Raw genomic sequence first — 53,963 nt, 5'->3', positions numbered from 1 at the left:
CTTACATACATACATATTTATATGTATGCATACATATATGTATACACACATACATTGTGTGTGTGTATACATACATACATACATATATATATATATATATATATATATATATATGGGGAAGTTGGGACATGGGACTTAATGGGAAGGAAAATGGTCAGAAAATAGTATTTATTGGGTTAGGGAGTGAAGTCTTGTAGACTTATTTCCGGTTGAGAAGCTTTGTTCCTGGTCTTTGATGCAGCAAGAGGTTCTCATGAACTTAAAAAAGAATTTTAGATGGTGTTTTCCAACCCTTTTGGGGGACATTTTTGTTGTGTTGCTTCCCTACTAAACCCGCACAAAGAAAGGGGACCAAGTCGCTTGCGTTTGAGGCGCACGAGTGGCCCCTACAAACCCCATTAACGCACATTTTGTTGCCTTTATTGTTCCTCCCCCTTTTCTTCGTTCCCTGCACACATTGGGGTGCATCTACACTGCAGAATTAACACAGTTTGGTGCTACTTTAGTTGCCATGGCTCAATGCGTTTGAATTATAGGATTTTGTTGTGGGTTTTCTGAGCTGTATGGCCATACTCCAGAAGCATTCTCTTCTGATGTTTTGCCTGCATCTATGGCAGGCATGCTCAGAGGTCGTGAGACTATAGATGCAGACAAAATGTCAGGAGAGAATGCTTCTGGAGCATGGCCAAACAGCCCAGAAAATTCACAACTCAGTGATTCCAGCCATGAAAGTCTTCGATTATAGGGATTGTCATTTGGCAAGCTTAGACACAATATAATAATAACAGTAACAGCAACTTTACAACAACAACAACATTTGTATTCCGCCCTATCTCCCCGAAGGGACTCAGGGTGGATTCCAACCACAAAAATGTAAACAAACATATAATGCCTAAATACAAGAACCAATAGCAAAAATAACCCAACATATAAGAACAAATTATAATTTAAGACAAGGCTCAAGGCCATGTAAAATTACACCTCCCATGATTTTGTAGCACTGAGCCACGGCAGTTCAAGTGGTGTCAAACTGCAATAATTCAACAGTGTAGATGCACCCAGCCAGACCAATAGAGCTCCTTGTGTGCATCAACCCAAGGTTTCCCAGCGTCTCCATTGTGCAATTAATGCCCTTTTGACACCACTTTTAGTGCCGTAGCTCAGTGCTAAGGATGCCCAGGATCTGTAGTTTGGAAAAACAGAACTGCAACTCCAGTGATCCCATAGCATTGAGCCAAAGCAGCTAAAGTGGTGTCAAACTGCATTCATTCCGCCATGTAGACGCACCATTGACCAATAGGACCAAGTTTTGGAGATACAGATCCTGGTAGAGCCAGATTTTTCTCCTCTTAGTTATCCGCACATCAGATCTTTTTTATGTTATGACGTTACCCCACTTTTGGGGGAATTCGGTGCCTTTTTTGTCCCGTATATTGTATTAATTTAAAGGCCATTTAAGGGCATTATGGTAGAAAGTCACTACAGTGCAACTTTGACTGTATTATTATCTTCACCTTGGGGGGAATAATATAGGAAATGTATTGTCGACGGCTTTCATGGCCGGAATCACTGGGTGGTTGTGAGTTTTCCGAGCTGTATGGCCATGTTCCAGCAGCATTATCTCCTGATGTTTTGCCTGTATCTATGGCAGGCATCCCTAGAGGTTGTGAGGTCTGATCTTACAACCTCCGAGCATGCCTGTCATAGATGTATTTATAATAATAAATAAATTTCACAACCTCTGAGGATGCATGTCATAGATGTAGGCGAAGCGTCAGGAGAGAATGCTGCTGGAACATGGCCCAGAAAACTCACAACAACCCAATATATGGAATTATTCCAGATTCTAGTAGAATAATCCTGCAATGTGTCCTCTGATTTTTTTTTAAAGGCGTGGCTTCCTTTAGGGTGCATCTACACTGTCGAATTAATGCAGTTTGATCCCATTTTTAACTGTTACTGCTCAATACAATGGAATCCTGGGAGTTTTTTACTTTGGCACTCTTGCAAAGGAGGCTAAAGGCCTTGGCAAACTACAAAAACCCTATTATGCCATAACTTGAACCATGGCAGTTGAAGTGGTGCCAGAGTGCATTCGTTCCATAGTGTAGATGCACCCTTAGTATAGATGGAAAATTAATGGACGTCCCTCGCAAATGCTATTGATACTATAGGCATGTTCTTGGAGATGTGTTTGCAAAAAGAGTCCATAGGATGTATTATTCCACGTCAGTGACAAAAGATCTGGATCTAAACTGCTGAATAATTCTGCATATAGACGTCTTACGCTGCCATATAATGCAGTTCAATCCAGTCAAAACTCTATTCTGAAACTGTACTATAATAGGGTTCAATGCACTTTGAACCGCTTTATATGGTGTGTGTGTGTGTGTGTGTGTGTGTGTGTGTGTGTATATATATATATATATATATATATATGCGCAATTCAAATTGCACTGTACGGCAATGCAGACCCAGCCCTATATAATGGAGTTCCATGTAATGCAATTCAAGCCATTTGCATATAATGCAAATCCAGCTCTATATAATAGTGTTCAATGCAGTTTGAACTGCATTATATAGGTCTATGCTGATGATATAATGCAATTCGAGCTGCACTATATGGCAGTGCAGAACCAGCCCTATATAATAGCGTTCAATGCAGTTTGAACTACATTATATGGCTCTGCATTGATCATATAATGCAATTCAAGCTGTATTGTATGCCAGTGAAGATACAACCCCATATGATGGAGTTCAATGCAGTTTGAACTGCATTATATAGGTTTACACTGATGATATAATGCAATTCAAGCTGCACTATATGGCAGTGCAGAACCAGCCCTATATAATAGTGTTCAATGCAGTTTGAACCACATTATATGGCCCTGCACTGATCATATAATGCAATTCAAGCTGCACTCTATGGCAGTTCAGAACCAGCCCTATATAATAGAGTTACATGCAGTTTCAACCACATTATATGGCCCTACTACACTGATCATATAATGCAATTCAAGCTGCACTATATGGCAGTTCAGTTTCAGCCCCATGTGGAGTTCAGTGCAGTTTGAACTGCATTATATAGGTCTACATTGGCCATATAATGCAATTCAGGCTGTAGTGTAGATACAGCCCTATATAATGGAGTTTAATGCATTTTGAACTGCTTTATATGGCTCAACCCTGACTATATAATGCAATTCACTGCATTATATGGCAGTGCAGATCCAGCCTTAGTTTCAGACAGGATAACTACAACCACTTTGCTCAAAGCAGGCCAACAAATTGTGGCTCGGCATCTTGTCCGTTGCGGCAGCAATAATGTCGGACTCTCACTTGTAAAAATGTCATTATGGGATGTATTCCTAATGTTTTTGTTGACTGCCCTGCATTGTTTACAGGGCTTTTCTGGGTCGCATTGTCCCGAATATTCCCTCCTTCGTCTCCATCCAAAGCTGCCTTTGTTATTTGCTGTTTTGTCTTAGGAAGTGTTCAAAATACATTTGTTGCTGTTGTATTTGCAGTCGAAAACACTGGCGCCTTGAGGCATATTGGCCTGGGAATGAGATTAATTACTGAATTTCATTATAGTTTTGCTCCAAATACATATGGGATTAATAATGCAGGACATAATGGAGAGAAATATTGTTGTATGCTAGAAAAGCATTATGTATGGGTGCATACACACTGTCGAATTAACTCAGTTTGATGCCATTTTAAGTGCCATGGCTCATTGCTATGGAATCCTGGGAGTTGTAGTTTTGCAAGGGTTTTCAGTCTCCTTCCCCCTCTCCCAACCAATGAGGATGCTTGCCATAGATGCAGGCGAAACATCAGGAGAGAATACCTCTAGAACAGTGGTTCTCAACCTTCCTAATGCCGCGACCCCTTAGTAAAGGTCCTCACATTGTGTTGACCCCCAACCATAACGTTATTTTCGTTGCTACTTCTTTAATTTTGCTCCTGTTATGAATCGTAATATAAATATTAGATATGCAGGATGTATTTTCATTCACTGGACCAAATTTGGCACAAATACCCGATACACCAAAGTCTGAATGCTGGTGGGGTTGGAGGGAATTGATTTTGTCATTTGGGAATGTTGGAGTTGCTGGGATTTATAGTTCACCTAAAATCAAAGAGCCTTTTGAACTCCACCAATGATGGAATTGAATCAAACTTGGCACATAGAATTCCCATGGCCAAGAGAAATACTGGGAGAGTCTGGTGGACACTGACCTTGAGTTTTTGGAGTTGTAGTTCACCTCAATCCAGAGAACACTGTGGACTCAAACTGTGATGGATCTGGGTCAAACGTGGCACAGATAATCAATATGCCCAAATATGAACACTGGTAGAGTTTGGAGAAAATAGACCTTGCCATTTGGGAGTTGTAGTTGTTGGGATTTATAGTTCACCCACAATGAAATAGCATTCTGAACCCCACCAATGATAGAATTGGACCAAACTTCCCACACAGAACACCCATGACAAAGAGAACATACTATGTTTTCTGATGGTCTTTGGTGACCCCTCTGACACCCCCTCATGACCCCCACAGGTGTCCCGACCCCCAGGTTGAGAAACACTGCTCTAGAACATGGTCATATAGCCCGAAAAAACCTACAACAACCCAACTCCGAAAATCTCATAGTATTTAGCCTTGGAACTTAAAAGTGGCATCAAACTGCATTAATTCAACAGTGTGGACACACTTAAAGCCTGCTGGGAAATAAAAGAAATCGCTCCTTTGAAATCTCTATTTTCTTTTCGACATAAATAAAAGATTTTAATGTAAGACAAAAAGAAATCTTAATTTAAATATATTTTGTTGTTGTTGTTATTACACTTGAAAAGAAATATTTTTTACTAATTTAATGATGATGCTAGAGAGGTTTTTAATTGAGTTTAAATATATTTTAAGTGATGTTTTCCTATAATGACCTTTGCATTGTTCGTCGGTCTTTGTTCTGTAACATTTATTTTCAGTTTTTAGAATCCGTTTGGCTCCATTTTGCTTTGTAACGAGATGTAAAATACCACGCGTCTGTTGCTTCCCCCTTTTCTCTCCCTCCGTGTGTTTTCCTTGAGATTCCTCATTAACTATCGCTGTTACGTTTTCAATGAATATATATATATATATATATATATATATATATATATATATATGACATTGGAACAAAGTGTTCGGAGTTACAAGTGTGTTTCTGTTTTGGCTTGAAGACTCTTTTTATTATTAAAAACAACAACAACAGAAACCATCTCCATGTGGTGATTTCACAACTTCACCTATATCAGGGTTTATCAACCTCCCTAATTTCGCGACCCCTTAATGCAGTTCCTTATGTTATGGTGACCCCCAAACCGTAACATTATTTTCGTTGCTACTTCATAACTGTAATTTTGCAACTGTTATGAATCATCATGTAAATATCTGATATGCAGGATGTATTTTTATTCACTGGACCAAATTTGGCACAAATTTGAATATTGGTGAGGTTTGGGGGGTTGATTTTGTCATTTGGGAGTTGTAGTTGCTGGGATTTATCGTTCACCTACAATCAAAGGGCATTCTGAACTCCACCAACGATGGAATTGAACCAAACTTCCCACACAGAACTCCCATGACAAAGAAAAAATACTAGAAGGGTTTGGTAGGCATTGACCTTGAGTTTGGGAGTTGTAGTTCACCTACATCCAGAGGGCACTGTGGACTCAAACAAAGATGGATCTGGACCAAACTTGATATGAATTCTCAATATGTCCAAATGTGAACTCTTGTGGCGTTTGGGGGAAAATAGACCTTGACATTTGGGAGTTGTAGTTGCTGGGATTTATAGTTCGCCTTCCATCAAAGAGCATTCTGAACTCCACCAACGATGGAATTTAACCAAACCTGGGACAGAGAACTCCCATGACTAACAGAAAATACTGCAAGGTTTTGGAAGGCATTGACCTTGAGTTCAGAAGTTGTAGTTCATCTATATCCCAAGAGCACTGTGGACTCAAAACAATGATGGATCTGGACCAAACTTAGCATGAATACTCAATATGCCCAAATGTGAACTCTGGTGGAGTTTGGGGAAAATAGACCTTGACATTTGGGAGTTGTGGTTGTTGGGATTTATAGTTCACCTACAATCAAAGACCCTTCTGAACCCTGCCAATTATAGAATTGGGCCAAACTTCCCACACAGAACCCCCATGACCAATAGAAAATGCTGTGTTTTCTGATGGTTTTTGGTGACCCCTCTGACACCCCCGTGACCCCTCCAGGGTCCCAACTCCCAGGTTGAGAAACACCAGTATAAGGCTTTATAGGTAATAACCTGCACCTTGAATTGAGCCCGGAAACTTGTCGGAAGCCAGTGGAGCTGCTGATATCTGATAGGCAGGATGTATTCTCAATCACTGGATCAAATTTGGCACAAATACCTGATACGCCCAAATTTGAATACTGGTGGGGTTGGAGGAGGGTTGATTTTGTCCTTTGGGAGTTGTAGTTGCTGGGATTTATAGTTCACCTACAATCAAGGAGCATTCCTAACTCCACCAACTATTGAATTGGATGAAATTTGGCACACAGAACTTCCATTTGTATTTATTACAATGCCTAACATCTCCATTTACATCAGTTGCCTTGGGAGAAAGGCAGGATAGACATTCAATTAATAAATATAATAGATGTGCTCCATATTAATACCTTTTCACTATTTCCAAGATAGTATTCAATGCTTAATATTTTTACCGAAAGAAAGAACACTTTCAAAATAACTTTTCAATTGTGTCAGAAGCTAGAAGTCGTACATATTTAGTTTAATTGGTCTAGTTGGCCTTTGTGGTCCATCCAACAATATATTTTATTGGGTTGGTCTAGATAGCCCTTGTGGTCCTATCCATTTATGTATTTAATTGGTCTAGATGACCTTTCTGGTCCAAGTATATTTTTATTGGTTGGTGTAGATGGCCCTTGTGGTCCAATCATATATTTAATTGGTCTAGATGGCCCTTGTGGTCCCATCCAATTCTATATCTTATTGGGTGAATCTAGATGGTCTTTGTGGTCCCATCCAATTATATATTTTATTGATCTAGATGGCCTTTGTGGTCCCATCCAATATGTATTTTATTGGGTTGGTCTAGATGGCCTTTGTGGTCCCATCCAACTATATATTTTATTGGGTTGGTCTAGATGGCCTTTGTGGTCCCATTCAATATATATTTTATTGGGTTGGCCTACATGGGCTTTGTGGTCCCATCCAACTATATATTTTATTGGGTTGGTCTAGATGCCTTTGTGGTCCCATCCAACTATATATTTAATTGGTCTAGATGGCCTTTGTGGTCCCATCCAATTATATATTTTACTGGGTTGTCTTACATGGCCTTTGTGGACCCATCCAACTATATATTTTATTGGGATGGTCTAGATGGCCTCTGTGATCCCATCCAATTATATATTTAATTGGATTGGTCTAGATGGCCTTTTTGGTTCCATCCAATATATACTGTATTGGGTGTCCTAGATGGTCTTTGTGGTCCCATCCAACTATATATTTAATTGGTCTAGATGGCCTTTGTGGTCCCATCCAACTATATATTTAATTGGTCTAGATGGCCTTTGTGGTCCCATCCAATATATGTTTTATTGGGTTGGTCTAGATGGCCTTTGTGGTCCCATCCAACTATATATTTTACTGGGTTGTCCTAGATGGCCTTTGTGGACCCATCCAACTATATATTTTATTGGATTGGTCTAGATGGTCTTTGTGGTCCCATCCAATATATACTGTATTGGGTTGGCCTAGATGGACTTTATAGTCCCATCAAACCATATAATTTATTGGGTTGGTCTAGATGGCCTTTGTGGTCCCATACAACTATATATTTAATTGGTCTAGATGGCCTTTGTGGTCCCATCCAATTATGGATTTTATCGGATTGGTCTAGATGGCCTTTGTAGTTCCACCCAACGATGATTACGAAGCACCCAAAAAGCTTCCTTGTTAAAAATGACAGCACCATAAAGGTATTTATTACTCAATCTTATTTTTGTATCAGTCCAGCTTTGGCTGCTTTATGACGATCGCCACGTGGCAATGGGAAAACGTCTGTGTGCAAGAAACCAAGGGAAAGGGAGAAGCATATTAGTGAGGCCGTCGGCAAGGGAGAAGAATGCCAGCCGGCACGCAACACATTGGCTGCTGGGCAGGTTTGCACAGGTGCTCTTGTTCACCAGCTTTCTGGCCTATGGCTTTGCTTACTTACAGATACAATCGCTTTTGCAATCGAAGCCTCCGGCACCAGCAAAAAGTTAAAAGGCCACGTTTGGACAGGTGTCAATTTGAGGTGAGGAAACCTTGCCAGGCAGAAATCCAGTTTGTCTGGTCTTGAAGCGCCTGATGGCAAAGGGAGAAAGGGCAGAGAAGGCGGGGAGCGCTGAAAAGGGAAGACATCACCAAATAAGGGGGCAACTTTCAGACGAAATGCAATGGTTCTGCACTTCTCTCTCATCCAGACCTTCCAATCCCTTGCAAAGCCTTGCTTCCAACCAAAATCTGTCCAAAAAATCTGAAAGTGTGTATCACCTTCACACTCTATTTCAGGGGTTCTCAAACTTTAAACAGAGGTTACAGTCCTCAAACTGTTGGAGGGCCGGATTATAATTTGGAAAAAACAAACAAACATGAATGCACACTGCACATATTTGAAATATTTCTGACAGTGGAAACTGGCCCTTTTTTGACTTGCAGGAGCCTAAATATCTATTTTTCAAAACTACAATCCCATCCAGTTGTAAGCACTAAGCAGGGGTGAGTTTGACATATATCCTATATGGTCCTTCTCAGAAAGTGCAGAAAATGGACTTCTGCATATATTCTGTATGATCCTTCTGCAAAATGGGTGTCTGCATGGATCCCATCCTTGCCATTGGCTCATGGAGCCTTCCTAGCTTTGGGGGGCTTAGAGCTTGTCATGGGGGCCTGTTTGGCTTGGCTGGGCTTGCTCATTGTGCGGATCCATAAATGACATCCCTATGGGCCAAGCAAAACACAAAAGGTCCGAGATAAAAGGGATTAAGTGCCTGTGACAACAACTGCAGATCAAGATAACGTGGCATTTCCTCCTCCGGGATAATTTGTTTGTTCTTCCTACGGCCTTCCTCATGGTGTGTCGGGATCTGGAAGGCTTTGAAACAAGGGTGGGAAACCTCCATTCCATGGACCGCATGTGGTCCCATCCCAAAGTCTCTCTCCATTGAATCAGTTGTTGAACATGAGGCAAGAACTTGGATCCGATTGAATGCCCTTGACTAATTTTTGTCACTTTGTCCTCTTGGTCTTCCAAACATCTGGAGATCAAGAGTTTTGAGTCTCATTTCCAGGTAAGATCTATTTCTGAGGAAGGAACTGCCAAAACCATCTCTCGTCTAAGAAAACCCTATGGGATTAATGGGCCCACCATAAGTTGACAAGCAATTTAGAATCATAGAGTCATATAGTTGGAAGAGACCACATGGGCCATCTAGTTCAACTCCCTTCCATGTAGGAAGAGCACAATCAAAGTATCCCTGACAGATGGCCATCCAGCCTCTGTTTAAGTTTCTAAGGAAGGAGCTTCCACCGGACTCCGAGGCAGAGAGTTCCACTGTTGAATGGCTCGTATGGTCAGGAAGTTCTTCCTAATGTTCAGGTGGAATCTCTTTCTCACATGGACTGTTGTCGAGCGAGGCGTCACCCATTCTGTATCTTTGCATTTCACCTTTGTTGGAGCATGTAAGAAATCAGTTAGTGTGTGTGTGTCAACTGTAAAATAAGATGCACGAAGCAGATTGCTTGAGCTATGCCCAGGGAGATGGCTGAGCCTAGGACTTTTGGATACTGTTACATTTTTGCTCAGGCTTGAGCTATACAGGTGCACAGACAGTTTTGAAGAGAGAAGCAGAGAGGGATTAATCTTCAGCTTGTTCATCCTCATCCAGACAGCCACAGCGGCCAGGCACTCGTCCAGCACCCGAGGGACTTCCTTGGAGTTAGGTGGGAAAGAGTAGTAGAGTTGTGTGTCATCTGCGTAGAGATGGCACCCAACTCCAAAACTCCGGATGACCTCTCCCAACGGTTTCATGTAGATGCTAAAAAGCATGGGAGACAGAATTCGTGCCAAATTTGATCCAGATCCATCATTGTTTGAGTCCACAGTGCTCTCTTGATGTAGGTGAACTACAACTCCCAAACTCAATGTCAATGCCCACCGAACACTTCCAGTATTTTCTGTTGGTCATGGGAGTTCTGTGTGCCAAGTTTGACTCAATTTCATTGTTGGTGGAGTTCAGAATGCTCTTTGATTGTAGGTGAACTATAAATCCCAGCAACTACAACTCCCACAGGACAAAATCTATACCCTCTCCCAGTTCCACCAGTATTGAAATTTGGGTGTATTGGGTATTTGTGCCAAATTTGGTCCAGTGAATGAAAAAACATCCTGCATATTAGATATTTACATTACGATTCATAACAGCAGCAAAATGACAGCTATGAAGTAGCAACAAAACTAATTTAATGTTTGAGGGTCATCATAACATGAGGAAGTGTTTTACGGGTACGTGGCATTAGGAAGGTTGAGAAACACTGGTTTAGGGCTTTATAGGCTAAAGCCAGCACTTTGAATTGTGCCCGGTAGCAAATTGGGAGCCAGTGGAGCTGGCGCAACGGCGGAGTCGTATGCTCCCTTTGCGCTACTCCTGTTAGTAGCCTGGCTGCCACCCGCTGGACCATCTGAAGCTTCCAAACCGTTTTCAAAGGCAACCCTAGTCACTTCTTTCCAGGATTATCTTTTATTTATTTATTTATCGTGTCATCAGCAACCATACCATTGTATTACATTTCTAACAGAACAAAACAAACAAACAAACAGATTAAAAAAGCACAAATTTTGCAAGCTTGGTAGTTGATTAAATGTCCTTTGACCAGTATGTGGCCACTTGGAGTGCCTCTGGTGTTGCCGCAAGGAGGTCCTCCATTGTGCATGTGGCAGGGCTCAGGTTGCATTGCCGCAGGTGGTCAGTGGTTTGCTCTTCTCCACACTCGCATGTCGTGGATTCCACTTTGTAGCCCCATTTCTGAAGGTTGGCTCTGCATCTCGTGGTGCCAGAGCGCAGTCTGTTCAGCGCCTTCCAAGTCGCCCAGTCTTCTGTGTGCCCAGGAGGGAGTCTCTCATCTGGTATCACCACGGATTGAGGTGCTGGGTTTGAGCCTGCCACTTCTGGACTCTCGCTTGCTGAGGTGTTCCAGCAAGTGTCTCTGTAGATCTAAGAAAACTATTTCTTGATTTAAGTTGTTGACGTGCAGGCTGATACCCAAACAAGGGATGAGCTGGAGATGTCGCTGCCTTGGTCCTTTCACTATTGGCTGCTACTTCCCGGCGGGTGTCAGGTGGTGCAACACCAGCTAAGCAGTGTAATTTCTCCAGTGGTGTAGGGCGCAGACACCCCGTGATAATGCGGCATGTCTCATTAAGAGCCACACCCACTGTTTTAGTGTGGTGAGATGTGTTCCACGCTGGGCATGCGTACTCGGCAGCAGAGTAGCATAGCGCAAGGGCAGATGTCTTCACTGTGTCTAGTTGTGATCCCCAGGTTGTGCCAGTTAGCTTTCGTATATTGTTTCTAGTGCCCACTTTTTGCTTGATGTTCAGGCAGTGTTTCTTGTAGGTAAGAGCACGGTCCAGAGTGACTCCCAGGTATTTGGGTGCGCTGCAATGCTCCAGTGGGATTCCTTCCCAGGTGATCCTCAGAGCTTGGGATGCTTGTCTGTCCTTAAGGTGAAAGGCACATGTCTGGGTTTTAGATGGATTAGTTGGTTTTCCCTGTAATAGGGAGTAAGAGCACCTAGAGCTTCGGAGAGCTTCTTTCCAGGGTGAAGAGGAACCACTGATGAGAATCCTTTGGGTTCGGTTACTTAACCAATTATTTGAAAGTGGAGACACAAAGACACACAACTGAGCTTTCCTTCAATGCTCTTTTTGCCTTTCCATGCTAAAGATAAGCGCGTTCCATTGTGACACCAGAACAAGAAGTGCCCATTTGGAGCAAGGCATGGCATTATGAGAAGCCAATGTTTGCTGTTCCCTGATTGATATTTATTTGGAGACAATAGGACCAGGACGTCCAAATCAAACAGATTTCTGTGTTGCTAATCCTTTCTCTCCCGAGCAAGCTAGAGACAAAAGCCATTCCAAGCAGAGAGAAGAAGAATGGCACCGCAAAGTTGGAAGAAGTGACCTTTTTGGACTCCAATATCCAGGACAATCACCATCATAACTCACCAATTAGTATAATACGTTCACTAAGGACTGCTGGGAGTTGTAGTTCAAGCAAGGTTGTCCAAAAAAAGTATTTTTTTTCTGTTTTCAATATGATAGAAAATACAAAAAATAGCCGAGAGAAAGAAACAGTGGGAATGACAACAGGTGGAGAATGAAAAACACTAATCAGGTGCGGAAATTACATTTCAAAAGTAATCAGTTCTAGGACTGATAGCCCAACTCCACCGCATGTTATCATGCCTATTATCAATACAGTTGTGAAAATAGTAACCCAAAGGCACATCTATACCAAAGTATAATTTCAACTATGATGGTTCAATGCTATGGAATTCTGAGATTTGTAGTTTGGTGAAGCATTATCACTCTTTCATATGGGAAGGAGGTGTAGACCTTGAAAATGACAACTTGATGGATTTTAACTGTGAATTTTTTAGTGCCCACCAGAAGGTTGATAGTTCAAAGCCCGGGTCAGAGTGAGCGCCTGACCTTGAAGCCCAGCTTCTGCCAACCTAGCAGTTCGAAAACAAAAAATGCGAGTCGATAAACAGTAACCGCATGAAAGCAAGGAGGTATTTCAGGCAGCGTGTTTCGATCACAAAAAGGAGGATGTTTACAAACAAAAGAAAAGCTCTTTGGCAAGGAGATGGAACGCCAGCACCCCCCTGTGGCTGGAACCGAGCACAGCCTCCAAAGATGCCCAGTGATGAGAAAAAAGCCTATATATACCTCTATCTGTTGTCTGTCCTGTCATTGTACAATCGACACCGAATGTTTGCCATATACAAGTTAATAAATATAATAAATATTGTATGTGTTCTGTGATCTGCCCTGAGTCCCCTTCGGGCTGAGAATTCATTCATTCATTCATTCATTCATTTACAGTATTTATATTCTGCCCTTCTCACCCTGCAGGGGACTCAGGGTGGATTACAATGTACATATACATGGCAAATATTCAATACCATAGACACACAACATATATAGTCAGACACTCAGAGGCTATTTAACATTCCAGCTTTTCATGAGGGTATTCTGGCCACCAGGGAAGCTGTCGCCTCACCGTCCATTTGTAACACTGTTGAAGTACGTCCTCATTCTTTGCATGCTTGCTGGAGATTTTTATGGCCTCGTAAATCAGTTAAATTAGCCTCCCCGCATAAGCGGTACTTACATTTCCTACTTGACAGATGCAACTGTCTTTCGGGCTGTAAAGGTCAACAGCAAGCTACACAAATTGGTCGGAAGCTCACTCTGACTCGGGCTAGCTTCGAACTCATTACCTTCGGTCAGTAGTGATCTTAATGCAGCTGACTCCCAGCCAGCTGCGCCACAGTCCTGGTGTATATAAGGGTGGAATATAAGTACTGTATATATATTATATTATATTATATTATATTATATTGTATTGTATTGTATTGTATTGTATTGTATTGTATTGTATTGTATTGTATTGTATTGTAATGTAATGTAATGTAATGTAATATAATATAACATAATATAATATAATATAATATCACCTCCCGGGATTTCATGGCACTGAGCCACGGTGGCTAAAGTGGTCCCAAACTTCATTCATTCCATAGTGTAGATGCTCTCTAGCTTACAATGAACAACACCTAAGTAGCAAAGTCACATAAAGTATGAAAAAGTAAGAAAAGTCGAAGGCAGAGCTTGGAAGTTAATGTTTACGATGAAAACTCTCTGAGGAATCTTAGAATCATAGAGTTGGAAGAGACACCCAAAGACCATCCAGTCCGACCTCTTTCTGCCATGGAGGAAATGCACAATCAAAGCACTCCCAACAGATGTCCATCCAGCTTCTGATCGAAACGCTCCACTGAACTCTGAAGCAGCGAGTTCTCCGTTGAACAGTTCTGCTGATGGTCAGAGCGTTGTTCCTAATGATCAGGTGGAATCTCTTTTCCTGTCATTTGAACCCATTGCACCATTGAGTCCTAGGATGCTGGGAATTGCCATTGCATCACTGCGTCAACCCTTTAGCATCAGTGGCAAAGAGAGCAGCAAAAGCTTCAAAGCATGGGACAAGAGTCTTCGAAACAAGCAGGGAGGGTTCATGGAGCATCTTTTAATTTCTTCTGCAAATTGCTCACCGCCTTCCTGACCCCGAGGTGCCTCCGAGATGACATCTCGGGTCCCATCATGCTGGGCATTGCCATGCTTGTGCCAAGGGCCTTACCATGCACCGTGTGCCAACATGCCCCTTCCTCTGCGCTTCCTCCTCCGCCCCAGTCTTGTCCTCACCTGCCTTGTGCCTGAATCATGTCCTTCTCCAAGAAGGGAGTGTTTGCATCCACAATTCTAGCTCTTTGATCCGCTTTAGTCCACAGAGGCTTGTTTCTCCTCCTCTTTGTGGTTTGGTTTTCCATCTTGTAGACTTTAACTGCAAAGCTTGGCAAATAATTTTGATGCAATAAATATTGGAGCCAAAACCTTGGTCCCAAAACTCTCTGCCAGGGTTTCTCTCCACTGCGATCATGAAAAGCGCCCGTTGTGTAAGTCATTCCTTGGCTTGAACTTGCAATATGGTGACCGTTAAGTTCGGGCCACAATTTCTATTCAGTTGGTTTAGGCATTCGGAAGGAATTTGGTTTGCAGCACAAGCAAAAGGACATTCAAGTATCCTTCTCTCCTTCTTTGCTTTTTGTCTGGGATATGAAATATTTATTTATTATTTATTTACAGTATTTGTATACTCCGAGGGGGACTCAAAGCGGTTTACACATAAGTAATGGCAAAATCCAATGCCAGTACAAACAATTACAATTATACACTATAATTAGACATAAATCAAATTAAAACAACACAGTCATAAGCAATAAAACAATAATTAAAACAATAAAACAGTCTCATCTGTCGAATTGCCATTCCAGGCATTGTCTTTCTGAAATGCTGCATACATTTACTTCTACTGCCCGAAGGCCTGGTCCCAAAACCATGATTTTAATTTTTTTTCTAAAAGCCAGGAGGGAGGGAGCGGATCTTACCTCATTTGAGAGTGTGTTCCATAGGCGGGGGGCCACAGCCGAGAAGGCCCTGTCTCTCGTCCCTGCCAGACGCATCTGTGCTGTTGACGGGACTGAGAGCAGGGCCTCCCTGGCCTCCCCTTAGATTACGAGGTGGGACGTAGGAGTGGATGCGTTCGGACAAGTAAGCTGGGCCAGAACCATATAGAGCTTTATAGGTCAAAACCAGCACTTTGAATATAATATCTATATTAAGGAAGATGCTAAGGATCAGAAGCTGATGGAGCGTGCGGGCCCAGCATGGAAATGATGGAGAAGTATTATTTATTTAGTTACAGTAGTTATATTCTACCCTTCTCACTCAGAGCAGATCACAGAACACATATGAGACACACATTCAATGCCATTATACACTGAGAACACAGACAATTGTACATAGAAGAGGTATATATAGGCTTTCCCCCATCTTCGCCATCTTGGTGGCTGTGCTTCGTTTTGGCCATAGGGGTGCTGTTGCTGAATCTTCCCTGGTGAAGAGATTTGTTTGTAAACTTCCTCCTTGATCAAATTGCCAACATTTTCTGGAATTTCCTTATGTGTACCTTAAATACTTCCCCGCTCAATGAAGTACCTATTTATCTACTCACATTACTGTTTTTGAACTGCTAGCAGGGGCGGCTCAACCCATTACACACAGTAAGCATTTGCAGTATAGTTGCTCATGTTATGATGACCCTCAGACATTAAATTAGTTTTGTTGCTACTTCATAATTGTCATTTTGCTGCTGTTATGAACCATAATGTAAATATCTGATATGCAGGATGTTTTTTCATTCACTGGACCAAATTTGGCACAAATACCCAATACGGCTACATTTGAATACTGGTGGGGTTGGGGAGGGAGGCATTGATTTTGTCATTTGGGAGTTGTAGTTGCTGGGATTTATAGTTCACCTACAATCAAAGAGCATTCTGAACTCCACCAACAATGAAATTGAGTCAAAATTGGTACACAGAATTCCCATGACCCACAGAAAATACTGGAAGTGTTTGTTGGGCATTGACATTGAGTTTGGGAATTGTAGTTCACCTACATCAAGAGAGCACTGTGGACTCAAACTTTGTAATGCATTTTCATTCACTGAACCAAATTTAGCACAAATACCCAATACACCCAAATTTGAATACTGGTGGAACTGGGGGAGGATATTGATTTTGTCCTGTGGGAGTTGGATTTATAGTTCACCTACAATCAAAGAGCATTCTGAACTCCACCAATGATGGCATTGAACCAAATATGGCACACAGAACTCCCATGACGAACAGAAAATATATATCAGTGATTGGTTGGCGGGGGGGGGGGGGTGTGTGTGCAAAAATACTGTTTGCTTACCATTAAAAATTACCTAGGGCTGCCTCTGACTGCTAGGTAGGCAGAAACTGGGCTAAACGCCAGGAGCTCACTCTGACCCAGGGTTCGAACTGTCAACCTTTTAGTTGGCAAGATTTACAGCAGCTGGCAGTTAACCTGCTGTGCTAAAGCCCAGCCCAAGTATTTTTGGGAGTGAATCTACATTGTAGACCAGTGTATCTCAACCTGGAGGTCGGGCCCCCTGGGGGGGGGGGGGTTGTGAGGGGGTTTCAGAGAGGTTGCCAAATACCATCAGAAAACATATATTTCTGCTGGTTTTAGGAATCCCTTTGGCAGAGAATGCTGAAGGTCTCCCCACCTGTCCTTCTCTTCCTTTTTGGAAACAGAGGGCAAATCATCCCACCAAAGCCCTCCTCCTCTGTGATTGGCTGGCCTCTCATCCAAGGGGACAGCTATTTCTGAGACTTCAAGCAGGGGAGGGGAGAGCAGGTGTGCTTGGTGCATGGAAGCATGGTACGCATGTGCAGGCAAGGGAGAGCATGCGAAGTCGGAGGGAGGCTCACGCCAGCAAATCCATTCAAGACATGGGAGTTCTGTGTGGGAAGTTTGGCCCAATTCCATTGTTCGTGGGAGTCACAATGCTCTTTGATTGTATGTGAACTATAAATCCCAGCAACTACAACTCCCAAATGTCAAGGTCTATTTTCCCCAAACTCCACCAGTGTTCACATCTGGACATATTGAGTGTTTAATACGTCCCTTTCTCCCGATTGGAAAGTCGAACACATTGAGTATCCAGATCCATCATTGTTTGAGTCCACAGTGCTCTCTGGATGTAGATGAACTACAACTCTGAAATTCAAGGTCAATGCCCACCAAACCCTTCATAGAATAATAGAATAATAGAAAAATAGAGTTGAAAGAGACCTCGTGGGCCATTCAGTCCAACCCCATTCTGCCAAGAAGCAGGAAAATCACATTCAAAGCTCGCCGACAAATGGCCATCCAGTCTCTGTTACAAAGCCTCCAAAGAAGAAGCCTCTACTACACCCCAGGGCAGAGAGTTCCACTGCTGAACAGATCTCACTATCAGGAAGTTTTTCCTAATGTTCTGGTAGAATTTTCTTTCTTGCAGTTTGAAGCCTTTGTTCCATTGCGTCCTAGTTTCCAGGGTAGCAGAAAACAAGCCTCCTTCCTCCTGATTACTTCCCCGCACATATTTATACTTGGCCATCATGTCGCCTTTCACCTCTCTTCTGAAGGCTAAATATGCCCAGCTCTTTTGGAGATGTAGGTGAACTACAACTCCAAAGCTCCAGGTCAATGCCCATCAAATCCTTCCAGTATTTTCTGTTGGTCATGGCAGTTCTGTGTGCCAAGTTTTATTCAATTCCATCGTTGGTGAAGTTCAGAATGCTCTTTGATTGTAGGCTAACAAAGGAAAAGGAGGAAGAGAAAGAAGGAAGAGAAGGAAAAGGCAGAGGAAGGAAGAACAGGAGGATGAGAAGGAGAAGGGAAAAGAGAAGTAGGAGAGGGAGGAAGAAGAGGAAGAGGAAAAGAAAGAAGGAGAGAAGGAGGAAGAGGAGGAAGAGGAGGAAATAGAAGACGAGATGGAGAAGAGCGAGAAGGAAAAGGTGGAGGAAGAGGAGGAGAAGGTGAAGAAGGAAGAAAATAAAAAGAAGGAAGAACAGGAGGATGAGAAGAAGAAGGAAAAGGAGGAAGAGGAGGAAAAAGGAAGAGGAGATGGAGAAGGGTGAGAAGGAAAAGGTGGAGGATGAGGAAGAGAAGGAGAAGGAGAAGGAAGAAAAGGAAAAGAAGGAGATGCAAACCCGTGACTGGATCACCCTATAAATATGATGCAATTCTCCTCCAGCCTTTGCTCCATCATTGCAAGAGCTGAGACATTGGGCAAAGAGAACTTAGTTTGCTTTGGTTGCAATTCGATGTCTTTTGCAGAATAGTGACATCTGGTGTGAACCACCACCTACTGCAAGAAGATGATGTTTTTGGACAGTGTCTCCCAGACTTTAGCAGTAGCTGATGGAGAGGAATGCTGGAACATTAACATCAACATCAACAACAACAACATCATCAACGACAACAACAACAACATATCCTGCTCTCAGAGCTTCACGATCCAGTGAACTTCATGGATAAGTGGAAATTTGAACCCGGGACCTTGTTGCTTTAGTTCCACATTTGAGTTACTTTGCCACCCTTTACCTTCAAATTCAAGGGATGTGGAGGAGATTATTCCTCCAAAACAAGGCTGTTTTAATGCAAGTTCTTAATCAGTTCTGGGTGGTAGGAGTCCTTCCCTTTGATCTATTTTATTTAACTATTTTAAAGCTTATCCACAGAGACTCATGTGAGCCTCATTAGGGTACTATTCCTCTCACTCCTCTTCATGTAACCCTTTAATATATATACATTGCTCTTCCAACTTGGCTCTGACCCTTGGGCAGCTTAGCAGGGAGTAGAGATTAAAATCCATCTTAATAAGCTTTGGGGAGCTTAATTGGGGTCTTTCATTTCGTTATAACGAAGGATTTAGGATGGTTTCCCTTGGGAACTTGGTCCAACCCCATCCCCTGAATTTGAAGATAATCTTTTAGAATAATAACAATAACAATAATAATAACAACAACTCTGCATCATCATCACATGCAGCTTTTTCTCTCTTAAAGAGACTCTAAACCATAGTTCTCAACCTTCCTAATGTCGCGAACCCTTAATACGGTTCCTCATGTTGTGGTGACCCCAACCATAACATTATTTTTTTGCTACTTCACAACTGTAATTTTGCTACTATTATGAATCGTAATGTCAGTATCTGATATGCAGGATGTGTTTTCATTCACTGGACCAAATTTGGCATAAATTCCTGACATGCCTAAAATTTGAATACTGGGTGGGGTTGGGAGGGGATTGGTTTTATCATTTTGGTGTTGTAGTTGATAGGATTTATAGTTCATCTACAATCAAAGAGCATTTTGAATTCCACCAATGATAGAATTGAATCAAACTTGACCAACAGAAAACACTGGAAGGGTTTGGTGGGCACTGACCTTGAGTTCTGGAGTTGTAGTTCACCTACATCCAGACTAAAACAATGATAGATCTGGACCAAACCTGACATGAATACTCAATATGCCCAGATGTGAATACTGGTGGAGTTTAGGGGGAATAGACCTTGACATTTGGGAGTTGTTGTTGTTGCTGGGATTTATAGTTCACCTACAATCAAAGAACATATGTCACAGCAAACGAGATCTATATGCTGGATTTCATATCACAAAATCACAAGTCGAACACTTCCCAAGCATCTAGGACTGTCTGATGTATTTTCGAATGATGCCTGCAGATTCAAGTAAGGTGGCCTTTTGCAGTTGACAGATCGTGATTTTGTCAATGTCCATTGTTTCCAAATGCTGGCTGAGATCTTTTGGCACGGCACCCAGTGCGCCAATGACCACTTGGACCACCTGTACTGGTTTATGCCAGAGCCTTTGCAGTTCGGGTTTGAGGTCTTGATAGCGACTGAGTTTTTCCTGTTGTTTTTCCTCAATGCGACTGTTACCTGGTATGGCGACATCAATAATCCAGACTTTTTTCTTTTCCACAATCGTGATGTCTGGTGTATTGTGTTGTTGTTATTGTTGTTGTTGTTATTATTAACAATACAACACACAATTTAACACCGATAGAGGATAAACATTAAAGTTGGATTAAACTTAGAGCTATCTAAAAATAAATATTTAAATATAATCCATCAATTTATCCATAATGCTGGGTGATCACCCCTTGCCTCACATCACAAGATTAATGCAGTTTGGCCCCGCTCTTTAACTGCTATGGGGTCCTGGGAGTTGTAGTTTTCACAAGACCATTCACCTTCTCTGCCAAAGAGTGCAAACTACAACTCCCACGAACCCACACCATTGAGCCTCGACAGTTAAAGCGAGTGAAACTGCACTTGTTCTAACAGGACAGGCGATGACGGCCAAAAGAGGGACCCTGGGATGTCTGTGATTCTTTTGCATTGCTGACCCTGCACAAAGCCTTCTCGCCCGATTGTAAAGTTGTGCATTGCGATGGGGAACCCAAAATAACAAGCCTTCGTGCCCAGACCCTCCAGCGCCGGAGAGGCTTGCATGGGACCCGACTCGCTCGGGCCTTCAAAGGGGGCGTCTGGGGCATTTCCCTCTTTGTCAGCAGATTTCCCTCCATAGCTGTGCAAATTTGGCCATGAAGACAAAAGAAATCCATAATGCATGCATTTCATAGGCCCAGTGATGCGGAGAGTAGGCACGCAATGAGAGGTCGCGGAAGTCAAAATCTGAGGATTATGAACATTAGACTCTATCTCTGGGAACATCTACACTGTAGGATTGGTGCACTTTTGACGCCACTTTAAAAGCCGTGGCTCAATAGTATGGAATCTTGGGATTTGCAATAGTATGGAATTGTGGGATTTGCAAAAGTATGGAATTGTGGTGTTTGCAATAGTATGGAATCCTAGGATTTGCAATAGTATGGCATCATGGGATTTGCAATAGTGTGTAATCGTTAGATTTGCAATAGTATGGAATCGTAGAATTTGCAAAAATATGGAATTGTGGGATTTCCAATAGTATGACATATTGAGAATTGCAATAGTACAGAATCGTGGGATTTGCAATAGTACAGAATAGTAGAATTTGCAAAAGTATTGCATGGGATTTGCAATAGTATGTCACCGTAAAATTTGCATAAGTACAGAATCATGGTATTTGCAATAGTATGAAATATTGGGATTTGCAGTAGTACGGAATTGTGGGATTTGCAATAGTGTGGAATATTGGGATTTGCAATAGTATGACATCATGAGATTTGCAATAGCATGTGATCTTTTGATTTGCAATAGTATAAAATCGTAGAATTTGCAAAAGTATGGAATTGTGGGATTTGCAATAGTATGAAATACTATTGCAATAGTACAGAATCATGGGATTTGCAATAGTACAGAATAGTAGAATTTGCAAAAATATGGCATGGGATTTGCAATAGTATGTAATCATAAAATTTGCATATGGAATCGTGGTATTTGCAATAGTATAAAACATTGGGATTTGCAGTAGTACGAAATTGTGGGATTTACAATAGTAAGGAATTGTGGGATTTGCAATAGTGTGGAATATTGGGATTTGCAATAGTATGGCATCATGGGATTTGCAATAGCATGTAAGCTTTTGATTTGCAATAGTATGGAATCACAGAATTTGCAAAAGTATGGAACTTTGGAATTTGCAATAGTATGAAATATTGGGAATTGCAGTAGTACAGAATTGTAAAATTTGCAAAAGTACGAAATCGTGGTATTTGCAATAGTATGAAACATTGGGATTTGCAGTAGTATGGAATTGTGGGATTTGCAATAGTAAGGAATCGTGGGATTTGCAATAGTATGGCATTGTGGGATTTGCAATACTGTGTAATCTTGGGAATTGCAATAGTATGGCATCATGGGATTTGCAATTGTACGGAATCGTGGGATTGGCAATAATATGAAATAGTGGGATTTGCAATAGTGTATAATTGCGGGATTTGCAATAATATGGAATTGCAGAATTTGCAATAGTATGGAATCTTAACATTTGCAATCACATGGAATCTTGAGATTTGCAATAGTATGGAATTGCGGGATTTGCAGTTTCCCAAGGTCTTCAGCCTTCTCTGGCAGAGAACAAACTATAGCTCCCAGGATCCCGTGGCACTTAAACTGGTTTCAAACTGCATTCAATCCACAGTGTAGATAACCGTTGGCGAGCTGACATTGTGTTTGAACAAATGTTTTGTTTCAGTGGCTTTCTCCAAAATAAATAAAGGCATTATGAACAAAGTTTGAGATGTGTTTTGCCAATATTATGCCTGGCGTTGTCTAAGTTACAATTTTTCTAGTAACTTTTGGTTTGTTTAGATTATGATTCCATTGAAACTTTTGTTGTGCAGCTACCTCTTAACAAACCAACTATTCTGCTGGTTTGTTTGGGTTGTTTTTGCATTTCTCAGCTCAAGTCCTAGGAATGAAATTCACCTTGAATTAATTGGTTTGATTTTAGTAACAACAAAAGAATCAAATCAAATCCCTTTCTGACCTTTGGAAGGCATGGATCCCTTGGCATTGCAAGGAGGCCTCCAGGCCAGCAGACGGCAATGATGGGAATTAGAGTTCTTTCCTGCTTTTGCCGCCTTTCTTCCTTCCTGCAAGGAAATGACATTTGTTTTGGAGGAAGTTGCCCGGGGATTGTGCATGCGTGTTGCGCGCGCACGTGTGCAAAGGGGAAGGATTCTTTTTTTTTAATGCAATGCATTGAAAGGAGAGAAGAGGTTGCATTTGGCAAAATAAAGTAAAATGGGGAAGAAAAGCAAGAAGGAGAAGAAGGTGAAAGGAGCCCAGAAAACTGCAGCCAAAATGGAGAAGAAAGTCTCCAAAAGAGCCAAGAAGGAAGAGGTGAGGAGGAGCCTTGTCATATTTGTGCAACTGCAAACAACAACAACAACAACAAACAACAACAATGCAGCTTGATGCCAATTTAAAAACTCAATGCTGTGGAATCCCAGGAATAATAATAATAATAATAATAATAATGTAATAATAATGCAGTTTGATGCCACTGTAAAGGCTCAATGTTGTGGAATCCCAGGATTAATAATAATAATCCCAGATTTAATAATTCCAATAATAATAATAATAATAATAATAATAATAAAGCAATAATAATGGAGTTTGATGCCACTGTAAAGGCTCAATGTTGTGGAATCCCAGGATTATTATTAATAATAATAATAATAATAATAATACCAGATTTAATAATTCCAGGAATAATAATAAAGTAATAATAATGTAATTTGCTGCCACTTTGAAAGCTCAATGCTGTGGAATCCCATGATTATTAATAATAATAATCATAATCATCCCAGATTTAATAATTCCAGAAATAATAGTAATAATGTAATAATGCGCTCGGCAGCCAGGTTGCTAACTGGAGCGGCACTCAGGGAGCACACCACTCCTCTGTTGAGCCAGCTCCACTGGCTGCCAATCCGCTACCGGGCTCAATTCAAGGTGCTGGCCTTAGCCTATAAAGCCCTAAACGGTTCTGGCCCCGCTTACCTCTCCGAACGCATTTCCGCCTACGAACCGACTAGAACATTAAGATCATCTGGGGAGGCCCTGCTCTCGATCCCGCCTGCGTCACAGGTACGCTTGGCGGGGACGAGAGACAGGGCCTTCTCAGTGGTGGCCCCTCGGCTATGGAATACCTTGCCAGCTGACATCAGACAGGCACCTTCGTTGCTGGCGTTTCGGAGAATGGTCAAGACCTGGCTTTACGAACAAGCGTTCGGCTAAGCAATGCAACTAACTAAGGAAGACGATAACTGAACATAGGAACGGCACAATGACTATGAGAATGGATCTGACTTTAACGGAGGCGCTATATATGTTGTTTGTCGATTTGTCTGTCTATGTTAATTGTCGTGGAGCGACGTTGTCGTCCCGGTTGTTGTATTGCCGTGTTTTTAATTGCACTGTAAACCGCATTGAGTCGCCTGTCAAGGGCTGAAATATGCGGTATAAAAGTGAAGCAAATAAATAAATAAATAAATAAATAATGCAGTTTGATGCAACTCTAAAGACTCAATGCTGTGGAATCCCAGAATTAATAATAATAATAACAATAATAATCATAATCTCCGATCTAATAATTCCAGAAATAATAATAATAATAATAAAGCAATAATAATGCAGTTTGATGCCACTGTAAAGGCTCAATGTTGTGGAATCCCAGGATTAATAATAATAATAATAATCCCAGATTTAATCATTCCATTAATAATAATAAAGCAATAATAATGCAATTTGCTGCCACTTTGAAAGCTCAATGCTGTGGAATCCCATGATTAATAATAATCATAATCATAATCATCCCAGATCTAATAATTCCAGAAATAATAATAATAATAATAATAAAGCAATAATAATGCAGTTTGATGCCACTGTAAAGGCTCAATGTTGTGGAATCCCAGGATTAATAATAATAATAATAATAATAATCCCAGATTTAATTATTCCAGGAATAATAATAAAGTAATAATAATAATTTGCTCCCACTTTCAAAGCTCAATGCTGCAGAATCCCATGATTAATAATAATAATAATATATTGTCGAAGGCTTTCATGGCTGGAATCACTAGATTCTTGTGGGTTTTTTCGAGCTATATGGCCATGTTCTAGAGGCATTTCTCCTGACGTTTCGCCTGCATCTATGGCAAGCATCCTCAGAGGTAGTGAGGACCCTCAGTACCTCTGAGGATGCTTGCCATAGATGCAGGCGAAACGTCAGGAGAAAATGCCTCTAGAACATGGCCATATAGCCCGAAAAAACCCACAAGAACCTAATAATAATAATAATAATCCTAGATTTAATAATTCCAGAAATAATAATAATGGTACTGTAATAATAATGCAGTTTGATGCAACTCTAAAGAATCCCAGGAATAATAATAATAATAATAATCCAGATGTATTAAACCCAGATTTAATAATTCTAGGAATAATAATCTATATAAATAAAAATGTAATGTTCGTTTGTGATACCATCAGAACTCAAAAACCACTGGGGGAATTGACACCAAATTTGGACACAAGACACCTAACAGTCCACTCAAAAAAATTGATTTTGTCATTTGGGAATTGTCGTTGCTGGGATTTATAGTTTACCTACTATCAAAGAGCATTCTGAACTCCACCAATGATGGAATTGGGCCAAACTCAGCACACAGGGCTCCCATGACCAACAGAAAAAACTGGAAGGGTTTGGTGGACATTAACCTTGAGTTTGGGAATTGCAGTTCACCCACATCCAGAGAGCACTGTGGACTCAAACAATGATGGATCTGGACCAAACTTGGCAAGAATAATCCATATGCCCAAATATGAACACAGATGGCATTTAGAGGAAATAGACCTTGACATTTGGGATTTGTAGTTACTGGGATTTATAGTTCACCTACAATCATAGAGCATTCTGAACTCCACCAATGATGGAATTGAAGTAAACATGGGATACAGGACTTTCATGACCAACAGAACACACTGGAAGGGTTTGGTGGGCATTGACCTTGAGTTTGGGAGTTGTAGTTCACCTACATCCAGAGAGCACTCTGTACCAAACTTGACACAAACATTCCATATGCCTAAATATGAACACAGATGGAGTTTGGAGGAAATAGACCTTGACATTTGGGATTTGTAGTTACTGGGATTTATAGTTCACTACAATTAAAGAGCATTCTGAAACCCACAAACGACAGAAATGGGTCAAACTTCCCACACAGAACCCCCATGACCAACAGAAAATACTTAAGGCCATGCAGTCCAACTCTCTTCACCAGGGCAAGAAAATGTAATCAGAGCCCTCCTGACAAAGAGCCACCTAGTCATAAATATAGATAGATAGATATGATTCTCTCTCACACACACACAGATATAGTATCATAGATTTCAAAGAGACTTTTAAAGAAGGACTATGATATGTTGAACGCGTCAAACTACTCTGGGACTTCCGAATTCAGACTGACAGAGTTTTGGAGCACAAGACAATCATTAATGTTGCAATCCTAGGTGACAGCAGAATGGACGAGAAGCAACTAGAAAAGCTTACACAATCTAAGGATTTAAAGATCGAACTGCAAAGATCCTGGCACAAGCTAGTAAAGAGGGTCCCAGTGGTGATCGGCACACTGGGTGCAGTGCCTCAAGATCTTGGCCTGCACTTAAAAACAATCATCACTGACAAAATTGCCACCTGTCAGCTGCAAAAGGCCACCCTATTTGGATCTGTACGCATTATTCGCCAATACATCACACAGTTCTAGACTTGGGAAGTATCTGACATGTGATCAAATGCAAAAGCCAGCAGAGTGATCTTGTTGTCTGTGGAGTAATCTTGTTGTCACATCAAATAATAATAATAATAATAATAATAATAATAATAATAATGCCGTTTGATACTCCTTTAATAGTTCAATGCCATGGAATCCCAGGAATAATAATAATAATCCCAGGAATAATAATAATAATAATAATAATAATAATAATAATAATGCAGTTTGATGCTCCTTTAATAGTTCAATGCCATGGAAACCTAGGAATTATAATAATTCCAGGAATAATAATAATAATAATAATAATAATAATGCAGTTTGATGCTCCTTTAATAGTTCAATGCCATGGAAACCTAGGAATTATAATAATTCCAGGAATAATAATAATAATAATAATAATAATGCCGTTTGATACTCCTTTAATAGTTCAATGCCATGGAATCCCAGGAATTATAATAATTCCAGGAATAATAATAATAATAATAATAATAATAATAATGCAGTTTGATGCTCCTTTAATAGTTCAATGCCATGGAAACCTAGGAATTATAATAATTCCAGGAATAATAATAATAATAATAATAATAATGCCGTTTGATACTCCTTTAATAGTTCAATGCCATGGAATCCCAGGAATTATAATAATAATCCCAGGAATAATGATAATAATAATAATAATAATAATAATAATAATAATAATGCAGTTTGATGCTCCTTTAAAAGTTCAATGCCATGGAAACCTAGGAATTATAATAATTCCAGGAATAATAATAATAATAATAATAATAATAATGCAGTTTGATGCCACCTTAAAATCTCAATCCTGTGGAATCCCAATAATAATAATAATAATATAACAACAACAACAAAATAAATAGATGCTTTCTAAATAGATGGGAAGGAGGTGGGAGCACTTTCCATGTTTTGCCGTTCCTTATAACGAATGCATTTACTTTATGTAGGAAGATTTGGAAGCCCTAATTGCAGAATTTCAGACTCTGGATGCGAAAAAGACTCAGGTGTTGGAGACGCCTTGCTCTCCGCCTTCACCAAGGTAAGACTTTCAAAGAGTGTAACTACTTTGTAGAATTAACACAGTTTGATACCACTTCCAGTGCCGTGTGCAGTGTGGAAGACCCCTTTTCTCCATTTTTTTCCCACCTGCAGGCTCAACGCATCTCTGTTGTCACATCCCGAGAAAGACGAACTCATTCTCTTTGGAGGTGAATATTTCAATGGCCAAAAAGTAAAGTATTTCTATTTTCATTTTTTCTTGATTCGTGTTCCTCTGCGCATTGCGGGTTTAGAAGGGAAATGCTGTTGTTCCAAACTCTAAAGGAATACTCAATATGCCCAAATATGAACACTGGTGGAGTTTGGGGGAAATAGAATCTTGACATTTGGGAGTTGTAGTTGCTGGGATTTATAGTTCACCTACAGTCAAAGAGCATTCTGAACCCCACCGATAGAATTGGGCCAACACCCCCCCCCCACACACACACACACACACACAGAACCCCCATGTGGGCCACAGCAACATGTGGCAGGGAATGGCTAGTGTATCTATATAAATAAAAATGTAATGTTCCTTTGTGGGATTAACATAACTCAAAAACCACTGGATGAATTGACACCAAATTTGGGCGTAATACACGTATCAGGCCAACGAATGACCATCACTCATAAAAACACTGAAAAACAACAGAAGAGACTTAAAATGCCAAAAAAAGAAAAATACATTAGAACGCATGTGCAAAACCAGATATACAGTATATATGCAAGCATACATATACACAAATATATACATATATATATATATATATATATATATATACACACAGATACACACACAAAACACATGTATACAGACTGGGCCACAGCAATGCGTGGCATGGGACGGCTACTCTCTCTGTGTGTGTGTGTGTGTGTGTGTGTGTATATATATATATATATATATATACACACATCCCTTTAATAAAGACCTGAAGCTATAAAAGATGGCCATTATCTCTGGACTGCCGTCATGTTCCTCTTTTAGTGGATTTCATTAAAAAGCGTCAAGAGTGATGTTTGAGCCATCATTAATATTTCAGCAGCTCATTTAATTTTAGGATATGGATTCAGACATTTTTGTGCTTTGTCTCCTTCTACCATTTCCCTTTCTAAGCCTATCTTGCTTTTCTGCAAAGATGGAAACTTTGGGTGCATCTACACTGTAGAATTATTGCAGTTTTGACCCCACTTGAACTGCCCTGGTTTAGTGCTTGGGAATCCTGGGAGATATAGTTTTGCAAGGCCCTGGATTGAGGTTACGGGTTTTAGCCTGCCACTTTTGGACTCTTGCTTGCTGAGGTGTCCCTGCGAGTGTCTCCGTAGTTCTTAGAAAACTATTTATTGATGTAAGGCGTTGGCATGCTGGCTGATATCGGAACAGGGGACGGGCCAGGGATGTAACTGCCTTGGTCCTTTCATGATTGGCTGCTACTTCCCGACTGATGTCTGGTGGTGCAATACTGGCTAGACAGTGTAATTTCTCCAGTGGTATAGGACATAGACATCCTGTGATAATGCGGCATGTCTCATTAATAGCCATATCCACTGTTTTAATGTGGTGAGATGTATTTCACACTGGGCATGCATATTCAGCAGCAGAGTAGCAAAGTGCAAGGGCAGATGTCTTCACTGTGTCTAGTTGTGATCCCCAGGTTATGCCAGTCAGCTTTTGTATGGTGCTTTTTCTAGTGCCCACTTTTTGCTTGACATTCAGGCAGTGCTTCTTATAAGTCAGAGCACGATCCATGGTAACTCCCAGGTATTTGGGTGTGCTGCAGTACTCCAGTGGGATTCCTTCCCAGGTCATCCTCGGAGCTCGAGATACTTGTCTGTTCTTAAGATGAAAAGCACGTGCCTGTGCTTTAAACAGATGGTCTTTCCCTGTAATAGGCAGTAAGAGTACCTAAAGCAATGGTACTCAACCTTTCTAATTCCTCATGTTGTGGGGATGCCCAACTACATTTTCGTTGCTACTTCATAAATATTTTTGCTACTCTTATGAATCCTAATGTAAATATCTAATATGCGGGATGTGTTTTCATTGCTACAAATTGAACATAATTAAAGCATAGTGATTGATCACAAAAACAATAATATGTTTGGGGGAGTGTGGACAACAGATGATGGGATTTGCATTACCTTCAACCAATTCAGCTCTGACTTCCACAGACCACTGAGATCCCCCACGAATTACAGACCTGGACCAAACTTGGCACACAGAACTCCAATGACCAACAGAAAATACTGGAGAAGCTTGGGGAAAATAGACCTTGGCATTTGGGTGTTGCTGGGATGTATAGTTCTCCTGCCATCAAAGAGCATTCTGAACTCCAGCAACCATGGAATTGAATCAAGCTTGGCATACAGAACTCCCATGACCAACAGAAAATACTGGAGAGGTTTGGGGAAAATATAAATTGACATCTGAGTGGTGCTGTTACTTGGAGCGGGAGCCAGGTGATCGAGGCTGCGCCACATGACCTAGACTTGTAGAGAGTCTTTCACCTTGCTCCCACCTTCTGCGGCCTGGTAAAAAGCAGGAGTCAGACGTTTGAGACTGCACCAGGTGGCGTAGCCTAGCGAGGAGCTTCTTGCCTGGCACCACGCCATTTTGAAGAAGTGGAGGGGTTGGGGCAAAAGGAGGGGGCTTCGCGATCCCTCCTAAATGGCCAGTCGACCCTTCTGGGGGTCGTGACACCCAGGTTGAGTACTACTGACCTAAAGCTTTGTAGAGCTTCTGTTCAGCCATCTCAAAGCTCCCTGCTTGAGTGGTGATGGCATGATCATCAGCATAGATTAAACTCTCTGTCCCTTCTGGCAGTGGCTGGTCATTTGTGTAAATGTTAAACATTGACGGAGCAAGCACATTCCCTTTAAGCAGGCCGTTCTTCTGTTTTCGCCATCCACTTCTCTGGCCATGGAACTCAACAAAAAAGCTCCTGTTTTGTAGCAGATTTCCTATGAAGCGGGTGAGCATTATTATAATGCTTTGCCAATAGGACCCTTCCTAAATCTTGGGTTATAATGGATTGTAAATAAAAAAAGGACTAAATATTTTGCCCATATAGTTAATACGGGATTTAGCTACATTCTGATTTTCCTATTTGTAATATCTTCCTCCCTTCCTTTTATTATTTCATTGCTTCCTTCTTTCCTTAACACTTATTTTCATGTTCATATCATTTAATGTGCTTTAATCGACTGTTAAATGATTCCTTGTTGCTCTGACTGTATACAAACAATTCCAAGCTGATATGGGTTAGTTTCATCTGTACCTTTTGCTAGTTAGTAGCTTGTGATATAAGGCAAGACTTCAATGCAATAAAATAAAATGCATTGTGTGTCCCCTGCAAACAACTTATTCTTTCAGTGTTCTCTTTATGCTTTGATGCCTCCCTTTAGACCTTCCTTTACAACGATTTCTATATTTACAATATTCGGAAGGACAGCTGGACTAAAGTCGACATCCCGAACCCTCCTCCGCCGCGATGTGCCCATCAGGTGCGTATAGACTACTGATGTAATGCAGTTTGACACCACTTTTGGTGCCATGGTGCAATGTTATTTAACCTTAGGAGTTGTAGTTTGCTCTTGTTGGAAGAGAAGGCTCAAGACCTTGTAAAACTACAACTCCCAGGATCTCAAGGGAGTCGTAGTTTGCACTCTTTGGCAGCAAAGTCTCAAGGCATTGTGAAACTACAACTCCCAGGATCCTATGGGAGTTGTAGTTTGCATTCTTGAGCAGAGACGGCTCAAGACCCTGTAAAACTACAATTCCCAGGAGCTCAAGGAAGTTGTAGTTTGCACTCTTTGGCAGCAAAGACTCAAGGTCTTGTGAAACTACAACTCCCAGGATCCCATGGGAGTTGTAGTTTGCACTCTTGGGTAGAGAAGGCTCAAGACCGTGTAAAACTACAACTTCTAGGATCCTATGGGAATTATAGTTTGTACTCTTTGTCAGTAAAGGCTCAAGACCTTATATATCTACAACTCCCAGAATTCCATTGCATTAAAGTGGACATAATGTAGTGATTTCGGTGTTGGATCCAAGCACTGGAGACCTGGGTCCGAATCCCAGCTCAGGCTGAGAGAGTCCACTCTCTCAGCCTCGGGAAGAGAAAAAAATCCCATTATAGAATGACCTTAGGGTCCTTATCAAATTGTCATAGAGGATGATGTCCGCTAGATGGCACTCATGGAAGCCATATTCATTTGCCTAAAGAGGACATGGTTTTCTGATTCATTGCAAGGAAGGAATATGCGAATGGTTAACCTGCAAATGTGGAGGGACGACTGGAAGGTAATCAATGTAGTTTTCCAAAAGTGTTTTAAACCTTTTAAGCATTTCTCTTTTTCTTCTTTAAGGCTGTTGCAGTGGCTCAAGGAGGTGGTCAGCTTTGGGTCTTTGGCGGCGAATTCGCTTCGCCAAACGGAGAGCAATTTTACCATTATAAAGACCTCTGGGTCTTGCATTTGGCCACCAAGACCTGGGAGCAGATCAAGTGAGTGCATTACTCTACCACCCAGCTATTATTTTTGCCATTCGAAATCATAGAATCGGAACCATAAATATGAAGAGACAAAGTTCTCAAAATCATCATCATCAACATCATCATCCTTATTATATATTGCTATTATATTAGTATAGTAGTATATTTATTTTCGTATTTTATTATAGTTATGTTTTATTACAATTATTATGTTTTATTATATTGTTTTAAATTATTACTATTATATATCTAGAATGATAACTATTACATTAAAATTGTATTATTGACTGACGAACCTGGACGAAATTTGGAACATAGACTCCCTATGACACACTATTTCCTGGGGAGGGTTGGGGGAGGATGCGCATGAAGCATGATGGCAACAGTTTTGGACAGCAATGGCTCCCAAAGTGACCCATTTAAGGTGGAATCCAGTGTCAAACAGGGATGTGTTATTGCCCCAACTTTATTCTCCATCTTCATTGCTATGATACATCACCTTGTTGATGGGAAGCTTCCCACTGGAGTGGAAATCATCTATCGGACAGATGGCAAGCTATTCAACCTCAGCAGACTGAAAGCCAAAACCAAGGTTACAACAACATCTGTTATAGAACTCCAGTATGCTGATGACAACGTCGTCTGTGCACATTCAGAAGAAGATCTACAAGCCACTCTAAACACCTTTGCAGAAGTATACGAGAAGCTCAGCCTGTCACTGAACATTGGAAAAACCAAGATGCTGTTCCAGCAGACACCAGCCAACCCCTCTCCAATGCCAGTGATACAGCTTAATGGTGTAACATTAGAAAATGTTGATCATTTCCGCTATCTTGGCAGCCACCTCTCCACCAAAGTCAACATCGACACTGAAATACAACACCGCCTGAGCTCTGCGAGCGCAGCATTTTTCCGAATGAAGCAGAGAGCGTTTGAGGACCGGGACATCCGTAGGGATACCAAGGTGCTTGTTTATAGAGCTATTGTCCTCCCAACCCTGCTATATGCCTGTGAGACGTGGACTGTCTACAGACGTCACATGCAAATCCTGGAACGATTCCATCAGCGCTGCCTCCAGAAAATCCTGCAAATCTCTTGGGAAGACAGGCGGACAAACGTCAGCGTGCTGGAAGAAGCAAAGACCACCAGCATTGAAGCGATGGTCCTCCGCTATCAACTCCGCTGGACCGGCCACATTGTCCGAATGCCCGACCACCGTCTCCCAAAGCAGTTGCTCTACTCCGAACTCAAGAATGGAAAATGAAATGTTGGTGGGCAGGAAAAGAGATTGAAAGATGGGCTCAAAGCCAACCTTAAAAACTGTGGCATAGACACTGAGAACTGGGAAGCCCTGGCCCTTGACCACTCCAGCTGGAGGTCAGCTGTGACCAGCAGTGCTGCAGAATTTGAAGAGGCATGAATGGAGGGCGAAAGGGAGAAGCGTGCCAAGAGGAAAACGCGTCAAGCCAACCCCGACCGAGACCGCCTTCCACCTGGAAACCAATGTCCTCAGTGCGGAAGATCCAGATCAAGAATAGGGCTCCACAGCCACATATGGACCCACAAGAACACTGGAAGACAATCTTCCTCAGAAAACGAGGGATTGCCTAAGTAAGTAAGTAACTGCAAATCCCACCATCTATGGTCCATCCTCCCCCAAACCGCACCAGGACGTATAGTGGGTCATGGGGAGTCTGTTTGCCAATTGTGGTCCCTGTCTGTCATTTGTGGGGGTTGCAGTGGTCGCTGGAAGTGAGTGAAGGTACTGCAAATCCCATCATCTGTGGCAAGTTTGGTCCAGATCCGTCGTTGGTTGGATTCACTGTGCTCTTTGGGTGTAGGTGAACGACAACTCCTCTAAATCATGGTGAATTCTTCCCAAACCTCTTGTTCAGTTGCTGATCAATTCCTGTTTGCTGTGTGCCGTAGGAAAGACTAGGAAAGGGTTAAGGAAAAGGCAGTGGGCGGGGTCATGCAAATTTCACACTAATGTAAGAAACCCTGGGATGTCCATTCCAGAGGAAAAACAGAACATCTAGGATGAAATTGTCCCTGAATGAAATTCTTTGGGTGGTGGACAGTATGGCGCTTGGGGAGGGCATTGGCAGGGGTTGGGCTACATGTTCATGGCACTCGCTATAACCTGAAATGTCCTTGGAGGGAGGGCTTTTGGTGGCTCTTCAGCACTGTGAGTTATAGCTGTTTGTGGAGGCGGGAGGCTGTCTGTGTAAGTGGACACTTCTGCCACATACACATTTTCACTTACATACACATTTTCACTTTTATTATGTGTATAGATAGAAGATTACATTATTATTATTATTATTATTATTATTATTATTATAGCATATTATATTATAATGTTTTTGCAATAATACATTTATTATTTTTATATTGTTATTAATAATTACAATAATAATCTTTTTATTATTGTATTTATATTATGCATTCCTCTCTTAAAGAAAACGCAAAGCAGTGAACAACATGAAAATAAGAGAATTTACACCTGAAAACCCACAAATAGAATCAAACGAAGGGCTATTAAAAAATAATAGCTAAAATCCTTGTAGTAACTCAAACTTTTTCCTTGTGTGATCTGTTGGCCCTTTTTTTGCTCATATTATTTTTTGGCTGCCATTTTCATCTTCTGCAAAATGCAATAGAAATGCCAGGAATAAAGGAAGAAGGGAGGGAAGAGAAAAGGATTTTAAAAATATTTTTCCTCCCCATTTTCACACTTAGCAAGGATTGCGTTAAAACAAAAGGCAGACGACTGCCCACATAAGGCTTTCTCAGCGGCACAGATGTCGGTGAAGAGGAGGCGGGAATGTCATTTGAGGTGGATAAATAAAGTCCAAAAGCATACAGTAAAGATGCATCTAGCCAGGGCCGGCCCTAAGTAATTTTCAAGTGTAAGGAAACAGTATTTTGGCGCCCCCTCAAACCAATATCTGAAAATTCAAAGGTAGAAGATAGAGGTGAATAAAAGAGTTACCTTACAAACCAGAAGTTTACTTAAAATATTATGTTCACATACGGGGATGCCTCAAGAGCGCCCCTTGGGGATTCGCGCTATACGCAAATGCGTATCTTGCCTATTGCTTCAGCCACCCTTGTCTCTACCATGGGGTTGCAATGGAGGATCTAAGTAATTCCTAGGGAGGAACTAGATTCAACTTTCTTCCCTTCCCTTCCATTGTTGCTTCTCTTTCAGGGCCCCTGGAGCTCCTTCAGGTAGGAGCGGACACCGCATGGTATCCTGCAAGAGGCAGCTGGTCATCTTCGGCGGCTTCCATGAAAGTGCAAGGTTGGTCCGCCATCTTGTTTTTTCCATTGGGAAAGTTTGACTAAAATCTATCAGACCTTGAGCCATCACCTACTGCACTATGTTCTGGATTTTACCGATCAATATAAGACTCGTTGGCCTTTTCTGCCAAAGCTCATCAAGAAATTGATTGATTGATTTTTGCTATGGACCATTGACCTTCCATCTACCGGAAATGGAGAAACAGGTCAAGTAAGGGTTGGTGAGAGTAATAGTAATTATAACTACTACTGTAATTATTATTATTTGGGAAGTTCCATGGAAGCACAAGGTTGGTCCGCCATGTTTTTGCTTCTATTAGGAAAGCTTTGTTATTCATACGTGTTGTTGACCTTCCAACCACCAGAAATGGAGAAAAAGGGACAAGTAAGGGTTGGGAAGAGCAGTAGTAACATAGCTACTACTATGATAATTATTTTTTCTGGGCTTCCACGAAGGAGCAAAGTTGGTCCACCATGTGTTTCTTCCATTGGGAAAGCTTGACTAAAATCCATCAGACCTTGGGCCATCACCTCTCTTGCACTCTGTTATGGATTTTACCATTCAATGCAAGACACTTGTTGGCTTTTTCTGCCAAAACTCTTTGGGAAATTGATTGATTGATTGGTTTTTGATTTGGGCCATTGACCTTCCATCTACCGGAAATGGAGAAACAGGTCAAGTAAAGGTTGGGAAAAGTAATAGTAATTCTAACAATGATTATAGTACTGCTGTGCTATTTGGGAGCTTCCATGGAAGCACAAGGTAGGTCTGCCATGTTTTTTCTTTTATTGAGAAAACTTAGTTGGGTTTTGATATGAGATGTTGACCCTCCAACCACCAGAAATTGAGAAAAGGGGTCAAGTGAAGATTGGGAAGAGTAATAGTAATTATAACTTACTACTATGGTTGTTATTATTTGGGGGCTTCCATGAACGTGTCATTTGTTTCTTCCATTGGGAAAGCTTGACTGGGCCATCATTTCCTCTATTGCAGTTTCATCTGAATTTTTCCATTCAATACCAAACACTTTTGTTGGCCAAGGCTCATCGAGAGGTTGATTGATTGATTGGTTTTTGATATAGGTTGTTGATTTTCCATCCACCAGAACTATAGGGAAATGTCAAGTCAAGGGTTGGGAAGAGCAGTAGTAATTATTAGTATTATTATCATTGCAGCAATTAGAAAGTAAGGAAATTAGTATGTGTTCTGCCTAGGATATATGGTTCCACAAGAGGAACCACGAAGGATAGGATGAAGCCCAACCTGATAATTCTCATCTCTGATGTTGGAGGTTACTTTTATGGGTCTATCCAACATACTGTTAGATAGAAATGGGAAAGCATTTCTATTCATAGGAAAAAAATAGTTTGATGAACATGTGTACTGATAGCACCTGGGTATGACTATGAATGTCATGATGAAGTCATAACCATATGAGAGTTATTGCAAAGGAGTTCCATCAGCCAGTGTCCCTTGCTGATGACTTATCAACAGGTGGCTACAAAAGGGATAGGAAAAAAATACATCTTCCTCTCTCCTGCTTGACTCAGTCTGATTATCTGCCTATGTTGTATGTGACTATCTGATGATTCTGATAGTTTGCAAATGCAAGGCATTAGGATCTGTGTATCCTGTTTGCATATTTGTATATATTGTAATGGTGAACATTAAAGTCTGGATATTTTGGATGAAAACCTGAATCTGTGAGTTTACTAGAACAGTCTGTATAGATAAGGTCAGATGCTAGCAGTTGGACTCTGCTGATAGATGGGCTGAAGTACATGTTTTTATGTGAAAAGACTGCTGTATATTTTGCTTGCTTCTGGGACATTTGCTATCCAGCTTGCAGTAGTTCGGGGAGGTCGTGATTTGGAAGCTATAAATCGCTTTATGAACCTGCATATCCCATGACACATACATTATTACATACTTGTAACCATTGCCTCTTGCTTTTCTTATGGGCAGAGATTACATCTACTACAATGACGTCTATGCCTTTAACCTGGACACCTTTACTTGGTCCAAGGTGTCTCCTTCGGGGTTGGCCCCAGCGCCAAGATCCGGTTGCCACTTGGCCACCTCTCCTGAGGGCAACATCGTGGTCTATGGAGGCTACTCCAAGCAGGTGAGTCTCGCCTTTCTTTTCTTTTTTGCAGTGTGGATGCATCCATAGATGAAAAGTAAAGTTGCATGTTCTGTACAAGTCCTAAAGCCACATATGAAGGATGTCCCCATGTAAGGCAATCCTATGCATGTTTTTGTCAGAAAGTTTGGATGTGTGATAAGATTTACCCTCAGCACTTCAATAGCAGTTCTTGAATCTCCTTCAGGAGATATAAAGTGGGGTATAAATAAATAAATATTATTATTATTATTCACTCAGCAGCTAAGGCAAGAAGATGCCAAATAATTATTATTATTATTATTATTATTATTATTATTATTATTAATTTACATGTACATGACAACACACATGCACATGAGGTCCAAGTGCCTGGGGTTCGTCTCTGAATATTGGGCTCTTCCCAGAGGATTATTATTATTAGTACACAGCAAACAAGATCGCTCTGCTAGCTGTTGTATTGGATCACACGTTGGACACTTCCCAAGTGTCTAGGACTGTGTAATGTATTGGAAAATAATGCACACAGATCAGAGTAGGGTGGCATTTTGCAGCTGACAGATGGTAATTTTGTCAGTGCCAATTGTGTTTAAGTGCAGGCCAAGGTCCTAAGGCACTGCACCAAGTGTGCTGATCACCACTGGGACCTCCTTGACTGGCTTGTGCCAGAGTTGTTGTTGTTGGTGTTGTTGTTATATTTATTCGTACCCCAAAGAGGACAGGGCTGTGTCCCTTTCAATTGTTGTATAGAAGAGGGAATTTCAACAAATGCTACTACTTGCATGACAAATTACACCTGGTAAAATTTCCAACTCTACACAACAATTGAAGTACTTTTAAAAAAATTAAGTGTTTGTAAAATACTCATTATTTTGTATACTGTTTACACTGAATGTTATTAATGTAAGTGTAATAAAAAAAATTAATAATTTTTGTGCAGTTTGGATTGTTTCCTTTTTTCTTTAGATCTATAGACCAGACATGGGCAAACTTGGGCCCTCTGGGTGTTTTTGGACTCCAACTCCCACAATTCCTAACAGCCTACCAGCTGTTAGGAAATGTGGGAGTGGGAATCCAAAACACCTGAAGGGAGGGCCCAAGTTGTCTCATGCCTGTATTATACTTTTCAGTGTAAGAGAACACAATAGTATGTTCGTTTTGCTATTGGTTGGCTGACGCTATTTGAAAGAAATTTATCCAATGTTTAGCTAAAACCTGTTTCCCTGGAATATTTTCCCCATGTTGTTCTCCTGCCTTCTGGGGCATCAGAGAACAATTCTGTTCTGCCTTCTGCAAGTCTTTCAGGGATTTGAGGATTGCCAATATGTAGAACATTTATTAGTTTTTTTCGCGTTTCCTCTATAAGCTCAGCATACTCAGCTTTTCCAACTGTTTCCTATAGGATCTGGTTTGCAGTCCCCTCACCTTCCCATTGTGGAATCCCTACAATGAAAGACACAACCCCATATGGATTTAGAGCAGGGGTCCTCAAACTTTGTAAACAAAGGGACAGTTTAGGAAAGCTTAGACTGTTTGGGAGTGGATAATAGTTTGTTACTTTTGTTGTTGCTGCTGCTTTTGTTATTGTTGTTGTTGCTGCTGCTGTTGTGTGCCTTCAAGGGCAACCCTAAGGCAATCCCATTGCAGAATTTATTCCAAGGAGATTTGTCTTTGGGCCCTTCCACACAGTCATATAACTTGGGCTATAAAGGCAAATAATCCACAATATCGGCTTTGAACTGAGTCCACACGGCCATATAACCCAGTTCAAAGCAGATATTGTGGGATTTTATACAGCTGTGTGGAAAGGGCCTATGTCTCCATCTGTGGCTGAGAGAGTGTAGCTTGGCTAAAGGCACTCATTGGGTTCAGAGCCACAGTGTGAGCTTCCAACCATTACACCATGCTCTAGGAAGTCCTTCCCTCTCTGTTTCCGGCCTACCTTCCTTTCTCTCTTTCATCTCTGTCTTCACTCTCTGTTTCCTACCTACATACCTTTCTTTCTTCCTTTTCTCCATCCCTCTTTTTTCCTATCTCTTTTTCTTTACTTTTTCTTTCTTTCTCCTGTCTTCCCTCCCTTTGTTTTGGGGGAAAATAAGGAAAGAGGCAAGATTTAGGGTGGGGCGGGGAAAGAACCATGTTGGGCTGGATGTGGCCCGTGGGCTGTAGTTTGAGGACCCCTGGTTTAGAATATTCAGCTTCAAATCTAGAAGCCCCTCCATTGACTTGTGCTTAGCCCTGTGTCATGCGTGGAATGAATGACATTGTATGATTGGGGTCTGGCGAAGGGCCTATGGCGGCTCGCCAAGACTGAGAATGTTTGGAGCCTGGAAAACCGCATGATGGAGAAACAAAGGTAGGTGATGAAAAATACTGATGAAAGAAAACAGCACAATTTGAAGTGCTGGCTTTAGCCTATAAAGCCCTAAACACTTCTAGCCCAACTTACCTGTCTGAACGCATCTCCTCCTATGAACCTACTAGGACATTAAGATCATCTGGGGAGGCCCTGCTCTCGGTCTCGCCTGCGTCACAATACGTCTGGCGGGGACAAGAGACAGGGCCGTCTCAGTGGTGGTCCCTCGGCTGTGGAACACCCTTCCTACAGATATTAGATTGGCCCCCTCCTTGTTAGCATTTTGGAGGAAAGTGAAGACCTGGTTGTTCGAGCAGGCATTTGAATAGACAGTGTAATTAATATACGAATATGGAACAACTGGATGATAAAACTGGATCCTGATTCTAATTATGAGATGCTAATGAGATGTTTATTGATGTATAATTGATTGTTTAATATGCTACTGTTTTAATTGTTTTTAACTGTTTTATGTTTTTCTGAGCATTGAATTTTGCTATTGTTAACCACTTTGAGTCGCCCGAGGGCTGAGAAGAGTGGTATACAAATATAGTAAATAAATAAATAATAAATTGTGCGCGAAGGCTGCTGTGTGTAAAAAGCTGCTGTGTGATCACATCCCTCCATCTTTGTTTTGCAGAGAATCAAGAAAGACGTGGACAAAGGGACCCTCCACTCGGACATGTTCCTGCTAAAGGTTGAAAGCAGCCCAGGTAAGTGGAAACAGGGCTTGAGCTGGGTTCGAATCCCGTTGCAGCTTGGCTCAATTGCATGAGATAAACTTCTGGACGATGGTCCTCATTCCGTCTCCCTTAGATTAGATTAGAGGGGCTTCTCGCCAGAAATATAAATACATCCATGTTGGTCCCATTAACTACAAATTGTTTACATCTTCCGATAAGAATAAACTTAGCTTGCAGGATTGTTCAAAACCGAACTTCTCCTTATATTGAAGCAAGAGGTTAGCCTATCAAGTCAAATGGGCTTCCAAGTACTTTGGAGTTGATTTGCTCTATGTTTTGGTAGTTCCATGTCATGGTTTGAGCATGGGGCGAAGACTCTGGAAACCAGGCTTTAATAGTCGGCCATGGAAACCCACCTTGAGCAAGTCACACTCCCTCACCTCAAAGGCAAAGAAAAGTCTATCATCATTACCATAAGTCAGAAATGGCTTGAAAGAATACAACGACTCATGGCTCCCATTTCCACCACATTTGGCCACCATATATTAAATGGGAGAGAGCCAGGCGTTATATGTGGCAAACTTCTGCGTATGTTGCACTTGCCATTACTTTTAAGTCACTGGCCCTCCTCAAGTTTAGTTCAGTTTGGATCTTCAAGATTGTTGCCCTTTCATAGTCACTTCTGACCTTTCCTTTCTTGTGTTGGAACACAACTGCATCCTTGCACAAGTTTATAGTCCTCATCAAGGAAATAGAGAGGCAGGTGAGTTAGTTGTCTGGGAAAGCCCTTTCCTCTGTTGCTTCTCTTTGCTTCTTTTTTATTCAAAACTAACTTGGAGACCCGGCGCTACCTGGGTTATTTGAGAAAGGCATTGTGTGCCAAGGTTGGTATTTATTAGTTAGTTATGTGGCTTGCTGTGGTCTCAGGAAGTGAGTGAAGGTACTGCAAGTCCCATCATCCATGGTTCGTCGTCCTCCAAACAGCACCAGGATGTAGAGTGGGTCATGGGGGCTCTGTGTGCCAAGTTTGGACTTGATTAATCATTAGATGAGGGTCGCAGCGGTCTCAGTAAGTGAGTGAAGGTACTTGAAGTCCCATCATCCATGGTTAATCCTCCAAACTGCACCAGGATGGAAAGTGGGTCATGGGGGCTCTGTGTGCTAACTTTGGTCTTGATCAGTGATTGCGTGAGGATCGCAGTAGTCTCAGAAAGTGAGTGAAGGTACTGCAATTCCCATCATTCGTAATCCGTCCTCCCCCAAACCACAACAGAATGTTGAGTTGGCCATGGGGGCTCTGTGCCAAATTTGGTCTTTATTGGTAATTCGATGAGTGTTGCTTTGGTCACAGGAAGTGAGTGAAGGTACTTCAAGTCTCATCATCCGTGGTCCATTCTCCATACTGCAACAGGATGTAGAGTGGGCCATGGGGGCTCTGTTTGGCAAGTTTGATCTTGATCAGTCATTGGGTCGCAGTGGTCTCAGGAAGTGAGTGGAGGTACTTCAAGTCCCATCATCCGTGGTCCATTCTCCATACTGCAACAGGATGTAGAGTGGGCCATGGGAGCTCTGTGTGGCAAGTTTGGTCTTGATTAGTCATTGGATGAGGGTCGCAGCGGTCTCAGGAAGTGAGTGAAGGTACTTCAAGTCCCATCATCCGTGGTCCATTCTCCATACTGCAACAGGATGTAGAGTGGGCCATGGGGGCTCTGTGTGGCAAGTTTGGTCTTGATCAGTCATTGGATGAGGGTCGCAGCGGTCTCAGGAAGTGAGTGGAGGTACTTCAAGTCCCATCAAACATAGTCTGCCCTCCTCCAAACTGCAGTAGGATGTAGAGTGGGTCATGAGGGCTCTGTGTGCCAAGTGTGGTCTTTGTTAGGAAACCTGCTAAACTGCTGCTGCTGCTGCTGATTTACCCTTTTGTTATGCTTTTCCCTACCAGAGAAATGGGCCTGGTCTCGGCTGAGCCCTTCCGGGGTGAAGCCAACACCTCGGTCAGGCTTCTCGGTGGCCATGGGCCCCAACCACCGGTCCCTCCTCTTTGGCGGGGTCCATGACGAGGAAGAGGAGGATCAGCTCGAGGGAGACTTCTTCAACGACATCTATTTCTACGATCTGGCCAAGAACCGGTGGTTTCCTGGACTGTTGAAGGTCTGTAAAGCAACACATTTGGTGAATCCTCCTTTTTAGGCGCGTGATGCTACTGACTTATTGGGCCATAAAGGTTTCGGCACTTTAAAGTATATTTTAAATCGGATACCAGTGCTTTTATGTCAAGCCGCTTTGAGTCCCCTTTGGGGAGTTAAAGCAGGATATACATAAATATAAAAATATATAATAATAGTAATAATAATGATAGTAATAATATATTATATAATAGTATATTTTTATTATTAGATTTTAAATTATAACCTAATGCTTTTATGTCAAGCCGCTTTGAGTTCCCTTATGGGAGATAAAGCAGGGTAATAATAATGATAATAATAATAATTAATATATTTTAAATTGTATGGTAATGCTTTTATGTCAAGCGGCTTTGTGTCCCCTTTGGGGAGATAAAACTGGGTATACATAAATAAAATGCTGATAATAATAATATATTATTATTATTATTATTATTATTATATTTTAAATTGTATGATAATGCTTTTATGTCAAGCCGCTTTGTGTCCCCTTTGGGGAGATAAAACTGGGTATACATAAATAAAATGATGATGATGATGATGATGATGATAATAATAATAATAATAATATATTATTATTATTATTATTATTATATTTTAAATTGTATGATAATGCTTTTATGTCAAGCCGCTTTGGGTCCCCTTTGGGGAGATAAAGTGGGGTATTAATAATAATAATAATAATGATGATGCTATATAATAATATATTATTAATCTATTTTAAATTGTATGGTAATGCTTTTATGTCAAGCCACTTTGAATCCCCTTTGGGGAGATAAAGAAGGGTATAAATAAATATAATAATAATAACAACAATAATAATATATAATATATTAATATAACAATAATATTTTAAATTGTATGGTAATGCTTTTATGTCAAGCGGCTTTGTGTCCCCTTTGGGGAGATAAAACTGGGTATACATAAATAAAATGCTGATAATAATAATAATATATTATTATTATTATTATTATATTTTAAATTGTATGATAATGCTTTTATGTCAAGCCGCTTTGTGTCCCCTTTGGGGAGATAAAACTGGGTATACATAAATAAAATGATGATGATGATGATGATGATGATGATAATAATAATAATAATAATAATATATTATTATTATTATTATTATTATATTTTAAATTGTATGATAATGCTTTTATGTCAAGCCGCTTTGGGTCCCCTTTGGGGAGATAAAGTGGGGTATTAATAATAATAATAATAATGATGATGCTATATAATAATATATTATTAATCTATTTTAAATTGTATGGTAATGCTTTTATGTCAAGCCACTTTGAATCCCCTTTGGGGAGATAAAGAAGGGTATAAATAAATATAATAATAATAACAACAATAATAATATATAATATATTAATATAACAATAATATTTTAAATTGTATGGTAATGCTTTTATGTCAAGCCGCTTTGAGTCCCTTTGGGGAGATGAAGTGGGGTATAAATATAATAATAATATATTATTACATATCATTATAATATTTTAAATTGTATGCTTTATGTCAAATTGCTTTGAATCCCCTTTGGGGAGATAATGCAAGGTATAAATAAATGCATATAATAGTAGTAGTAGTAATAATAATAATAATAATAATAATCACAACAACAACAGTAATAATAATAGCAGTAGAGGTGGGCAACTCTTGTAGAATAAAAGGTCCTATCAGCTTCCTAGAATCCCTGTATGACCTGAGTGACTGAGGATATAAAGGATGCATTTGGGGGGGGGGGGGGGGAGTCCAGTAAATACTATACAAAAGCCCATGAGCCACCCACTTTGCATTGTGAGAGAATGACTACAAAGAAGGCTGCTGGTGGCAAAAAATATGGATTCTTTACTCGATGCTCCAAATTGGTCACCCGTAGGGCCCCAGGTCTGATAAGAAGAAGCGAAGGCGGGGAGCAGCGATGGAGGAACCACATGGAGATGGTGAAGGCGCATTGCAGCCGCCTTCAGGTCCGTTGGAGATAGTCAAGGAAGTGGTGGCCGAAGATGGGACCGTCATGACCATCAAGGAAGTTGTCTCCGTCCCAGAGGCTGAAGTCCAGAAGGCTGAGGAGGAAGAGGAAGAAGAGGAAGCGGTGGACGAAGCCTCTGGCCAGTTGGTGGAGCCGTGCCCGCGGTCAAACGCCATGCTGGCGGTGAAGCATGGGATGCTCTATGTCTTGGGCGGGATGTTCGAAGTGGGAGACCGCCAGTTCACCTTAAATGACCTCTACGCCCTCGACCTCCACAAGATGGACGGGTGGAAGGTCCTGGTGGAAATGGACCCAAGTAAGTAGCCATCTTTGTCTTCCTTTGAGCCCTTGTTGCTTGGGTTGGAATGCCTTTCATAATGTGATGCTGTGCAATGCAAACCCTGGACAGGTTTCCATGGACTAATATTTAATTCCATACTTTCCAACCGCAAAGCTGTTTAATATCCCATTCAAAGTCTTCAGGGTACAATTAATGCAGTTTGATGTCGCTTTAAGGGTCATAGCTCAATACTATGGGATCATGGGAGTTTTACAAGGTCTTAAGGTTTCCCTGCCAAAGACGCCTTAGATATGGGATGGCGACCACAGCCCACAGTAAAAATCAATCAATACAAGATAAAACAAATCGATCAATTAAAGATCAGTCGATCCATTCAAAAATCAGTCAAAAGGATCAATCAAAAATCAATTGAACAATCAAAAAATTGAAAACTAATTGATCAATCAATAATCAATAAATCAATAATTGAGGACACTATGTAAGACAATTTTGTTCCTGGGTTATCAATGTCATTTCAATTTAAAGATCAGTTGATCAATAAAAAAATCAATCAATTGAAATCAATCATTCGAAAGGATCAATCAAAAAGCAATTGATCAATCAAAAATCAATAGATTATCAAAACTAAATAATTCAACAATTAATTGAGAATACTATCTGTGACCACCCTGGTCATTCCACAGATATATAAACCCTTTTTCCTACTTCCAACAGACCTCACTACGTCTGAGGATGCTTGCCATAGATGCAGGCGAAATGTCAGGAGAGAATGCCTCTAGAACATGGCCATTTAACCCGAAAAAACCTACAACCCAATACTATCTAAGACAATTTTGTTCCTGGTTTATCAATGTCATTTCAATTTAAGATCAGTTGATCAATAAAAAAGCAATCAATTAAATTCAATTGTTCAAAAGGATCAATAAAAAAGCAACCAATCAATTAAAAAGCAGTTGATCAATCAAAAATCAATTAATCAAAAAACAATCAATAAATCAGTAATCAATAAATAAATATTTAATTGATAACACTATGCAAGACAATTTTGTTCCTGGGTTATCAATGTCATTTCCTAATTAGTTCTATCATAAAAACATGGAAAACATTAATTAAACTGCCAAAACTTTGTTTTGGTGGGACACCCTGCTATAGTACATTTTGCTCTTGTTTTTCAATGCATTTCTCATCCAGTCTCAAGCAATTCTACCTAGTTTGTGGCAGCCACAAAAACAACGAAGTTCCTGGAGTAGAGCAATTACTTTCCAAGTAAGGGCTGCACATTTAAACAGAAAATAACACTTTCAAACCAGCAACACTTTCAAACAGAAAATAACACTTTCAACCCCCCCCCCCCCCAAATTTGTTACATAATGTTATGAATCAATCAAGCTCTCAGCTTTTACCAGCAAAAATTGGCAGAAAAAGCAAACAGTCTTCTTTTGATCTGAAAAATTCAGAGCAAACCTCTGGCACATCTGCAGTGTAGCATTAATGTGGTTTGACATCAGGTTGCTGTGAGTTTTCTGAGCTGTCTGGTGTCTCACCAAGCTACAGCTCCCTGATTGCTTAGCACTGAGCCATGGCAGTTAAACCGCATTAAATCTGCAGTGTAGATGCACCCTAGGGATGGGATGGGAAGCTTTTGTGCCACAGTTCACCGCCTTTGGATGCCTTCGTAGAAACCCTGTGCTCTCAGGACAGTCGTGTTCGATGTCATCCTGCAACCGATGCTGTCTGGGGCAAAAGTCTATTTACAGTGAGAAGGTTGTTTTCCCTCCTGGAACCATGAATGGCTTTGAATGAACTGTACGTACAAACAGAGCGAGGGAGGCTAATTCTGTTCGGCTTTAATCCCTGGGAAAAGTTATTTTCCCCTCCACCCCCTGGGGCTTTTAAGCCGGTGCGTGTCTGCCTCTTCCAGCCAGAGACTTAATCGTTCCACCCAAAGGTGATGCTGAACTCCGGTTGCTCCTTTCCTTTGGGCCAGTGTGGCTGCAACGCACAACGTTGGCTATAATGCTCACGCACACCGGCCCATTGCTTGAATTACGGAGGAACAAAGAGAGCATGTTTTTCATGAAGCTTAGCATGTCACACTCTTAGTTTTCTCCAGTGTTATCCAAACCATCATTATAGTGCGCTTATTACAATAGTGGAGAAGGCTGCTTTAGAAGGGGGTTGTCTCTGAACTCAAAGCCATGAAACAATGCAAATCGTATGTCTTATGTCTCTTCTCATGTACATCGCATACAACTTCTTATCATGTTTCTGCTATGCATCAGTTATTGGAAGGGAAAGTTTGAGAGTATCTAATCTCCACCTATCTAATTTCTCATAACCTTTCAGCTTTCCTGATTCCAAAATTTCCTATCTATCTATCTATCTATCTATCTATCTATCTACCTACCTACCTACCTATCTATCTAATCTTTCTTCTATCATCTAGCTAGCTATCTTCCATCATCCATCCGTTTGTCTGTCTATCATCCATCAATCTGTCAATCTATCTCTCCATCCATCCATCTCATCTCTCCAGAAATCAATCATCCAGACATTCATCCATCTATCCAGATATCATCCAAACATCCTTCTATCTTCCCCTCTATCCACATACCACCCAATCCTTCTATCCATCCATCATCCAACTATCATCGAGACATCCATCATCCAATTTTTCTATCTCCCCATCTGCCCAGACACCATCCAATCCATCTATCCATCCACCATCCAACTATACATGGAACTACCATTGAGATATCCATCATCCAATCTTTCTATCTCCCCATCTATCTAGACACCATCCAATCCATCTATTATCCAACTATCCATCCAACTATCATTGAGACATCCATCATCCAATCCTTTTATCGCCCCATCTATCCAGACACCATCCAATCCATCTATCAATCAATCAGTCCATCCATCATCCAACTATCATCTAGACATCCATCATCTAAATCTTCTATCTCCCCATCTATCCAGACACCATTTAATCCATCTAGCTATCCAACATCCAACTATCAATCCATCATCCAATCCTTCTATCTCCCCATCTATCCAAACACCATCCAATCAATCCATCTATCTATCCATCATTCATCTATCTATCCAACTATCATCCATCCATCCTTCCATTACTGCCATCTCCCTATCTGTCCAGATACCATCCTATCCATCTATCCAGCCATCTATAATTTAGACATCCATCTGTCCATCCATCCATATAGGTCCTTTTTATGTTGTGGAATTATGCAATATAATAATTTTAATTTGGCCAGCACCTTAAACACTCTGACTCAGACACTACCTCAGCCCTGTTGACTTGTAAATGCCTTTTTACATTTAATGTTCTAAATGTTCGCTATTATTAGATCTAGTAGTCAGCATGTCCTAAATGTTTGATTTATAAATTTAAATTTCCAAGTTGGTTATTCTATAAGTACATCTGATATTGTTTCCTTTATTGTTTATGATTTGATCAGTTTGTTATGTTATGCTGGCATTGAATGTTTCTGTTGTAAACCACCGAGTCCCTTCGAGGAGATAGGGTAGGATAGAAATAAAGATTATTATTATTATTATTGACACAAAAGCACAGTATGTCACAGCAAACGAGATCTATATGCTGGATTTCGTATCACAAAATCACAAGTCGAACACTTCCCAAGCATCTAGGACTGTGTGATTTATTATTATTATTATTATTATTATTGACACAAAAGCACAGTATGTCCGAGCAAACGAGATCTATATGCTGGATTTCGTATCACAAAATCACAAGTTGAACACTTCCCAAGCATCTAAGACTGTGTGATTTATTATTATTATTATGTGTGATGTATTATTATTATTATTATTATTATTATTATTATCTGTCTCCCCATCTATCCATCTATCCAGAAATCATCCAGACATCCATCTACCATCTATCCATCCATCCATTTATTCATCCATCTACCCATTCATCCAGACATCCATCCATCCATCCATCCATCCATCAATCATCTATCTATCCATGCATCCTCTATCATCTCCTCCAACTATCATCCATCTACTCATCCAGACATCCATCTAGTATCTATCTATCTATCCATCCATTTATCTGTCTGTCTGTCTGTCTCTCTATCATCTATCTATCTATCTATCTATCTATCTATCTATCTATCTATCATCTCTGTATCTCTGTGACTATAAGGACTAGTAGCTTGCCCTTGTTTATATTATATTATCATGTCTTGAATTTTAAAATTTTGGCCTTAGCAAGCCATAGTTTCCCATAGATCTCGATGCCCAGCCCAATTTCTGCTTCATCCCCCTCATTTTTAACACAGTTTCCCCACTTAACAGTATATAATTTTCTTTTTAAAATCCTGTTAGGTTCTTAGAGCGCTCTTTTGTCACGGATAGGCAGGATTTAAGATACTTATGTAAAGACATGTAAATCTCAAAGCAATTTGTAAAAAACATCTCCCACTTCTTGGTTTCAGAGCAGAGGAGGTTGCGAAGCCCATTCTGCTTCGGGCTTTTTGAGAAGGAGTTTGAGAAAACCAAATACATTTCCCAATGGTTTTATTAGCATGCTGTTGCTTGGATAATATAGTAGTATTCTAGGGATACCAGCCTCCTTGCATGCTAAGATGTGAGGAAGTGATAGAAGGCCGGCAGATGAGGACAAAAGAAAGGGTCTTGCCCTCAAAGGAGATCAGTGGCTTTGAGTTTTGCAGGAGCAACTCCAGATTCTGTGAGCGCTAACCATGGTGCTGAAACTCCTTGACTGATTGGTTTCAGCACCATGGAGAGTTCTCAGCAAACCTCGAAACAGCTTCTGTAAATGGACCCACTGTCTGAGGGTTGCTCAGAGAAGGCGTTCCCAAATTTATTAAATTTGTGTGTCTTTGTCTGTGCTAGAAACTCAGGAATGGCTTGAAGAATCCGAGTCTGATGAAGAGGGAGATGCAGAAGGCGCCGAAGGAGGGGAGGAAGATGAGGAAGAGGAGGAGGAAGACTCTGATGATGATGAGAGTGAAGATGAAGGTACTTGTATTATAATAATATCAATAATAATCTAAAAAAGAGAAGGAAGAAGAAGGGAAGGAAAAAAGAAAGATAGAAAGAAAGAAGCATGGAAGCAAAGAGCGAAGGAAGGAAGGAAAGAGGTAGAGAAGGAAGAAAGGAGAGAAAGTGGAAGGAAAAGAAAAAGGGGGAGTAAGGAAAGAGGTAGAGAAGGAAAGAAGGAGAGAAGGAAAGAAAAAAGGGAAGGAAGGAAAGAGGGAGTGAAGGAAGGAGAGAAAGAGCGAGGGAAGGAAGGAGAGAAGAAAAGAGAAGGAAGGATGGAAGCAAAAAGCTAAGGAAGGAAGGAAAGAGGTACAGAAGGAAGAAAGGAGAGAAAGAGGAAGGAAAAGAAAAAGGGGGAGGGAAGGAAAGAGAAGGAAGAAAGGAGAGAAGGAAAGAAAAAAGGGAAGGAAGGAAAGGGAGTGAAGGAAGAAAAGAAAGGAGAGAAAGAGGGAAGGAAGGATGGAAGCAAAAAGCTAAGGAAGGAAGGAAAGAGGTACAGAAGGAAGAAAGGAGAGAAAGAGGAAGAAAAAGGGGGGAGGAAGGAAAGAGATAGAGAAGGAAGGAAGGAAGGAGAGAAGGAAAGAAGAAAAGGGAATGAATGAAGGAAAGAGCGGGCGAAGGAGGGAGGGAAAGAAGGAGAGAAAGAGGGAGGGAAGGCTGGCCACAGCAACACATGGCGGGTACAGCTAGTAATAATAATAATAATAGACTGGGAAAGAGCATCACTTGGAATGACTGTGTTTGCATTCAATGCATGAGATTTGAATGTTTCACTTGAAAGTAACACCATGATGGGTCATGCTATTATCTTTTCATGTTTATTGAGGATCACAATAAACATACAATGGAAACATGGACATTATCTTGCAAACCCATCCAAGTACATGGCTTTAGATCAGTTTCTATTACAAGTCTCCCTCTACTTTGGTGTATTTGTTTATTTGCAGATGGGATTACAAATGTCCTCTCTATGTATTTCTAGGTTCTTCACGGTCAACTTCTTTCACTCTTGTTAGAGATTATTTATGTATTTATTTACTATTTTTATACCCTGCCCTCTCTCTTATCCTGAAGGGGACTCAGAGCGGCTAACAAGTTATGTGTATATACAATATATTATATTCTTAACATAGCACAATATTAGTATTATCTATTACTATATTGTACTATTCCACTATACTACAATATTATTAGTAATAGTACATGTAACATATAATAATATATTATTATTAGTATTATATTGTATTATATTATAATATTTGGATCAATATTATATGTACATACAATGTATTATATTATCAACATAGCACAATATTCAGTTTTATTATTATTATTATTATTATTATTATAGTATATATTAATATATTGTATTATACCACTATAATGCAATATTATTATTAATATTAAGTGTAGTATATAGTATATAATCATTATATTATTATATTGCATTACATTATATTAGGATAAATATTCTATGTACATACAATATATTGTATTGTTAGCATATCACAATATTAGTATTATGTGTTAGTATATTGTACTATACCACTATAATGCAATATTTTTAGAAATATTCATGTATTATATTATCATATTATATTATTATATTATATTGTATTGTATTACATGATAATATTAGGATCAATATTATATGTACATACAGTATATTATGTTATTAGCATAGTACAATATTAGTATTATATATTATTATATTGTACTATTCCACTATAATGCATTATTATTATTAATATCACATGTAATTTATAATATACCATTTCTAGAGAGGACAGTGTTAAGTCTTCCCAATGTCAACTTCCAGCAGAATTTGCTCATAGAGTCATGTTGGAGACCTAGAGATGGGTTCACAAAAGTTAACAGTTTCTTTATTTGTGTGTTGTTGTTTTTTTTTCATTTTCATGGGGATCAGTCCTGTGCCCCAAACCCGTGCTAATGGGGCCTTTTAATTAGATGCCTTCCGAGCCTAATTTCCCTTTGTCTTCTATTTATTTATGTCCTTTTGCATCACAAAAGAGGAGGAAGAGCACCCTGTTGTCCAGAAGGATGAGAAATACACCGATTATCTCTCCCGGACGGAGCCTTATTGGGTGAAGCTGGCCCGCCAGAACATGGGCCCTGAAGCCAAGGAGAAGAAGACCGTGAAAGTGGGGCATGCGATGGCAAAGGCCTTCTATGAAGGGTCAGCTTCCTGAGCATTGTCATAATGGTTGTGTTGCCATTGGGTAACACCAATAGGACTAGGCACTGCGATGTCCTCTTCTTGGTGGTGCAAGATGGGCTCCGTTATGCCTGAAGAATCCATTTGTTGCGCTGGAGAGTGACTGAATAAATAATGTTTTCAAAAACTATGTTTGAAAGACTGTTTTAAGCCATTTAGGGATGAATTGCAGCCATAGGAGAACAGCTTTTTCAGGTCATTAAGAGAGAAATGACCCTTTGCCCAACTCTGTTGTGGAGCCATTTGCCTCTAGCTTTGCTATGACTAATCCCTTGATCTTATAGATCATATATTGGTTGCTGAAACCTCCAAAATTGGAGAATATACTGTATTTCAGTGCATATTATTTACTTAGATAAAAAAGGAATGCGACTATTACGTGAGGAAAAAATGTTTCTCAGAAAATACAATGCCAAGTGGAAAGATTGAGAGAGAAGCAGAAAAGTTTGGAAATTGCTAGTAGATTTATGAAGGAGATTGGCCTTAAAGTATGTCTTCAATTTCTAAAATCAAAGGAAAGACTCCAGTCTGTTTCTGGAGTTCAGGAGTCAGGATTTAAACCATTTTGAAACCTATGCTGTCAGTTAAAGTGTTGGTTATGCTTGGATTATGGTGAGATGTGTTGTCTAATAGGTGTCAAATGAAGACCCCAGTAAGATTTTGCTCCCGTTCCCAGTACCTCCTGAACAAACACTGGATTTCTGCAATTAGTTTGTTTATGCTGTACAATGTGTATGGGCTGCTTTGTGTCCAAACCTGGAATTTAGACTTGGGTTGACTCACCCAGTATTTTCATTCCAAGGTTGGACTTCTTTGGGGATAGAAAGTTTGCCAAACAAGCCCAAACTTGGAATGAAAATATTTGGGAGTCAATTTTAAATCTTAATAATTTCTTCTTTTTAGTGCATGGAATGTGGTAGGAAAAAAATGTTCAAACCGTGAAGGAGATGTTTACCATTAGCCCAAGCAATGCCTGGAACATTCCCTAATGTCTTATCAATATGACTTACTTTGTTTCATGGATAGATATGGAGATTTCTCACCTTGACATTTCCTTGGAACAGCTTTCCAAGCATTTCATGTTGAAGACATGCTTTTGAGGCAAGCATCCTTTTGTGACACGGGAATTCAGTCTTAGTAGCAAACTGGAGGTTAATCTAACCCCTTATAAGATTTCCATGCATATTATATACAGGGTGCAGCAGCATAACTTCTTTTTCAAAATTAATAAAACCCATTGTATGAATCAAAAAACTTTTTTATAATGTAGGCGCATAACTAAAGTTTTGTTTTACGTAGTTTTGAAGATCAAATTAGGTAGGTGACGTCCCCCATTCTCCATACACTGAGTAAACCGATTTCTGGCGTTTGTCATGACTTGCCAGCATAGCAGGCGTTATGTTGGCCATTTCTTCCTGGATGTTGGTCTTCCAATCTTGTAGGGTCCTTGGATGGTTCACATAAACACGGGATTTCAAAAAACCCCATAGAAAAAAATCACAAGAGGCCAAATCTGGAGAGCGGGCCAGCCACTCCAAACAGCCATGAGAGGAGGCGCTCTGGGAAGTGTTCCCTCAAAACAGCCATCG

The 53,963-nt window shown here is 40.6% G+C and overlaps 1 protein-coding gene across 2 annotated transcripts; it reads left to right on the top strand.

Annotated features, from left to right (window-relative positions):
- Window positions 1–22,943: 22,943 nt before the first annotated feature.
- On the top strand, window positions 22,944–52,501 carry KLHDC4 (kelch domain containing 4). Of its 2 annotated transcripts, none has more exons than XM_060788490.2 (12): window positions 22,944–23,176; window positions 27,576–27,667; window positions 27,781–27,859; window positions 31,069–31,167; window positions 32,032–32,168; window positions 35,371–35,463; window positions 37,429–37,588; window positions 40,582–40,654; window positions 42,567–42,775; window positions 44,690–45,098; window positions 49,992–50,117; window positions 52,170–52,501. In XM_060788490.2, exons 1-12 carry the CDS (start codon window positions 23,078–23,080, stop codon window positions 52,346–52,348), a joined length of 1,755 nt encoding a protein of 584 aa, XP_060644473.2. In that variant the 5' UTR covers window positions 22,944–23,077; the 3' UTR covers window positions 52,349–52,501. The 2 variants fall into 2 exon arrangements, with proteins under 2 accessions (XP_060644473.2, XP_060644474.2); XM_060788491.2 differs by having other exon boundaries at window positions 23,088–23,176; window positions 27,781–27,836.
- The last annotated feature ends 1,462 nt before the right edge of the window (window positions 52,502–53,963 follow it).

This window comes from Anolis sagrei, chromosome 8 (genome assembly GCF_037176765.1).
Source record: "Anolis sagrei isolate rAnoSag1 chromosome 8, rAnoSag1.mat, whole genome shotgun sequence".
NCBI classification, from domain to species: Eukaryota; Metazoa; Chordata; class Lepidosauria; order Squamata; family Dactyloidae; genus Anolis; species Anolis sagrei.
This window is presented reverse-complemented; position numbering and strand designations above follow the sequence as displayed.

Excerpts from the sequence above, each read along its gene's own strand:
- KLHDC4 (XM_060788490.2), top strand. The coding sequence starts at position 23,078 with ATGGGGAAGAAAAGCAAGAAGGAGAAGAAGGTGAAAGGAGCCCAGAAA. Across the intron at positions 27,668-27,780 it reads TGCTCTCCGCCTTCACCAAG|GCTCAACGCATCTCTGTTGT; the intron begins GTAAGACTTTCA and ends TCCCACCTGCAG. Across the intron at positions 42,776-44,689 it reads GGTTTCCTGGACTGTTGAAG|GGCCCCAGGTCTGATAAGAA; the intron begins GTCTGTAAAGCA and ends GGTCACCCGTAG.